The sequence below is a fragment of the Lactuca virosa genome, chromosome 4 (genome assembly GCF_052849685.1).
Source record: "Lactuca virosa cultivar CGN04683 chromosome 4, Lactuca_virosa_CGN04683_v6, whole genome shotgun sequence".
Lineage (NCBI taxonomy): Eukaryota > Viridiplantae > Streptophyta > Magnoliopsida > Asterales > Asteraceae > Lactuca > Lactuca virosa.
The window spans coordinates 270,028,095-270,100,183 of NC_136429.1; the positions used below are offsets into that span (position 1 = coordinate 270,028,095).

The 72,089-nt window shown below is 37.5% G+C and overlaps 1 protein-coding gene across 4 annotated transcripts; it reads right to left on the reverse strand.

Moving 5' to 3' along the window:
• Window positions 1–28,696: 28,696 nt before the first annotated feature.
• On the reverse strand, window positions 28,697–39,012 carry LOC145108283 (uncharacterized). Of its 4 annotated transcripts, none has more exons than XR_013708164.1 (3): window positions 38,781–39,012; window positions 29,463–29,544; window positions 28,697–28,882 (listed from the first exon to the last, which is right to left on the reverse strand). XR_013708164.1 is itself a non-coding variant. In XM_079045311.1 (3 exons), the coding sequence occupies exons 2-3, from the start codon at window positions 36,250–36,252 to the stop codon at window positions 34,968–34,970; spliced, it is 1,194 nt and encodes a 397-aa protein (XP_078901437.1). In that variant the 5' UTR covers window positions 36,253–38,510; window positions 38,781–39,012; the 3' UTR covers window positions 34,921–34,967. The 4 variants fall into 4 exon arrangements, 1 of the variants encoding a protein (XP_078901437.1); XR_013708165.1 differs by lacking the exon at window positions 28,697–28,882 and adding an exon at window positions 30,153–30,220 and having other exon boundaries at window positions 29,375–29,544; XM_079045311.1 differs by lacking the exons at window positions 28,697–28,882; window positions 29,463–29,544 and adding exons at window positions 34,921–35,073; window positions 35,165–38,510.
• Between the last annotated feature and the right edge of the window lie 33,077 nt (window positions 39,013–72,089).

The following is a 72,089-nucleotide window of genomic DNA, read 5'->3' on the forward strand; positions in this document are numbered from 1 at the left end:
CACTTGCCACATCGGCTCCGGCTCTATTGGCCCTTCGATCTAGAATTGAAGCCCTTGGGTTTCTTCGCTGAAACCCCAGTCGTCTGCCCATGTTTTGCCTTCCTCTTCCCTATGTGATCCAAATCAATCTCCCGCTCCCGGACCCTGGATATCAAGTCGTACAGTGTCGGACAGGTTGAAAAACTAACAAACTCCCTGATATCAGTTCTCAACATGTCATGGTACCGAGTCTTCCTCATCTCCTCATATGTTGCGTACTGGGGTACCAATAAAGCTCTCTCTCAGAATTTGGCGGTGATCTCCGCCACGGTCTCAGTCGCCTGCCGTATATCCACAAATTCCCTCGCTAGCTATTGCACCTCAACAGCCGGTGAAAACTCTGCCCGAAATCGTGTACACCCGGAATCCATAAGACCAATAAAGGAAAGAAAACCCTAAATCAAGAAGGCTACTCGTCGAGTCCAGGGAGGAACTCGACGAGTAGAGGTGGATTTTGGGTCGTGGGTTAAGTGATCTATTCAACGAGTTGGGGGACCAACTCGACGAGTAGGTCTGGGTTTGGGAAACCCTAATTTCGGGCTTATGTACCCTATTTAAGCATCTCATTCTCTACCCCTTGGCCTCATTTACAGCCCCCATTGTCCAGAACCTAACCCACAAAACCCTAGAGTTCTTAATGAGCGTGTGAGCCATTTTTGGGTGATATAAGTTGTTCTTGAAGCATAGGAGAAGAAGAAGGAGTTTGAAGGTTCAAGGAGGAGTTGTAGATCCAGGAATCTCGCCCCATTCTCATAACTTTCTGGTAATCAAGCTCCTATATTGCCTTGTAGTTTCTTAGATCTCTGTATGGTCACCTTTATGGAGTTTTTGTCCAAGAAGTATGATTTATGAGTCATGGATGCCTCAAATTGATTATACTTTCAGATCTGAAGTCTTTGAGGGTTGTGAAGGAATAAATGTGAAAACTTTATGCCATTGGAGTCCCATACAAACCCTAAGGATGTTGTTATGGCCTTTTAAGCCCCAAAGGGCCATGCATGGAAGTAAAGGTTGAGGCTTTACGTGTTTACTAGGTGTATAGGGCTTAGATCTTGGTTCTTCTGTTTTGGATTGGAGTAATAAGGTTGTTGGACAAAGATTTATGCCTTAAGGAGCTAGGGTTTTGAGCTAAACCCATTAAGAAGGACTAGGAGTGGGTAAAGTTGGAAACTTTACCCTTATGAGGTCATTTCCAGCTTATAGACGAAGTTGGAGTTCAGATCTGAGATGTAGGGGCTTAATCGGTTAAGATGGCCCAAACAGACTGAGGGACTCGGCGAGTCCAGGGAGGGACTCGACGAGTCAAAGTGAGTTGTCACGTTTCTGTATGTGGTAGAACTCGACGAGTTGATTCGATAAGTCGTGACCATGTTTAGCAAGGGAACTCGGCGAGTCAGGGGCTAACTCGACGAGTCGGATCGCGATCTCAGGATTCTGAGTTTTAGAACTCGACGAGTTGAAGGAGCAACTCAGCGAGTTGAGTCAACTCGGAGCATTGACATTGACCGTTGACTTTGACTTGGACCAAGGTTGACCTAGTTTGACGTTTGAGGACATTTTGGGACTAAGTGTATTTTGTTACCGATAATTCGAAGAGCCGCAGGAGTAGCAGTTCGGGGAATTGCCAGTTAGCAGCCAGAAGTGTATCAGTAGGACTTCAGCAGTGCGAGGTGAGTCTCCACACTGTGTGCATGGTTCTACGGACACAATGCCGACCCATTATGTTTGTGTATAGTAGGAAGACCCGGGGGTTAGCCCTATGCATTTTTATGATATATGTTCCGGATTACAATCCGATGCCGGGCGAGGCCCGAGGCATGTTAGCATGGTAGAGGTCTTTTGTGATTCTTCCATGTGTCAGTAGTATGTTTTCGATCTAGGGTCCGATGCCGGGGTAAGCCCGAGAAATGTTATATGTTGCATAGTAGATTATTCTTGTTGTCTTTGTGATACATGTATGTGCCTGGTAGGGAGGTGAGTGTGGGCGATGTCCTGTACCTCATCACTAGCCAAGTGTCGACGGGGTTCCATATCTCATCAGTTAACATAATAGGGGCGAGGCCCATGATAGGAGGGAAGTGAGTGTGGGCGGGGACCCATATCTCACTATCAGCAGGAGTGTGGAAGGGGTTCAACGACTCATCAATAGTAGAACAGGGGCGAGGCCCAAGTTAGGCAAGGCCTTAATACAGGAATACAGTAGAATATGTTGCTATATGTGCTAGTATGTTTATGTGATTGTATATGTATAGCGAGCGGGGTCCGGAGACAGGAGAGGCCTAAGAGAAACAGATTTGTATACTAAGCGGGGCTCGATGCCAGGCGGGGCCTTATGCCGGGCGGGGCCCGATGCTGGGTAAGTCCCGATGTAGCGGGCGGGGGCCCAGTATGTGATTATGTGTATGGTATGTTGTAGATTGGGGAACTCACTAAGCTTCGTGCTTATGGTTTTTAGTTTTGGTTTCAGGTACTTCCGGTAGAGGAGGGAAGAGCTCGGGATGACTGTATTGCACACACCAAGAAGTATTAGCCTGGGATGTTTTACTCTGATATAATGAACATGTGTTTTGAAATGATACTCTGATTTGATATGATTTTGAATGAATGATTTAGTACCTATGGATTATTTAATGATTTTTAAATGAAATTTTTGGGCCATATTTTTGGGTTGTTTCAAATCGGGTCACAAAGTCTGACCAGGTCATGGCCTCAGTGGATGGGGTTCCCAAGGTATAGCCAACTTCTTCCCACCAATCCCGAGCTCGCTCCCTGAGACATCCTACAACGAACCTCACCTTCGACCCCTCAGGATAGAAGCTCGTCATCTGGGAACACTCAATATCTTCTAGACAACGCTTGGCAGAAACGGGGTCCTTAACCCCAAATAATTCTGGTGCCCCACATCCCTAAAATCCTTGAAGGAGAGAGAGCGGACCCCAGACGCGCTAGCGGCCAAATCGGCTCTGAAGATATGAAGGCGATCATCCATTAGCTCCATGATACCCTCCTTGATCAACCCAAATATCATCGGGGTCGCATCAAGGATGCCTCTAGTAATCTCTGACCCAATGAACTCACGTAATCCCTCATCAATTGGTTCGGTGCCTGTGCCCGAACCGGATCCAGATTCTGAACCCCCTGATCCATTGCATGTTACCATTATACTGAAACATAACCACATAAACAATCAACAAGCACACGAAGAGGTCCATACTCTCGAGCTTCCTAGATTCACCGGGGTCTTCCTGGTCTTGGGTATAAATCTTGTGCTTCCAGTAGTATGGGTCAATACTACCTTCCACACCTATTTATACCCTCCTCAAGGACTACCTCGAATCCTCCAAATCACTCATTCCCATCTAATACTCTCCTTATACTACAAGGCGTCCTACGTGCCAATACTCCTTATGCTACCAGCTGCAGAAGGAACTCCCACTAATAACATCTAACTACCACATGAATACAATTACATACTATCGGTACTAGATAACTCTTTGAATGAAAATTCCCACACTACAACAGTTGGACTCAAACAAGAGCTGCACAATAGATTTAAACCTATCCTTCTAAATTATCTAATCTCAATAATATGTACCCAAACGTATTCTTCCATAAGTGATGTGATACTAATAAAATTCCTAAAATCACAAAGGACGCAACATTCGAGCTTCAAGCAATTCAAATCAGAACACAACCTAAACAGGCCATCCTATCAAATAACTGATCCCATACTAGCATACGAATCTTTAAGCTCATATAATAGGCACATAAATACATCTCTCCTAGCATTCTATCATGCAATCCAGAGCAGATCCTTGGCCCTAATCTAGCATGCAATTCTCATATCATAGTGTAAAACATATAACATGTATGGGTATTTTAGGAAGACTTACTTGAGCTCGGCTGATTGTATGCATCACATCCCTTTATTTCATTAAAGCTTAATTAAAATGTTTCTTCTTATAGAAAATCAACCAAATCCTTGATTTGAGTTCAGGCACACCCACGAGTATGTTTGAATCCATCTAACCAAGGCTCTTATACATACTTGTAAGATCCCAAAATTCAGAGAAAAATTTCATTTTTAAATTCATTCCAATCATACAATAAGCATGTCAAAATAGTCGAGAGTATATCATAGTAAAATGTTATCAGAGTACAAAATCCCAAAATCACGTGATGCGGAAAAACATAGGTGGATGCAGTGCGATCAGGCCCAACCCTTCCCTTTCGAATTGGAACTACCTGAAACATAAACTGAAAACCGTATGCACAAAGCTTAGTGAGTTCCCCCAAAATATCCCATACCATACATATATAACAGTCAAGAACATATTGGATCTATTTCACCCCTTCGATTTCTTTCAACCGGTATTGGGTCTATTTCACCCCCTTCGGTATCTTTCAACCGGTACTGGGTCTATTTAACCCCCCTTCGGTATGTTTCAACCGGTATCAGGTCTATTTCACCCCTACCATAACACATATAATCATAACAATAGGAGTCACAAAGACATCAAGCAAATACATGCATAACAGGTAATTGTCACGAAGACAATCATCATACTACAAACATAATCTAGTGGGACGACATTTTTGCCTTCAAACCATATATACAGTCAAGGAAACTCACCTCAGACTGAAGATATAAAATCACACTCGACCTGCTAACTCGCGAAATCCTCTCACTCTAAATCACAAGTAATAAATCCCTAATTAGAAACTAGGTCAATAATCCAACCCGAGAGTCCAAACCCTAAAAGTGCTGCTTAACCCTTGCCTTACTGGGCCAAACCCACCGAGGCCCAAATACCATTAGCCCCAAGCCTAGAAGATGTTCTATATCCAAAATAGGCCCAAGAGCTCCCCGATGGTCTAAAGCCCACTAATGACCTGATACCACAGTTAAACCTAAGGCCCAACCTCAAACAAGGAAAAAACCCATCTAATTCCCAGCCCAAAACTGCCAAGGCTCACAAACGGACGTACGCGCGACGTACCTGGCTCGTACGTCACTATCGCTGATCCGGAATCGGGCCGCTGGCCCAGTATGCATAGCGTACTCATGAGTATGCCCGACATACTGGTCGAACAACCAACCTTCTCGAATTTTCTTAAGCTATTAAGCTTTTGACGTCCAAATTCAGATCCAAGGTCATTAAAGTGTATTAAGCCATAAAGTTGCAAACTTAATGCTTTTGCATGACTTAATTTGACACAAAACGTGAATTAAGCCTCCTATCTCCCTTAAGTGGTTACCAATTCATGCATGGTTGAGTTCTAACCTCCAAGATTTGATTCTTATGACTTCATGCACCCCTAAGAACCCAAAGGGACAACTCAAATGGTCTTGAGTAGTCTATACTCCATGGGACCAAATTATGGGACCAAAATATGTTAAGTTCTATGCCAAAAATAGATCTAGACTTAGAATGAACAAGTTTTAGACTTTATACCTCCAATGAGCTAGAAATGATGAACAACCTTTGGATCTACAAGCTCCTTCTTGTCCAATGCTTCTCCTCAAGCCTCCTTCTTCAAGATCACTAAAGAACACCCAAAAACTCTTTGTAAGCTCAAGAATGCTCTCAAGATGGCTAGGGTTTCGAGATTAAATCAAAAAGGAAATGGGGGCTGATAAGGTGTAGGGCTTGATGAACTTAATGAGCTTAAATAGGGTGCAAACCCTAAAAATTAGGGTTTGGCCCTGGCTCGCGTATGCACCGCGTTCGTATGGGTACACCCAAAATATGCGGGGGACAGCCCCGCTTTGCACATACATGGGAGCACGTCGTGCATACCTTATGTAGACCCAACATACTCCGGTCTAGTCCTTGAATAATAAAAATAATTGCAAAAGTTTTTACCTAGCGAGTCGGGTGTTACAAATATCCAAGCATGCATAGCAATACTCTTCTTCACAATGCCAAACATCAAACTTAGTGTTGGATCTATATTCTCAAGAATCATTATAAAGTGATATTGCTAATAACATATGATCCTATAGGGTCACACATTTATCAAGTTAGCACATTTTGTATATTTATTATTAATACGATTATTAATAAATAATATCAATTTTTGTATTTAGTTAAGGAATAATTATTGTTTTGTGAAAATAATAATTAAAAGAGTGTATAACAAGTTATTATATCATAGGGTATGATAAAATAAGTCATGTACAAAGTTTTGGACACTTTGGTTACCCATGATCAAATTAGTGAGTTTGTATAACATGGTTAATAAACTAGCAAGACAAATTTTGTCTTCCTTGAAGGCATGGACGGAAATTACAAGGCATGGGAGGTTTTGCTTGTCAACCTCCCTCCTTTGTCCCACATGCTTTTAAAAGGCTATCAATACTTTATGTTATTATAATCTAAAGGTATTTCTTGCATGGGAGTACAAAAAGGATGTATTTTCTTGCATTTTCTGAGTAGTTTTTTGCTCTTCTCCCTTGTGGCAGAAACCACCTTCTATCCTCTTACCTCTTTCTCTTTTGAAGGTAGTTTGGTGATTAAAAGCTCCCTTGAGTTGTCTCTTTATTATTTATTTGAGTTAAGTGCTTAAAGGCTTAAGACACTCAAGAATACAATAAGGAACTTGTAGGGTTTCAAACTACTCCATGGATGATGGCAATGGGCCCCTTAATGAAGTGTAGGTTAAAAGCCCAATACTTATCTTTTCCCTATAAATAGTCATGTATTATTCATTATTAGGGTTAAGAGTGAAACAAAATGTAGTCGTCACGTTGTGAGGTTTCTTGTAGAGTTAGATTCTTATTCCTTAAAGTGTAATATGTTCCTCATAATTGAATAAATCGAGTGATCATTCGACATATCTTCATATTTGTGTTTGTTCTTATTTTCTGCATCTTGTTCATCAAATCTCAATTAGGGTTTTAATCCCAACAAGTGGTATCAGAGCGGGTCTTTGAAGATCTATTGATTTTTGAAGTATCGGTTTTTGAATTGATGATTTTCTGCACAAGTTATTGAAGATTATTGGAGTTTTGGCATCTTGGAAACAAAATTCTGTTCAAACTACTGTTCATGAAAATTTATGATTTTCCTCTACTGTTCATGGTAGTATCTTTTTTCTCTCTATTCGTTGGATCTAATTAATTTGTTTTGAAATTAATAGATCCTGTTTGTGGCCATATATATACGAGTTTTATTTCGTTTTATCACTATTGACTCCGATCGAATTTTGTTTATGTACACTTCGGCCAGTTACTGTTTTCGTGCATTGTTAACTGTTTGTTAAGTCCATATATCTCGTTCTTGAATCTGCTTACTGCAATCGTCTAATACTGATTCTATGATTTTCGTTCCTACAAATCCATTTTTCTTCTATTCTTGAATCGATTTCACTGTAATCAAAATCGATTTTTCTTGATTAATCATATATGCGAATCGTGTTTCTCCTTCACGTTGTATTCTTGATTCACGCTTAACCATTCGATTTCAATATTTTGCTTCTAGTTTTAATCCAAGAATGAGTTCATATTCTTCATCTTATCAAGTCAATTTCTCCGGAATCATATTTTTTTTAATTTGACTTGAAATCGGGTTATCTTGGATTGAGGAGCAGAAAGGATAAAGAACATTTGATGGGTGATTGATCTGAAAATCAATTTGTAGAAGATGAATTTGGCGCTTGTCGAGAACTGATTTTCGATGGTCTAAGTGATTTCCAAAGCAAAAGTTAAAATCGAAAGTAAAATCAGATCAAAGGGTTTAAAGTTGAAATCGGAACTGTAAAATCAGATCGTTGGAATAGAAATTGGAACTAAGGAGATGTGTGGTCAAAGTCAGAATTTGCAATCGTAATATGGCTCACAATCGGAAGTGTAAATGGATGGATTGATCCGGAACAAACTGATGCTTAGAATTACGAAGGGTTCGAAACGAAAACGATTGGAACAATTTTTTTTCTGCGAAGGTTACATAATTGGTACCATTATTACTGATTTCTTGGATTCAGAATTTAATCGCGTGATTGTTGTCGCTATATTCTTTCATTTCACAGATTTAATGGGGAAGATGACTCAAGTTACAATTCTGGTCCCTGAAATTTTAGTGATTTAACAGTTATGGTCCCTGTATATTTCATGACTTGGAAGTTTTAGATCATATTCAGAAACTGTTAGAAATGAAGGGAATATGTTGCAAATTTATTATTTTAATCCCCTAACTTTCAGCAATATGACAGTTTCAGCCCATTTTTCGAAAAGTTTGCAAATTTGAGGGCCGGTGAACAGTTTTGGATTTTTTTAACGCACATATTTTTTTCGTGAATAGAAAAATAAAGATTTCATCAAGTCTTGGCGGTTCGAAAAGTCGTTTTTCGTGATAACGACAAATTTTCACGACTTTTTCGGATTTTATACTTCATCGTTTATATCATTTTGTCGCGGGAGAGCATAGTAATTTTTTATCCACTCAAGATCATTCTCATGACCATTTGAAGGCTTTATAATCACGTTTTTTTATTATAAATTAGGGGAGAATTTGGTATGGTCATTCGAAATTGGATTTATGACTTTTCAAATTTGAAGATTTTTGATAAAGCTTGTGGTAGAATTATGAAGGTAGCTTTTACAGTAGCAGTTCTTCATCGAGCTCTTCTAACGTTTTTGCAGAGAAGTATCCTTTACAGTAGTAGCTCTTCATCGAGCTCTTCTAAGGACTTGTTATATCTCTGACCTCTAGTATTTTCTCGATCAAGTGGTGTTATGAATCTTAAATTTTGGGTTGTTACATGATAATTTTTGGTGGCTTATATCATTAGCTTATTTGAAGATCATTGTAACTTGGAGGGGGAGCTCTTCAAAGACGAGAAGTGATTCGGTTTCTTTGTTCTAAAATGGGTTTTTATGGTGGGTTTGGCTTTATTGAAGATCTTTGGGATTACATTTGAAAATGAAGTTTAAAAATATTACTTCGGTGCTTGGTTTTTATATATATCCTAGAACCCGTGGTTGAAGACTATTGAAGAATGAAGATTCGTGGATTGCTTCAAATATTCCTCGTTGCAAGATCTTTTCTTATTTGCTAGATGCTTGTTTTGGAAGTTAAAGCATTGTCATCCATTCCATACTTTGAGGGGGAGATTGTAGAGTTTCAAACTACTCCATGGATGATGGCAATGGGCCCCTTAATGAAGTGTAGGTTAAAAACCCAATACTTGTCTTTTCCCTATAAATAGTCATGTATTATTCATTATTAGGGTTAAGAGTGAGGCAAAATGTAGGCGTCACGTTGTGAGGTTTCTTGTAGAGTTAGATTCTTATTCCTTAAAGTGTAATATGTTCCTCATAATTGAATAAATCGAGTGATCATTCGACATATCTTCATATTTGTGTTTGTTCTTATTTTCCGCATCTTGTTTATCAAATCTCAATTAGGGTTTTAATCCCAACAGAACTATCATTCCAAGTGCCTTATTCTTGATGGTGGATACTTGTAGAGAAAATCATACTCTTTGATTTTTCTATCTTCATCAACACCCCAAACCAACTGGTTTCAGAGGCTCCAAAGGTTGTCATTCGAAACACTCTATGGTTGTTTTTAATATCATCCTAACCTCTATAACTGGATCCTAGATGGTTTGGTTTTGTTATAAACTCAAAAAATAAACTTGTCATTTTTAAGACTTCCGTTGCCGATTTTTACGAAAAACTAACTTATATTTTGTATCAAAACAAATCACTTAGATGAACTAATTCTCAAGTTTTTACTTTGCTAATGTACTATGCTTACGATGTATGGTAGCTCCATAATAATAGTGTGAGGTTGTAAAAATATAGTGTGTCCGGAACGGAGTGTCTGGAATGGTTTTTCTGAAATATGTCTCCGGAATTTATGTCTATGACTGTATGTCCGAAATGTATGCCCGAAATCTGTGTCCGGGAGTCTGGAATATCAGGAATCTATGACATAAATGATGTATTTTACTTAACATAATGATTGATTAGACGTCCGGAATGTCAGTCTGGATTGGTAGTTAATTCAGAATAGACCTCTATAAATAAGAAATTGGAATTCAAGAAGTTTTATAACTTCATAATGACAGTTAATCAAAGCCAGCGATGGACTACAGAAGAAGAGATCGTGCTCGTTCAGTCCTAGATAACCACTAATGATGATATGGTTGTCATCGGTCTGCCACATCTCATGTATGGATCACATTAGGTTCGAATGAAAAATATGTTTCATTATGAGTTATATGTTGGAGAGTATCAAATTGAAGAAGAAGTGAAGATTAAGTTTCTATACATTTGATCAAAGGTGAAGAAGTTTATCAAAATTTATCACAAGATCGACAAAGGATTATTGGATGAAGAGGAACAAATAACTTTTGGTGCTGGCAAAGGTGGAATACAAACACAAAAAAACATGATTGATTTTTCATACGAACATGCTTGGGATCTTTTAAAAGATGTATTGTATTCTTAAATTATGTATTCTTCTATTTATAGGTTAAATAACTTTATGTTATTTATATACTATGTTTTTTATCTTGGTAATATGTAAAAAATATTAGGGAAATAATAATTGTCATTAGTCACTCCAAATTGATTACAAACATAATTAATTGCGATAAAAATAAATATACGATTACATAGAGATTAAAACAACCATCAATGGGTCTGCTATTAACGGGCTGTTGTGTTTCGAACTATATACCAGACGCAAAATATGCATCCTGTCTCCCCTCCACAACGTACTGAGAAACTAGCAGGGCCCTCTCCCTGAACTTAACGGTGATCTACGCCATAGTGTCCATCGTCTGGCGAAGGTCCTGAAACTCCCTCGCCAACTGCTGCACCTTAACGGAAGGTGTGAACTCCGTCCTAAACCTTGTCACAAAATCGGTCCATGACATGGCCGCCATTCCCTCAACTCCTAAAGAATGACCAACCTCCTCCTACAAGTCGTGGGATCTATCCCTTAGTAGGCAGGATGCAAACCCCACCTTCAATACCTCAGGGAAAAGACTAGTCCGCTGAGCATTCTCCATATCTACAATCCACCCTGTAACGCCCGATATGTCAGGTAAATGTTATTTAGTTAATTTCTTTTTTGTTTGGACACTTGGACCCGAGTACGCTGGCTGTACATAAGGTACACTGGGCCTACTCTAAAGCATACATGAGACGAGGTGTCCCCCTGGTATGCTATGCGTACCCATGCGTATGCAGGGCATACGTCAGTCAGGGGCAAACCCTAATTTTAAGGGTTTGCATCCTATTTAAACACATTAATTCCCCAAAGTTTTCACCTTATCAGCCTCCATTGCCTCTTGTGAGATACACCTCGAAACCCTAGCCAAACTTAGTGTGTTCCTGAGCTTTTATTGAGAGTTTTGGTGTTCTTTTGTGCTTTTAAAAAAGAAGAGACTTGGTGGTGGAGCATTGTTGGAGTTGGAGCTTCAAGATCCAGACCTACCTTCTTCATTGCAAGCTTTTGGAGGTAAAAAGTTCGTACCTTGATGGTTCCTTGCTAAGATCACATTTGTCGGTAGATTTAGGAGCTTTTGGTCCCATGAATTTGGTCTTTTGGAGTATGGACTACTCCAGACCATTTGAGTTGTCCTTTTGAACACTTAGGAGTGCATGGAGTCATAAAAATTGGATGTTGGAAGTTAAATTTCAACCATGCATGGGTTAGTGACCACTTAACGAAAGTAGAATGCTAAATCTATGTAACGTCCCCAAAAATATTGACATAAAATTTCGTTTAATTTTATAAAAGAAGGATCATCAATTAATGGTTTAAATAAAACAGATACATTATAATCAGAGTATAAACGCCGAAACAAGTGAAATGTGGAACAATAAGTATGCATGCCATGCAGTCAACCCGAGCTCTTCTTTTTGAAAACCGAAGTACCTGAAACATAAAATGAAAACCATAAGCACAAAGCTTAGTGAGTTCCCCATGATACCACATACCATAAATATCATGAAATAATGAGATACGAGCCTCGCCCACACTCGGATAACAGTAAGATATGAGCCCCATCCACACTCGAATAACGGTGAGATACGGGCACCGCCACAGTCGAATAACGGGCCCCGCCAAATGAGATACGTGCCCCACCTACACTCATATAAGGATAAGATACGGCCCCACCCACACTCAGATAATAATGAGATACGGGCCCCGCCCACATTCTCATAACATATATCGAATAAACACATACACATGCAACATATATACATAGCATGCAAACAGTGATCGGGCCCCGCCCGATCATCGGACCTTAGCCTGGAAAGCATATTAACATATACACATGCAAGAGTCATGAAGACATCTAGCATACTAACATAGCATAAAAATGGGCCGACATTGGTGCCTTCGACCCGCTAAACCTAGTGAGGAAACTCACCTCACACTGCTGAAGTCCCGGGGATAAAACTGTAGCTGCTGGCTGACAGATCCTTAAACTGTAAACATCAAAGCAACACCCAATTAATAATTGGGTTCCAATGCATAACCATAAATCCATACTTGGGGTAAAAAAACCATTTTACCCCTAACCTAGTTTGATCCAAGCCCAAGGCCCAAACTCACACTCTGAAAGCCCAAAAGCCAAAAAATTAACCAAGGCCCAATATATGGCCCAATTTTCCAAATTGGACCCAAACCCCTTGCATGGGCCTTACCCTAAAGCCCATCCAAATATCCTAGTCCATACACTTTCTCTTAGATGGCCCATTAAGAACCCAAACACCTAAGCCCAAAAGAAAAGGCCCAACTCGAGCCCAAACACAATTAGGGTTTTCACATAAAATGACAATTAGGGTTAAGTAAAATCACTTAACCCATTAAGGAATTAATACATTAAGTCCATCACTCCACTAGGTCAAACATACGGTGTGGTCGGGTATAATTCAAAATCCGATCCAACGGTCCAAAACGTGGGTCCCGACAAATCGCAAACAAAAGTCTCCAATATTAGGGTTTTCTAAACCCTAATTAGGGTTTCCAACCCAAGAACATAACACAATGTCCAAAGTTAAGTTTTTAGGTCAGTTAGGGTTTCACTAGGCCGGGCACCACCCACTGCCACTTTGGGCAGTGGTGGTCGATGGTGGTTCACGGCGGCAGCCACCCGCACATAGCGGCGGCTCAAGAGAAAATCCCATTAACCAAACACACATACAAGCTCAACATCATTAACACACACACACACCAAATCACACACACAGCCACCTCCTCATGGTGGCTGGTGGCGGCAGAAGAAGGAGGCTTAGCGGCAGCCACCATGGTGGTTCGCCTTACTTTTGGCCAACATACCACCTCCTCCACTTGCTTCACGGGTTCTAGAAGCAACACACTCATATACACGACATGAGACCACAACCCTCAGCCATCAACTTGGCGGTTGATGACACCTGAATCAACAGAAACGGCGGTCGAGGCCAACAGCGACATCAAAGATGTACCCAACGTCACACTCACAGAAAAGAACAAAGGAAAGGAAAGATGGGTTGCAAATAGCTTACCGAGAGCTTACAGTCGCTCATGACCCACGCATCGATGCCCACAGCGTGTTCCCCGGTCTTCGGCGGTTCCCAGCTGCTCACGACAGTCGTAGCTTCGTCCTCGAATTTGTCGGCGACATGAGAGACAGTCGTGGTGCTCGGCGGCCATGCGACTAGGAGGTGGCGACGGCTGGAGTACGAGGGCATAAGGGTGGCGGTACCTGGAACTTAAACTAGGTTTAGGCTTTGAATGAAAGGAGGTGACAGGTTTATGCCCGTCCATATGCAATCTTAACTCATAATTACACTTCCAGCCCCTCCCTCTCAATTCATTTCAACTTAAATCCACAAGTTACCAAACAACCCTCAACCTTCAAAAAATTTTACAAAACCAATCCGGAAATTACACTTTTAACCCCCAAAATCCAAATTATGACATTTAACTCCCCGAAACCAACACCCTGCTAATTTATTATGGATTTAGGGCTAAAATAATAATAATGATATACTTTACATCTCAAGGTTTTCGGGTTTATTATTTATTTAATTTCAAACGAAATGTTACAATTCTCCCCCACTTAAATTAGATTTCGTTCTCGAAATCATTCCTTACCATTCCCGACACACCAAACAACTTGAGCAACACGACCACCACCCCGAGCATACCCCAACCTTCCCAAGGCAACCGAAACCAAACCTCGCAGGGGTCTACAACGCAAAGATGAACGAATTCCTTGCAACATAATCACATTTACTCAATCTGAAATCTGAAGTCTCGGGATGGTCTGACTCCCTGACAGACCGCCCATACTGAATCATTTTCCCTACAGAACACTTATACTTGACAAAAGGCTCAAATAATCTTTCGAGTAGGAGACTTATTCCTGTAACGTTTAGACTAAGATGAGAGTTGTGCAACAGGATCAAATCATCTGCTCTGAGATTATCCAATCCCGACTGCAAGTGAACTGACATGTCCTCCGAATACAAGATACCCCACACATAAGTTCCAAATCAAAAATACTGCCTTGATTTATCTTGATGCCCTCCACAAATAGAACCAATCCAAGACACAGTCACAAGAGCTGATCTACCATCCAAAGCTAAATCCATTCATTACCCTTGAACCCTTGCTATACCGAGATATAAAGGTTCCCAAACCAACGCTGAGACTACTAGTCTCGCGCGTGATCCAACCACATGGTTCCCAATAGTCCAAATTACAAGGCTCCCCAACCTATAAACCTCTCTGTGTCACACACTGACCACCCACCTGATTCCGCGACTCAAGATTCAAATTCTTGACCCAACGTTCTCAACCAAGTCCCACCCAACTATACCACGCAGCTTCCTCGCTCACGGATCCCACCCACCTAGATCTATACAGGCCTAACTCCACTACAGACCCCAATGATACTCAACCCAAAACAGAGAAATACCCCTTAGCAGACCTGGCCGTCGTGCCAAAGGCACAACTGATTTCCCCTTTACACTTATGACCATCGCCAACGTTCGTCTACTTCAGCCTGGTGAATGCTACATTCTCATCACAGTCTTACAACACTTCAATTCGACCATGGTTACCACCCATGAACTTACCATACCTTAACCATCACAACCCCACACACACCTGAGTCGAAACCCACATCCAACCAGGTGTTCGGGTCATACTTCGGATTCTGAAACCCTCATCAGACAAGAACAGGTAGTGAGGCTCTAACATGTCCATCGATCTGGATCCATCCACAAACCTGCTATGCATAACAATAAGATGTCGACCAGCTGCTGGGAGTTCCCTGAACTCGCACTTACAAAACCTCAATCTAAACGGCCACTTGGGTCGTCTCTATTTCTGACCAGGATGCGAAACTTGCCCTAGTTCCACCCTCGATCCATCTCTTGGAAATTCTGATCGATTCTCCCCCACTTAGATTCATCGAAGCTCTCTCATCCCATAAGTATGAGGCATTTCCAATCCATCGAACCTTATATAGCATGAACTGCCTATGACATGCGCTTACCAAAACTAGCGTTTCATTACTAAGAACCATAACCCTTGTCATGCACTAACGAACATCCACTCTAATTTCCATCCACAAGGAATCACTGAACTTTAACCGACTTCAGTCCATGTGGAAATACAATTCCCTTGACACATTCAATGTTCAAATAACTCACGCAACTAACACCACCATCTTCCTGCTACCGCTCCTTTCCTAGCAATGGTAGTGCCCTGGACTCCAAAGTTCATCCGTAGGCAACTGCCGATCATACTCGAATAGATGGTAGAACCACTGAACCCTGACTTCACTGGAGAACTATCATGCTAACCCTAACCAAAGATCCTCCAAGCAATACTCCTGAAATGATCCCGACAAAGATCTGGAACAACTACGGAACACACAGAACCTACTCCACATAATACAACTTCTCGGCATGCAGAATGGCATATAACAATCCTTGATGACCTTGACAATAGCAGAGAACTAACCCGAGATATAACCTATTCAAACCCAATCAAAATTCCAAAGCAATACAAATTCCCGATTTCCACTTTGAAGAAGTAGAAGATAACATACTCGCAAAACATCTTAAGGAATCTTGACCACCTCCTCCTGAGTTACCTTGAACATCCTGAGGACATGGTGCAAAGCTCACTTCCAATCCCAATGACAGGAACTAATAGTAGGATCCTCCTTCCTCAAGGATTCTAGGGATCCACAAGCTTTGGGCTCCAATGAGCCCCAAACTACTCTACTACAATCTCGACCCGAAAGGCCCCGAGATGATCATCCAAGAGTTCGATAATCCCTTCCTTGACTGACCCCAAGACCACCGGGGTCCATTCCAAAATACCGCGAGTAATCTCTGATGGGATGAACTCCCACATCCGCGCATCGATCTGCTCAGTACCTGCACCTGATCCGGAACCAAAACCTGAACCCCATTCCTGAGTGCTCAACACCATACCACAAACAACATGCAAATGATCCAAGTATACCCGAGAATCATCAACCCACAGGATTCCTAAATTCTCCAAGACTCTTCCCGATTCGAGTATGGATCCTGTGCTTTCAGTAATATGGGCCTAAAACTACCTTCCACACCTATCCATACTTTCCTCAAGAATCCTCCCGAATCCTCTAAGTAACCCTCTCAAATCCATACACTAAACACTCGCTAACCAGCGCAACGAAACCCAGTGAAGCAATCCCTAGGCTTTCCTAGATTCCCGACCTCACCCTGCCATCAGCTGCTGAAGAACTCCCTATAAAGCCAATCATCTACCTCATGAACACAATCACATGCAACCAAGCTTAGATAATCCTTCGAGTAACGGACTCATCCCTACAACGGTTGGACTCAAACAAGAGCTGCACAATAGCGTCAAATCCGTCACTCTGAGATTATCCAACCTTTGTCACATGTGACTTGATATATTCACTTATTAGCTGACTCCCATCACCTAGAAGTTCTACAAAGCACAAAGCAAGCAGCATTCGTGCAGTATCACTCCAATCCAACCTACTACAACACATACTAGGAGCTCCCATTCTCTATATTGATTGTCTTACACATCCAAATCAAATTCAATCCAACATCCCATGCTTTCTAGACTACCAGGCATCACGTATTAGGCCATCCTATCACTGGCTAAACAGAATTAACATGCAAGTCTACAAGCTCATACAATAGGCATACAAAGGCATCTCTCCTAGCATTCTAACGTGCAAAAAAAATGAATAGATCCTTAGCCCTAACTAGCATGCAATTCCACAGATTCACAGATCAAAGCATAATAGATATCATGTATGGGTATTTTGGGAAAACTTACTTGAGCTCGGTTGATTGCATGCACCACACCCTTTCTTATTTTAGAAAACTATTTCCTTAAGTGGATATATTTATTTGTGAAAAACTTTACCAAATCCTCAGTTTGAGTTCAAACACACCCGAGAGTGTGCCCGAATCCCTCAAACCAAGGCTCTGATACCAACTTGCATCCCCAAAAATATTGACATAAAATTTCCTTTAATTTTATAAAAGAAGGATCATCAATTACTTATTTAAATAAAACGGATACATTATAATCAGAGTATAAACCCCAGAAAAAGTCAAATGCGGAGCAATAAGTGTGCATGCCATGCAGTCAACCCGAGCTCTTCCTTTTGAAAACTGAAGTACCTGAAACATAAACTGAAAACCGTAACCCCAAGCTTAGTGAGTTCCCCAAGATACCACATACCATACATATCATGCAATAATGAGATACGGGCCCCTCCCACACTCGGATAACAGTGAGATACGGGGCCCCACCCACACTCGAATAACGGTGAGATACATGCACCGCCCACACTCGACTAACATGCCTTGCCCAATGAGATACGGGCCCCACCCACACTCAGATAATAATGAGATACGGGCCCCACCCACACTCAGATAATAATGAGATACGGGCCCTGCCCACACTCATATAATAATGAGATACAGGCCCCGCCCACACTCAGATAATAATGAGATACGGCCCCGCCCACACTCGTATAAAATATATTGAATAAACACATACACATGCAACATAGATACATAGCATGCAAACTGTCATCGGGCCCCGCCCGGTCATTGGACCTTAGCCCGGAAAAGCATATAAACACATACACATGCAAGAGTGACAAAGACATCTAGAATACTAACATAGCATAAACATGTACCGACATTGGTGCCTTCAACCCGCTAAACCCAGTGAGGAAACTCACCTCACACTGCTGAAGTCTCGCGGATAAAACTCTAGCTCCTGGCTGACAGATCCCCGAACTGTCAACTTCAAAGCAACACCCAATTAATAATTAGGTTACAATGTATAACCATAAATCCATACTTGGGGTAAAAAAACATTTTACCCCCAACCTAGCTTGATCCAAACCCAATGCCCAAACTTACACTCTAAAGGCCCAAAAGCCAAACAATCAACCAAGGCCCAATATATGGACCTTAGCCCGGAAAAGCATATAAACACATACACATGCAAGAGTGACAAAGACATCTAGAATACTAACATAGCATAAACATGGACCGACATTGTTGCCTTCAACCCGCTAAACCCAGTGAGGAAACTCACCTCACACTGCTGAAGTATCGCGGATAAAACTCTAGCTGCTGGCTGACAGATCCCCGAACTGTCAACTTCAAAGCAACACCCAATTAATAATTAGGTTACAATGTATAACCATAAATCCATACTTGGGGTAAAAAAACATTTTACCCCCAACCTAGCTTGATCCAAACCCAATGCCCAAACTTACACTCTAAAGGCCCAAAAGCCAAACAATCAACCAAGGCCCAATATATGGCTAAATTTTCCAAATTGGGCCCAAACCCCTTTCATGGGCCTTACCCTAAAGCCCATCCAAATATCCTAGTCCATACACTTGCTCTTAGATGGCCCATTAAGAACCCAAACACCTAAGCCCAAAATAAAAGGCCCAACTCGAGCCCAAACACAATTAGGGTTTTCACATAAAATGACAATTAGGGTTAAGTAAAAACAATTAACCCATTAAGGAATTAATCCATTAAGTCCATCACTTCACCAGGTTAAACATACAATGTGGTCGGGCATAATTCCAAATTCCAATTCAACGGTACAAAACGCGGGTCCCAGCAAGTTCAAAACAAAAGTCTCCAAGATTAGGGTTTTCTAAACCCTAATTAGGATTTCTAACCCAAGCACATGTCACAATGTCCAAAGTTAAGTTTTTAGGTCAATTAGGGTTTTACTAGGCTGGGCACCATCAGGGCCGGCTAAACCAGTTTGGGGGCTCAAAGCGACCTAAAAATTTGGGGCCCTTTGATAATTAGTATAGTTAATGTTATAAACCTTCTTCCTTTAACCTTTATCCGGGCTTGGGACCGGCAATAATAAACTAAAAAGTTTATAAATGACGGAGTATTTTATTAATAATAACAATTTGGTGTTTTTCTGTCCCAATATTCAATAAGTATTTCTTATAGGTATAAAGCTTCTAAGATGTATTGGTTTAAACCTTGACAGTTTATTCCACATAATATCGACTCTTAAATTTGAATAATGTACTTTTGGTTAAATTCTTTTTAATCTTGCAAATTAGTTTTTATTTTTGCATGTTGTAATTAATCAAACTTGAATAGGTTTAACGAAATAAAACAGAACATACATGAGAGATAATTAAACTAACTAAAAAGAACTAGTTGAGTTATGATCCTATTACTTCTCTGTTTCATAGAGAGAATACATGGTATGATACATTTTTCAGTAAAATTTCAAAACAATTTCATGGCATTTGACTACAAGACTACAAGTCTACGATACAATCATATGACATGGAAACAAGATTAGAAGAAGAACAGATGGATCATGAAACTTGGAAGAAGTCGTATATTATCGTTTATGGAGAAGGCTTCAATGGAGAAGGAAGAAGCCGAAGAACAGATGGAACTTGGAAGAAGCCTTGTGCCGTGAAATCGTGAATCAGAAGAAGAAAAAGATCAAGCCAAACACATAATCCGTACACAGATTACATAATTGAAGAATGGAGAGGAAGAAGATCAAACATCGTTTTTTTTGGTGCCGCGATTAGTTTAGCGGTTTAGCGCCTTTGCCGATTAGGGAATAGGGATATACTACAAGGAATCCTTGGTTTGTGGGACCCTCTAGATGTGGGGGCCCTAAGCCCTAACTTTGTTTCAATAAACATAAGGCCAGCCCTGGGCACCATCCACTACCACCTAGGGCGGTGGTGGTCGACTGTGGTCACGATGGTAGCCACCCGCACACGGCGGCGGCTCGAGGGAAAATTCCATTAACCAAACACACATACAAGATGAACATCGTTAACACACACACACACCAAATCACACACACATCCACCTCCTCACGGTGGCTGGTGGCAGCAGAAGAAGGAGGCTTAGCAAAAGCCACCATGGTTGGCTGCCATGGTGGTTCGCCTCACCTCCGACTAACATAACACCTCCTCCACATGCTTCACAGGTTCTAGCAGCAACACAATCATATACACGACATGAGACCACTACCCTCAGCCATCAACTTGGCGGCTGACGATGCCGAAATCAACAGAAACGGTGGCCGAGGCCGGCAGCGGAAGCAAAGACATACCCGACGTCACACTCAAAGAAAAGAACAAAGGAAAGGAGAGATGGGTTGCAGATAGATTACCGAGAGCTTCCGGTCGCTCATGACCCACACACCGATGCCCACAGCGTGTTCACCGGTCTTTGGCGGTTCTCCCGGCTGCTCACGACGGTCGCAGCTTCATCCTCGACTTCGCTTGCGACAGGAGAGACAGCGATGGTGCTCGGCGGCCATGCGACTAGGAGGTGGCGACGGCTGGTGTATGGGAGCATAAGGGTGGCAGTGGCTGGAACTTGAACTAGGTTTAGGGTTTGAATGAAAGGAGGTGACGAGTTTATTCCCGTCCATATGCAATCTTAACTTATAATTACACTTGCAGCCCCTCCCTCTCAATTATTTTCAACTTAAATCCACAATTTACCACACATCGCTCAACCTTCAGAATTCTTTACAAAATCAATCTGGAAATTACACTTTTAACCCCCAAAATCCAAATTATGACGTTTAGCTCCTCGAAACCAACACTCTGCTAAATTATTATGGATTTAGGGATACAATAATAATAATTATATATTTTACTTCTCAAGGTTTTAGGGTTTATTATTTATTTAATTTCAAACAGAATGTTACAATCTATGGTTTGAGACCCATTAAGACATGCAAAATGGTAAAGTTGCTAACTTTATTGTTTAGGACATTCCAAGAGAGTTAGATCTAAGGTTAGACGTTAGGTCTTAATGGATTAAGACCTTAAAATGAGAATTTGGCCAACTGGGGTGTACATCGGGTTTATGTTGGGCGTACGTTGAGCGTACGTGCCCGTGATCTCGATCTATATGTAGTGTTTTAGTACGTCGGGCGTACTAGTGGTAAGCTTAGCGTACTCACCAGGGGGTTATTGGGCTTTAGATTTCGGGCCACTTTGGAGTCTAGGGTTTTAGGCCTTGTTGGGCCACAAATTTCTGAACTGGGCCATTTTTATGCCTTGGGCCTTTTTGGATTTAGGCTCATATTGGGCTTGAAGTGTCTTTTGAACTTTCAGCTAGTAGGAATTTGACCATGATATGTTTGGACTGTCGGGATAGGTTAATGACCTAATTGCTAATTAGGGTTTTATTATTTGTGATTTATGAGAGGATTTTGCGATTCGAGAGCCCGAGTGTGATTTGTTATATTCAGACTGAGGTGAGTCTTTATGAAACTTGTTGTTATGCCTGCATGGAATTGTTGTGTTTGTGACTCTTGCTAATTTGTTTGTATGCTTAGTTGTATGGGGTGGAATAGACCCGATACCCATTGAATGATACTGAAGGGGGTGAAATACACCCAGTACCGGTTGAAAGACACCGAAGAGGGTGAAATAGACCCACTACCGGTTGAAAGATCCCGTAGGGGGTGAAATAGACCCAATATCGGTTGAAATATACCGAAGGGGATGAAATAGACCCAATTATGTTTTGACAGTTATGTATGTATGGTATGAGGTATTATGGGGAAGCTCACTAAGCTTTGTGCTTACAGTTTTCACTTTATGTTTCAGCTACTTCTAGCTCGAAGGGGATGGGTCCGACTTGATTGCACCACATCTGCCCATGTTTTCCACATTATGAGATTTTGGGATTTTGTACACTGATCTTATTTCACTATGATACACTTTCTGTTTTTTTTACATGACTATTGGATGTTTTGAAAAGAATTAAAAATGAAATATTTGTCTAAAAGTTTTGGGATTGTACAAGTTGGTATCAGAGCCTTGGTTTGAGGGATTCAGGCATACTCTCGGGTGTGTATGAACACAAACTAGGGATTTGGTAGATTTTCATAAAAAAGAAATATTTAATTAAGAAATTTATAATTTAAGAAGGTGGCGTAATGCGTGCAATCAGCCGAGCTCAAGTAAGTTTTCCCAAAATACCCATACATGTTAAATGTTTTATACTATGATATGTATGACATCCCCATTTTCACGGCCAGAAAAGACCGCTTTTGTTTATGCTTTATAAAAATCAGAGGAGAAACCATCGACAACCGTCGGAGTCGTTGCAAACAGCTGGAGAGGCCACTGAGACGAAGGAGAAGGTTGTGAACGGAGGGGCATGGATCTTGCACAACGGAAGGCTCTCGGTAAGGACAATCGCCACCCTTCTATCATTTTTCTTCGTTTTTCTGTGAACCCGACATCGTGAACGCCAACTGTGGTCGCCGGTGGCCTTAGGTCGCTTCCGGTCATTATCTGCCACCGAAGGTAGCTGATTTGGAGATGTTCACGTGTTTAGATCGTATGTGTGAGGGTGTGTGTGGGTTTGCTTGACTGGAAACCAAGGAAGGTCCGCCACCACCACCGTGAGGTGGTGGCTGCCACCCACTGACCGTCTTTTACCACCTTTTGCCGCCACATCCACAGTGGGGAGGGTGGTTGGGTGTTTATGAATTTATTTCTTGGGTTAATGTTATATAGATCTTTGCTTGGTCAGGAAAAAACGAAGAGAATTCGTCACCACCACCTACTGCCGCCGTTCCGCCACCTGCTGTCGTCGTTCCGCCACTACTAGCCACCATCTCGGGTGGATGTGGACTGTCGGGTGCGTTTGGATTGATGTTTGGAGTGCTTTTGGTATTGTGTTGGCCCAAGAAAGTGACCACCACCACCGTGAGGTGGTGGCTGCCGCCGTGAACCACCGCCAACCACCACTACCCAAGGTGGTAGTGGGTGGTACACGACTAGCTTAGACTTTAATTAATGTAAAAACTGAACTATTGGATTAATTGGTTTTTGATTTGGTTGAAAACCCTAATTATGGTTAAGAAAACCCTAATTTTGAGAATATATATTTTGGATTTGTCGGGACCCGCGTAGGACCATTGGTTTGGAATTTTGAGCTATGCCCGACTAAGTTGGTCTAGTGGAGTAATGGACTTAATGGATTAAGTCCTTAATGGATTAAGTCATTAATGGGTTAAGTAGGAACACTTAACCCTAATCGTCATTTTATGTGAAAAACCCTAATTGGGTTTTGAGTTCTTATTGGGCCATTTATTGGACTAAGCTGATGTAGGCCTTTGTGGGCCAATTGGGAACGTATTTATGGACTAAGTAAATTATTGGGCCTTAGGATAAGACCCATTAGATAGGCTTGGGCCAATTTGGAAAATGGGGCCGTAAGTGGGCCATAATTGGTCCTTGAGAATTATTAGCTATTGGGCCATCAGAATGTCAAGTGTTTGGACTAGGATAATTGGTTGGGCCTTAAAATAAGTCCATGTAGAGGTTTGGGCCCAATTTGGAAAATTGGTCCATATGTTGGACCTTGGTTGATTATTAGGCTTTTGGGCCTTCAGGGTGTAAGTTTGGGCTTTGGTTTTGAACCAAGCTAGGTTAGGGGTAAAATGGTCCATTTACCCAAAGTGTGGATTATGGTTATGTATTGGAACCCAATTATTAATTGGGTGTCGTTTTGATGATTGACAGTTCGGGAACCTGTCAACCAAAAGCTAGAGTTTTATCTGCGGGACTTCAGCTGTGTGAGGTGAGTCTCCTCACCATACCAATGGGGCTAAGGCACCAAGGCCGACCTACTCAGTTAGTTGTAGTGTTTATTGTAGATTCACTACTCATACGCCTGGTATGCATGTATATGTGGTATGCTAGTGATTATGTGGTATGCTATTGACTATGTGGTATGTGTTATGTTAGCTGTCTTTGTGATACTTGCATGGAAGACCATGGAGGAGCCCATGGCACCGGATGTAAGACCATGTGGAGAGCCCATGGCTTTCCTATTAAAGACCATAGGGGAGCCCATGGCACTTGGATGTAAGACCATGTGGAGAGCCCATGGTTTTCCTATTGAAGACCATGGGGGGAGCCCATGGCACTTAGGTGTAAGACCATGGGGGAGCCCATGGCATACTGGAGTAAGACCCTGGGGGAGCCCACGACATCCATATATGTTTATATGCATGGTTATGTGATTGATATGGTTATCTAATTGATATGGTTTATGTAGTTGTTATAGCTAATGTGGATTATGTGGTTATATGGATTGTATGGGGTATGCTCTGGGGAACTCACTAAACTTCGTGCTTACAGTTTTGTTTATTGTTTCAGGTATCATCGGTTTGGAAAAGAAGGACCCAGATTGATCACAGTGCACACACCCATGTTTTCCGCATTGAATGATTTTTGGATGGACTCTGATAAATGTTTTAATTAATAATGTTTTGGATGTTTGGAATAAATGATATCTATGTTTTGACTATATTAAAAATAAAACTTTTACCCTTGATTTTTGGGTCGTTAGAGGTCGTCATAAATTGGCAATCAGGAAACAACACATGGACCGAGAGAATGATTATAATCCATGTCTCATGGCCATACGATATCTAGAATTGAGGAATATATGATCCCTTATCTAATGGACGCGTCAGAGTTCGACAACGGCTTTTGAGAGCTACGATTCGTACTTGCAATAATAGTTATTAGACTTATCAAAGTGGGAGACTTGTGGATTAGCTGTCTAAGCCCATAATTATAATTGGTATGTACTTGACCCGAGAGTAGCATGGTCCATTTCGGGTTGCCTTCACTAGAACAATCTGATAGGATGGATATTTGAGAAAGAGGTTATTTGTGATTTATTACTATATTATAAGTATACTATATTAATTGTGAAATCATATTATATAATTGGTATTGATCAAGAATTAATTTGGAATTAATTTAGTAATCAAAAGAGACTAATTAAATTAATAGGGACTGATTAGGTAAATCAGTATTACATATAGTTTGGGCTAATGATCCGTGTTGATTATAATGGACTAAGAGTTAGTCCAAAGGGCTTATCATATGGATTATTGGATTAAAGGCCCAAGGGAGTGGATTAGGGTTTACAAGTTGAAACTCTAGGAATTCCACACTATAAATGTAATCCCTAATGCACCTAAAATTGGACTAATGATTCCTAGTTGAACCCTAGTCGATTTTAGTGCTTCATGACCTCTCTCTCATAATCCTCCATTTGGTCATGGTGTTTGTGACTTGTTTGAGGCATCATACTTGGGGTGCTAAGCTCTTAAAAGGGCAAGAACTACAAGCTACAAATAAAAGGTAATAACTTAACTGGTTTTATGTTCCAATAAAATTATTTGTATGTTAGTTATAGGTTTCATGCTTTGGATAAATTTTGTTGCATGTATAACTAGAGAAAATTTAGATCCAAAGCATTAGGGTTGTATGTGCACCATAGGAGTGTTATAGTACATAAAACCAACAATTCAGGTGGACGATCACCTGATTATATAGAGAGACCAGTGGCCATTCTCGATAGGAGGAGGAATATCCTACAAGACAAGGTTGTGGAATTGGCAAAGATGTGGTGGTAGCACCGAAAGGGGTCAAAATGGACATGGGGCCATGAGGAGGATATGAGAGAGCATTATCCTAAGTTGTTTGCAGAGGCGGACATCGAGGACCAAGTCTGATTCAAGTGGGGGAGAATTGTAACGCCCGATATGTCAGGTAAATGTTAATTAGTTAATTTCTTTTCGTTTGGACACTTGGACCCGATTACGCTGGGCATACATAAGGTACGCCAGGCGTACTCTAAAGCATGCATGAAACATGGTGTCCCCCTGGTATGCTGGGCGTACTCATGCATACGCAGGTCGTACATCAGTCAGGGGCAAAACCTAATTTTTAGCGTTTGCACCCTATTTAAACACATTAAGTCCCCAAAGTTTTCACCTTATTAGCCTCCATTGCCTCTTGTGAGCTACATCACGAAACCCTAGCCATCATTAGTGTGTTCTTAAGCTTTTATTGAGATTTTTGGTGTTATTTTTTGCTTTTAAAGAAGAAGAGACTTGGCGGTGGTGCATTGTTGGAGTTGGAGCTTCAAGATCCGGAGCTACCTTCTTCATTGCAAGCTTCCGAATTTTTTACCTTGATGGTTCCTTACTCAGATCTCATTTGTGGGTAAATTTAGGAGGTTTTGGTCCCATGACTTTGGTCTTTCGGTGTGTGGACTACCCTAGACCATTTGATATGTCCTTTTGAACAATTAAGAGTGCATGGAGTCATAAAAATCGGATCTTGGAAGTTAATGTTCAACCATGCATGATTTAGTGACCACTTAAGGGAAGTAGAATGCTAAATCTATGGTTTGAGTCCCATTAAGACATGCAAAAGGGTAAAGTTGCCAACTTTGTTGTTTAGGACGTTCCAAGAGAACTAGATCTGAGGTTGGATGTTAGGTCTTAATGGATTAAGACCTTAAAATGAGACTTTGGCCAACTGGGGCGTATGCCGGGCATACGCAGAGCGTACATGACCGTGATATAGATTTGTATGTAGTGTTCGAGTATGACGGGCGTACTAGTGGTAAGCTTAGCGTACTCACCAGGGGTCTATTGGGCTTTAGATTTCGGGCCACTTTAGACTCTAGGGTTTTGGGCCTTGTTAGGCCGCAAACTTTCTGAATTTGGTCATTGTTATGCCTTGGGCCTTTTGGATTTAGGCCCATATTGGGCTTTAAGTGTCTTTTGAACTTTAGCCTAGTTGGAATTGGACCATCATATGTTAGGCCCAATAAGGGAAGGGTAAAGCAACCTTTTTACCCTTAAGTCGGGATTTGGGATTTGGACTCTCAGGATGGGTTAATGACCTAATTGCTAATTAGGGTTTTATTATTTGTGATTTAGTGAGAGGATTTTACAATTCGGCAGCCCGAGTATGATTTGTTGTATTCAAACTGAGGTGAGTTTTTCCTTCACAAATAAATACAGGTAATATTCATCAATGATAACGTATTTTTTGGGAAAATAAAAAAAAATAAAAAAAACGTCGTTTTGAGATCCTAAGCAAGTTTGTAATTCATATGTGAGTAACATATAAGAATTACATCCACAATTACATATATGTAATATTCACAAATGAATATATGTAATAATCAAGGTTCTAAATAGCGTAAGGCGTGACTTGGCGACAATGTCAAGCCTCATGCTTTTCCGGCGAGCCACGTCGTTTGTAAGGCATGACTTAAGGCGACAAATTTGTATATAATTAATATTTTTTATATGTATTTTCAACTATTATTCATTTTTATACATATATATATATATATATATATATATATATATATATATATATATATATATATATATATATATATATATATATATATATATATATATATATATATATATATATATATATATATATATATATATATATATATATATATATATATATATATATATATATATTAGTAATAATCAATGTGAATATATATGTATTATTCACGAATGAATAAAACTGTCAATAAAACCGAGAAGTACAAAACATATAAAATTAAAGATAAAAAAAATATTTGATAATAATGAATATTTAACCACATACAACTAAGCTTTTTCTGGTTAACAAAATAATCATATAAAAATATTTTTTTTATTAATGTTATATTCATTTGTGAATAAATGATGAATTATTTTCCGGAAAATTATAAAAATAGAAAAACATCATTTTGAGGACCCAAACAGTCTCGAATGGCCAGAAAACACCATACGTCACCGAGAAGTTGTGAGTTTTTTAAATCGCATCATTTTACATTAACCATGCGAATTTCGTCAAATTTCGAGACTAAACTTTATTGCGGCGAAATTTTTTAGTGATAACATTATCATGACATGTTATTTTATTCATATATGAATAAAGTTTAGATATCATTACGACATATTTACTAATGACGTTATTAACTTCAATCCTTCTAGTAAGACCATCATTATAATCTCTTATTTTTATTTATGTGAATAAAACTATACATGTTGATTTATTCATTTGTAAATACAACTTTTATATATTAAAATAAGTGACACTATAAGAATTGGTTTGTGAAAAAAAAAAATATATATATATATATATATATATATATATATATATATATATATATATATATATATATTGTATATTGTAACTATAATATTTTACATGTAAATTCAACATTATACTAAGACAAACAACATTGTATTGGTTAATGAATACCATACACATTTGAATTTATCACGACCAAAATGACGAATACGTTAAATTATATAACATTTACACACGAATATAAAAATAGATTGTCCTCATCAATAATATATTCTTATTTATGCCAACCAATCGTCAACCATTGTGAACCATCCATTGATTGAAATGTTATTTATTTGTTGGGTTATAACAATTCCTGAAAAAACATGTGAATACACATCAAAAATGCTAATAAGCATATATTGCTAGTTCATAGCAATAGCGTTTTATGACATGCAAATTATTACATGGTATATTCACACATGAAGGCATAATCATATGTGAATATTATATGATATATGTTGGTTATATTGTAGACTCACATGTGATATCACATGGTATATTCACATATGATATTACATGGTATAGTCACATGTGAATATTACATGATATATTCATAAGTGATATTACATGCTATATTCATATGTGAATATTACATGGTATATTCACATATAAATATTATATGGTAGATTCACATGTGAATATTATATGGTCTATTCACTTGTGAATATTACACATGTGACATCCCCAAATTTGACGGCCAGAAAAGACATATATGTTTATGATTTATTTAAAGTTAGAGTATCATTTTTAAGAATAATATTGCAGAATTTGTTCCCAAAAATATGATAAGTATATTATCAAAGCATTTTCGAAGAAATTTATTTTCATTATATTAAAAACGTTGGGATGTCATTGTCAATACAGTGCATAAGCATAAACAGAAATAATACAACCTTACAAACATCTATTATTCTAATGTCCTATAATCCATAGATCTCTCATCTGATCATCACACCTGTGCTTTTTTGCCACTACCTGTAATACAAAAAATTGAGTGGGTCAGACTTGGGATCCTGGTGAGCACATAGGGTTTTCAACCCATAATAATTAAGTTCTTTATTTTCATCAAATCATTTAACCTGATTACCCGTTCCCATTATCCTCACTTTCTGTCCCTAAAGCATCTAATTCAAGGGACCTAGCCTAAGGATTATCATCGGGAAGACAATACTGCTTAGGGGATTCCTCAGTAATATATGTCAGTAAGGCAACCATGAGGGGGATGGAATACACCTGGTGAACACATAGTTAAAAAAAAACCCTACAGGTTGCAAGTCTGCCAACGTTCCACTGGATTGTTTAGAATAGTCTATGGTCATCATCTATACTCTACTAGATGACTGGATCAGCTTAAACATCGAGGTATCTCATCATTTATTTCATCTTTCGTCATCTATATCTACCCATCTTTACCCAACATAATTATAGGTATAAAATACACATACAATTTAAATCGAGTAAAACATGTATAAATTGTTTATCTAGCATATATATCAGGAACACAGATAATAGGCACATCAAACAAGTAACTTATATTAAATACTTCATATCTATGTGTAAGATGAAAGTAATTATGCACTTACTTGTTAAAGTGATGACTCGAAATTCGGGCAGCATTGCTTCTAACAATTTTCTTTTCCGTCGACGAAACCTAGTATCATTATTACTATATTTTAGTCTAATATTTATTGCGACTAATTATTAGTCTAGATTCATCATTAACTCAAAGTCTCCTTCATGATTTATCATGTAAGGAAGAACCAGGTAGGGTCATATCGGAGGTAGGGTCGTTTGGTATACGAAGTATTCTATTTGGAAAGCCCACTTTAAACACATCACTAAATCACATCCTAGACATCATCCCCGTAAGTAGATCAATTAGTATAACGACTTTGAATCATTGAAAAATTTTGTTTATAGGTTCATAATAACGATAATGAACTTAAACATAAGTTATACTTAAAGTATGGTAAGCATAACTCATTTACAAGGGGGTTTAGCGAGGAACCGGGCTCTGCGCGGGCATAACTTCTCAGTCGAAAGCTCTTCTTCTCGATGCCTTCTGGTGCTCCGAGACTCGCTTCTAACACTTAGGAAGTGCTAGGGAAAGGGGAAGAGGTTTTGGGGGTATTTGGGAGAGAAGTTGATAAAAGGTGTGAAGAAATGAGGTGATTTGCGACTCTATTTATAGGATGAAGGCTCATCGTACGTTGGGCGTAATCTTGATGTACGCGGGGCGTACCAAGCCCTACGATGGGCGTACCGGCGACACGCGTGAGCATCGTAAGCGAAGCCGTGGGGAAGAAGGTGTGGCTGATTTTGACGGGATCTACAACTTTCGTTTAGACTCTGTTGGCTAATGTTGACTTTATTTTTAAGGTTATATTTTAACAGGCTTAGACAGTTAAAGTCTGTTAAAAATTCAAAACTATGTCATCCGACGTATGTTTACGTCTGTATTTATATCGTTGAGCTCCGATTAACGAGATCTTAAATTCTCGTTTAGGTTGTGTCAGCTAATAATCGATCGATCTAAAATTCAATTTCTGGGTTGTGTATTGCTATGCTAAATCTTAGAAAAATCATAACTTCCTCTAACAAAGTCAGATTTGGACGTTCTTTTATGTACGTTCTCTGTTTAACATATACTACGACTTTCATTTAGATCGCTAAGGCTAAAAATTAGTTTATAAAAAATTTACTTTTTGTGATATGCGGCGCCGTACTGGTTTAGTCGTAAAACTTTGACGGGTCATAACTTCTTCGTTATAAGTCGGATTTCAGCGTTCCTTATATCCCCGAAATTCTTGTTATGACTACTTCAACTTTCTTCATATATATTGGGTCTATCTATTATTTTATTTTTGACGCATATTTTAATTATTATTTTATTATACCGTTATAAGCACATATGTTGCACATAAATCAAATAAATCACATAATACTCAAATTATTATTCTTTATTACTTCAAATAGGTTACAACTGTTGACCCTATTTACAACACATTATACTGACATTTGAACATTGCATGGTATATTCATTCATTAATATTACACAGTATATTCAAATATAAATATTATATAGTATATTCACTTGTTAATATGAGACACTATATTCACATTTAATTATTAGATGATGCTTTCACTTGTGAATATTACATAGTATATTCACTTGTGAATATTAGATGGTATATTCACTTTTGAATATTAGAAGGTATATTCATATGTGAATATTACATAGTATATTCACGTATGAATATTACAAAGTGTATTCACAAATAGATATAATTTTAATATGTTATTCACATATGAATAACATACAAACTTGCATATTTGTTATGTGTTTTAATAATCATATACTGATTCAGTTGTGAAAACATATGTGAATATTAGGTGGTAATTTAGTTTATGCATTTTATCAAACAGTTGGAGTGCATACAAGTTGGCTATTTAAAAAATGTTAAAAACGTGATACTTGGACTATTTAAAACCTACAAATTGGTAGACCGGTAGAGACTTATATGAAATTTTTCAAAAAAAATTGATTTGATGTTTTTCTAACCTTAATTTCAAAGTTTTGTTTGATGATCGATGTTGAACGAATGATATGAAGTGAATCTATTGTTGATTATCGATGATGTTGATCTAATGACGCCGGCGGTATAATTAATCGCAAATGTTAAAGATACCCTCGTATTCAAGCAGTATTGAAGGTTGGATTGAAAGAACAGAAAATGAATTTTTGCTGTCCCACTATTGAATGATGTTGATAAACGTGTGATTGATGAAGATCGATGATTCATTAACGTTTGATGATGTTGATCGAGGATTTAGTTGAAGAAATCTAGATAATTGTTAAAGGTCGGAGAAATTTGGATGATGAACGATCGATTTTGAATGAATTTGAACTATTATCTAATTATCCACAGTTACGTGTCTGTCATTGAAGGTTTAATCTTATATCATATTTACAAGTTTGCTACCGTGTCTTTTATGCTTAGATGTTAATTAAATGATTAGCAGAGATTGATTCTCCAATTCTTAACCTTTTTTTTCTCAATTGAACCCTCATATATATATATATATATATATATATATGATCAAGTAGGAACTCAAAAACTGGTAGGAACCGCGAAGACAACTTTTGGCCTTAAGATTGAAAAAATTAATGGCCAGAATTTGATTTTGTTTATCGTCAAAATCTCGCGAGAGTATATGACATTTTCGTAATTAATTGCAACATTTTGATAATTTTCGGTGAAGGTTAATTGTTTTGAGGGTACAAGTGCAAAAGAAAAAAGAAAAAAGAAAAAAGAAAAGGAAAATTCGGCCATATGGCCTCTCCTGGAGTTGATAGGTGCCCCAACCCCAACATGACAAGTGTCCAACACTTATTGGCTGGTAATTTGTTTTCCACCCGCTTAGTTTTTCAGCCATAATTTTTTGTTTTTTTTAAAATAAAATCTGAAAAACCAAAGTTTTTAAAATTTAATTATCTACAAAATGAGTACAATCATGAAAATTTGAAAAAAAAATATTAATTTTTATTTTTTATATTTATAAAAAAACCAAAAAAAAAATTGTCCTAAAATTAAAAAAATTTAAGGAATACTTCTACTCACTATCCTAATGACTTTGTAAAAAGATTTTTTTTAAAAATAAGGTGTTTTAGATACCAAAACTTGATTTTAAAAGATTAAAAGTTTTTTAAAAAAATGTTGAACATAATATGATACAAATAGAGATGATTTAAAATATTTATGATTCAAAAATATTATGATTCAATATGTTTATGATCCTTAACTTGTTATGATCTAAAAATATTTTGATTCAAATATTTAATGATCCTTAGTTATTATATTTTTTATGATTGAAAATTAAATAATTCAAAAATTATAATGAACCAAATATTGTATTAAACAAAAACTTGATTTATTTAATATATTATGATCCAAATTAAAATGATCCAAAAATGTATGATACACAATATCGTTATGATTCAAAATAGTATGATTAATAATTTTATGATCCAAAAATAATATGATTAAAAAAAATATGAATGGAAAATATTATAATCCTTAATATTCTTCTTATTTAAAATTTTAGAATCGTTAAACATTAAAAAACTCAAACCGATATTTAGTTTAAAAAATCAAAAAATATATATATATATAAAAAAATCCTACTATCTTCAAGTATGTAGTAAAGATATTTAAAAAAAATGAAAAAAAATGAAAGAAAGAAAAAAAATAATAAAAGAAAACAAAAAAATTAAAAACGAAAAAAATAAAATAAATAAATAAATAAAATATATAATAACATTAAAACCGAGCATATATCTATTTAATAAAAAAATTAATTTTTTTAAAGAAAAATAAAAAAAATAATAAAAAAAGCGAAAATAAACCAAAATAAATGAAAAAGAGAAAGAAAACACATTTAAATGACGTTCCATGGACGTTCGTCGCGCATGATTATTCACCCAAGTCCGTATTACTTTCCATGCACCCGCGCTGTATGCGAACGCGTCACAACCAAGTAAATGAGTTTCACGTTTGTGCCCCTGATGAAATGATTGGTGGAGAATAATACTCGTGGTTCCTACCAATTTTTGTGTTTCTATCAGATCCAGACTATATATATATATATATATATATATATGTATATATATATATATATATATATATATATATAGAGAGAGAGAGAGAGAGAGAGAGAGAGAGAGAGAGAAAGAGAGAGAGAGAGAGAAAGAGAGAGGTAGGTTTCAAATGTTTCTCATATCTATTGTGTGCTAGAATGCACCAATAAGAATTTAGTAAATGATATTCATAATTATATGTATATTAAATGATATTCGTAGTTATAATTCATTTTTTATGGAAACTAATTAAAGTCGACATTAATGTCAGCAATAATATTCTATCAGATTGAATTCGTATCTAGAAGAATGACATTGTATTCTATTCTAGTATAATACACTCTCGTTCTTCATATTCTATGCAAATTTATTGTATTTTAAGTGAGTGTGTCCTAAAATAAAACACGAATGCATATATAAAAACTTAGATACAAATTCATTCTAAAAGAATGTTATTGATGACATTAATGTCAAATTTAATTAGTTTCCATAAAAGGAGAATTATAATTATGGATATAATTTGATATAAATACAATTATGAAAATCATTTAATATCCATCTTTATTTAATTAATTAATTATTTAATTTTACTAAATTCTTATTGGTGCATTCTAGCATACAATAAATGTAAGAAACACAATAACTTATATATATATATATATATATATATATATATATATATATATATATATATATATATATATATACACACTACTAAAAAAAAAGCGCTATTTCCGAGGGACACTTTCCTCGGAAATTCCTAGGAAAACAGCGTTTCCGAGAAAATGCCGAGAAAATCATGTGCGTCGGTAAAACCCTCAACCCTTGCTTTGTTTCTAATTCTTCTTTTTATCAAACCAAGTTTCCTGTATTTAGAGATTACCGAGAATATTTTAAGGATACTAAACATAATTTTGAAAAACGTTTGATCTATAAGATAGCAAAATGTTTTATTACCTTTCGTATTGGTACATGCATCTATATTGCACTGGACCACCAAGAATAGCTTCATCAGGTAGATGTATGACCAGGTGTTCCATGGAATCAAAGAAACCAGGAGGGAATATTTGCTCCAACTTGCAGATGGTTTGAACAATAGTGTGCTTCATGTTAGTTAAGTCATCTAGATGCAACGTTTTCGAGCATAAGACCCGAAAGAATGTGCACAACTCTGTTATTGCCTTGTATATCTCTTTTGGAACAAACCCTCTTATAGCAAGTGGAAGCAACCGTTGCATAAACACGTGACAGTCGTGACTTTTGAAACCATAAAAACTGTATTCTTTGATGTTTACACAATTCCCTATGTTTGAAGCATACCTGTCTGGAAATTTGAGCTTTTTTAACCATGCACAAACTTTTTTAACGTTACTTCTTTCCAGAGTGTAATTTCCCCTATGTTTGGTCATCTTTCCATTGTTACCATAATAGGGGTTTAACAGAGGTCGGTCACAAAGAACCTCAATGTCTTGCCTTGCCTTTATATTGTCTTTAGATTTGGAGGTGCCCATAGTTGTGTGAAATAGATTCTCAAAAAAGTTTTTCTCGATATGCATCACATCGAAGTTGTGTCGGATCAACAATTTGCGCCAATATGGTAGCTCCCAAAAGATGCTTCTCTTTACCCAATTATGTTTAACTCCAAAACCATCTGGTTTTTTATATGTCGTATTAAAGGGGGTACCTTCATAAACGGTAGGAAAATGTTGGATAGTCTGCCAAATCTCCTCTCCTGTTGGATTCGGTAGTGTTGCTCTTTTGACCGTTCTATTTTTCCGAAAGTTTATCTTATCTTTTAGGAACTTGTGTCTAACAGGAAGAAACTGTCTATGACAGTCAAACCAACATGGTTTCCCTCCAAAATGAAGTTGGAATGCTCCTGCTTCAGCCGAACAATATGGGCAAGCTAACTTACCATGCGTGCTCCATCCAGACAACATTCCATAAGCTGGAAAATCACTAACTGTCCATAGCAGTACGGCTTTCATTTGGAAATTGCTCCTTCGGTATGCATCATAAGTTTCAATTTCATCCTTGAACAACATTTTCAGCTCGTCTATTAGAGGTTGTAAAAAAAACGTCCAAATTTTGTCCCGGATTGTTCGGACCAGGAATGAGCACAATAGTTTGTATGTACAACTCTTTCAAGGCCAACCAAGGAGGAAGGTTGTAAACCGTAATAAACACTAGCCAACATGAATACGGGGTCGTGTTTAAATTATTTGGACTAAACCTGTCAGTACACAACCCGAGACGAACATCACGCGTCTCTCGTGTAAAATCAGGAAAGATCGAGTAAAAATGGTTCCAAGCCTGACCTTCACTAGGATGTATCATCTTTCCTGGTTGTCTACGATGACCTGCATGCCAAGTCATATGTTGGGCCGTCTTTTTTGAATAGAATAATCTTTGAAGTCTTGGTCCAATCGACATGTACGTCATGACTAAATTAGGCACCCCTCTATCATTGTATATGCTTTCATGACATACTCTACAACGCTCCAGATCAGAAATTTTCCCACTGAATAGCATGCAATGATTTATGCATACATGAATCCTTTCTGCCGGCAACTCTAGTGGCTTCAACATTTTCTTTGTCTCGTAAAAGTTTGTAGGTACCTTCTCACCACCGGGTATACTGTCTTTGAATATCGGAAGTAGTTTATTAAATGTCGAGTCAGAATGCAATTTAAATGTCGAGTCAGAAACATTGCATTCTGATTTCCAATTCAATAATCTGGTGGTGGTGCATAGTGTGGAAGCTTTTCCAGACCCGTCCCACAAAGGCTCGTTTGCAAGCCTTAACATGGTATAGAATTTCTCGGCTGATTGATTTAGGTCTTGTGGCCCTTGCTGATAATAAGGATCAATATTTTGATGCATGCTCTCCATAACCATTTGATCGTATCGGGTATATTCACCTAAATCGTCATTAATGTCTTGAGCTATTTCACTGTCTATGCGTTGACGCACACGTTGAGACGATACGGGGTTTGAACATTGTCCCACATCATGTGTAGGTAATGACTCGCCATGTGCATACCATACAAAATAATTAACCATGAATCCACTTTTATATATATCAAACTCAACCAACTCTCTCTCCTTGAAAATACGATTTTTGCATTTGGAACACGGACATCTAATTTGAAAAACCTCCACCCCTTTTATAATTTTACGTTTAATGTTAGTTGCGTTGGTGTATGCAAAATCCAAGAAAGAATTGACATGTTGTCGAAATACCGGATTGAATATACCATTCTTGGCGCGCAAAGTGTACATCCATTCTCTATTGGATGACATTTTTCGATCTAGAACTAAGATTTTGCACTTTTTAGATGTTAATAAAAAAGACCTAACAACTTATTAACACAAATCAACTAACAAAGTAACAAATGAAACGTCCCACTTTATTATTAATAAATATTAGAATAAAATTTTTCCAATAAGACAAACTTTTTATAGCATATAATTAAATCCATAACTTTAAAATATTAGTAAAACCAACAATTCAATAAACTAATATAAATCATAACTTCAAAATATTAATAAAACTAACAAACATTAAGATGCTAGTGGAAATGTAATCTATTATTTATGTTGTTTAATGACGTGGTATCCATGTAACAAATAATTGAATGGCGTATAATTGTTTTTTTATGGGTTAGAGTTCAAACGCAGCTGCCATTACATTATAACAAATAATTGTTTTTTATGGGTTATTGTTATGTACAGGTCCGATGCAAAATTGTTTTTTTTATGAATTTGACGATTTTGCCCTTGGTGATGATTTGAGATTTTGGCACACCAAAAAGCAACCAGAAACAAAAAATTGAGTAGAATTACATGTTTTCAAGGGTATATATGTCACTTTTTTGTCACTACAGGTCTAGAAAGATAAACTCTAATGCATCAATTAAACAATTAAACAACAAAAACTTAAAACATGACACTTATGACAGATTACACCAGACAACAAATCTGGAAATCTGTCCAAACCATACAAACAGAAACAGAAACAAACAGACCAAATCAAAAAACAGAAACAAACGTTACAAACCAAATCTGGAAAGTGGGTAGAAGAATTTTAGTGGATTTTTGATGAAATTAGAAGGAACTTTTGAGGATCTTTTCTAAATAAATCAGAAGAGAACATGATCATCATAAAAAGTAATCACCCTTTTAGCCCTTTTAATTTAATAGTAATTCAATTTTACTAACAAACCTTAACCTTATGGATGGGATCAAATGACTGCTACTATCATCCATTTGTTTTCTGATACATATGGTCAAGTTGCTTCAACTGTAGTTAACAATAATAAACCGTTTTTCATCATTTTTATAAAGCAATTGTTAACATTTTAAGTGTTTATCTTGTGTTGCAACTACAAGTTCGTTTCTGATGCATATGGTTCAACTGTAGTCGAGGAAATCACACCATTCAGGGCAAAATTCAACCTAAAATCTAAGAAATAACATCTAAACACATAATAACATAAATCTAAACCTAATTTTCAACATATAACCACTTAAATTCAAAGATTTCGAAAAAATAAAAAAGTTAGGGTTTTACCTTCAAAAAACGATTTGGGGAAGAAGAGGTTGAACTAAAACGCGTTGAGTGTAGCTTCGGTCGACCCAGCGGCGGCGGCGACGGCGACACTAGCGGTCGTGGCGATGAAGGTGGAATTTGCAGACGAAATTGGGGGGAACTCCGACTTCTTTGGAGCGCAATAAAAAAAACATCGTTGTTAGCTGTGAAAAAAAGAACGACGCGTAGTACAAGGAGAGTTTATTTAGTTTAATTCCTAGGAATGTTATAGGAATAAAGCATTTATTAAGTAGGAAACAAAAAAAACTAGCATTTAATCTACGAGTTAAATCGTATATATATATATATATATATATATATATATATATATATATATATATATATATATATATATATATATATATATATATATATATATATATATATAATACGTTTTTACCTCAAAATATAAAAAAAATATATTCAGTTCCTAGGAAATTCATAAAAAATATTTGGGAACTTCCAAAGGATTTCCGAGGAAATACATAATCATCACAAATTTATGGGAAATGCATAGGAAGTTCCAGGGGATTTCCTAGGAATCAAACTAATTTTTTACATTCTTAGATATTCAAACGTTAATTTTTATTCGTTCCATACTTTGTGCAACTTTGTTATGTATGAAATACTTTTATCTTACCAAAATATTATGCACATACATAAAAATACATATATACACATACACTATATAAAATGTATAATGATAAACAAATGTTTTTAGTACTATGTTATGTTGGTGTGCGCACTTACGTATGTATATATTATGCTTAACTTGGTAAACTAAAACCAATTCATGTATAATGAAGTTGCACAAAATATTGAACTAAAAAATCAATGTTTCATATTTTAATATTTGAAAATGGATTCTTTTCCTAGGAAATTTATGGGAACTTCCGATGGATTTCCGAGGAAACGCCTCAGTCGTCACAAATTTGTAGTAAACGCTTAGGACGTTCCAAGGGATTTCCTAGGAATCAAACTCATCTTTTCATTCATATTATTTTTTATTCGTTCCATACTTTGTGTAACTTTGTTATATATGAAATACTTTTATCTTACCAAAATATGTATTTTGCACATACATAAACATAAATATATACACATACACTATATAGAATGTATAATGATAAACAAATGTTTTGAGTAATATGTTATTGTGGTGTGCACACTTACGTATGTATAAATCATGCATAACTTGGTAAACTAAAAACAATTCATGTATAATGCAACTGTAAAAAATATTGAACGGAAAAAAATAAATGTTTCATATTTTAAAATTAGAAAATGGATTCTGTTCCTAGGACATCCCTAGGAAATATATGGGAACTTCTGATGGATTTCTGAGGAAATAGATTAGTCGTCACAAATTTATGGGAAATACATAGGAAGTTCCAAGGGATTTCCTAGGAATCAAACAAAATTTTTCATTCTTATAGGTTGAAATGTTATTTTTTATTCATTCCATACTTTGTGTAACTTTGTTTTACATGAAATACTTTTATCTTACCAAAATATGTATTATGCATATACATAAACATACATATATACACATACACTATATAAAATAATGATAAACAATTGTTTTGAGTAATGTGTTATGGTGGTGTGCACACTTATGTATGTATATATCATTGCATAACTTGGTAAACTAAAAACAATTCATGTATAATGAAGTTGTATAAAATATTGAACGAAAAATAAATGTTTCGTATTTTAATATAAGAAAATGGATTATGTTCCTAGAAATCCATAGGAAATATGTGGGAATTTCCGATGGATTTCCGAGAAATACATCAGTCGTCACAAATTTAAGGGAAATGCATAGGAAGTTCCAATGGATTTACTAGGAATCAAACTCATTTTTTCATTCTTATTATTTTTTATGCGTTCCATACTTTGTGAAACTTTGTTATACATGAAATACTTTTATCTTACCAAAATATGAATTATGCACATACATAAACATAAATATGTACACATACACTATATAGAATATATAATCATAAACAAATGTTTTCGAGTAAGGTGTTATGGTGGTGCGCACGTTTACGTATGTATATATCATGCATAACTTGGTAAACTAAAAGCATTTCATGTATAATGATGTTGTGCAAAATATTGAACGAAAAAAATAGATGTTTCAGCTTTTAGTATTAGAAAATGGACTGCGTTTCTAGGAAATCCCTAAGAAAATTTTGGGAAGTTCCGATGGATTTCCTAGGAAATATATTATTCGTCACAAATTTCTAGGAAATGCATATGAAAATTCCAAGGGATTTCCTAGAAAGCAAACTCGTTTTTTCATTTTTATAGGTTCAAACGTTATGTTTTTTGTTCCATATTTTGCGGAACTTTGTTATACATGAAATACTTTTATCTTACCAAAATATGTATTATACACATACGTAAACATACATATATGCACATACAATATATAGAATATATAATAATAAACAAATGCTTTGAGTAATGTGTTATGGTGGTGTACATACGTACATAACACAAGTGTCTATATAAATTATTTAAAAGTCTAGTAACAGTCATGGTTTAATTTGTTTAAGTACCACAAGTGTCTATATAAATTGATCATTTGTATGCTAGTTCCTAGGAAATGCATCGGAAATACCGAGGGAATACCGAGGAAAGTGTAGTAAGTACAACATTCGTAGGAAAAATGTAGGAAAAATGACTGTATTCTCTACTAAACTCGATATGATTTATTTTATTACAAGGAAAAAAAATGTTAAAAAAATATTACTAAGGAAATACCGAGGAAAGTTGGGTATTGATAAAGATCCTAGGAAAAGCGTAGGAAATACCGAGGGAATACCGAGGAAAGTGTAGTTAGTACAACTTTCATAGGAAAAGTGTAGGAACAATGAGTGTATTCTCTACATAAACTCGGTATGTTTTTGTTGTTACAAAAAAAAATTGTTAAAAAAAATATTATTAAGGAAATACCGAGGAAAGTTGGGTATTTAAAAATATCATAGGAAAAGTGTAGGAACTTCCGAGGGATTTCCGAGGAAAGCGCGTTTATGGTTATTCCTAAGAATTTCCTCGGTAATTGGTAGGTAATACCGAGAAATTCATTTGCCTCGGAAATATCCGTAGGAAATCCCTCCTTTTTCTAGTAGTGATATATATATATATATATATATATATATATATATATATATATATATATATATATATATATATATATATATATATATATATATATATATATATATATATATATATACTGATCTCAGCCAAAGTATATAAGTGTAAAGGGCTTTAAAATGGTTGAAAATGGAAGGATCAAAACATGGATTCATTACGATGACAAATGACAAGCTAATGAGCAATACTATATATATATATATATATATATATATATATATATATATATATATATATATATATATATATATATATATATATATATATATATATATATATACTTATTGATCTCAGCCAAAGTATATATGTGTAAAGGGTTTTAAAATGGTTGAAAATGGAAGGATCAAAACATGGATTCATTACAATGACAAATGACAAGCTAATGAGCAATATTATTGTTCTAGTTCACAATTCGAACATGATGATATGAATATTTTTTTAATTTATATAGATATTTAGAACCATATATAAATGTACGCCTTTTTATGCATGAGACTTGATGCGTCCTATGCATTTAGAATGCAAGTAGATGTTGGGAAAGATCCAGGTGAATTTCACTAGAGTGTTGTTAAACCCATCCTTAAGTATTTAAGAGAAAGTAATGAATTATTAGCTTTATAAGGTTACATGGATTCCAGGTTCATGACTGGTAAAGATGATTGCAAGTCTTACTTAGGGTTCAAACAGAGACATTATCATTGATTAAACTACATAATTTAAATACATACCAGCATACATTGTAACTAAGGAAGGCATTTGGATAAACACAATTTGTATGCGTATTCAAAAAAATTTCTAGTGCCCCAATCTGATGGATGGATGTTGCGATAACATTGATGTTATTTCTCTAGATCAGGTCAATTAATAACACCAAAGGTCAAAACACATACAAAGAATTATTATTTCATCCTACATATTAACTAAGCCTCTACTACAAATAGTTCATGAGAATCATGCACGGACTATATAAATTAACTTCCTATAAAAGTAGAATTATTACTATCGATAAAAACAAATTTTAAATTTTAATATAGAATTTCTTAATTTATACCGAACTGGATGAATGTCGATGTGTTGCACATTTTAAAATCACATAGTTACAATTTTGAAAATATAACTTTTTAATCGTGTTACAGATATTAAATATGAATTAATAATTCCTATATTAAGTTGGCATGAAATAAATATTTTAAACAATATTCACACTTTTAACTATTATTATGATGAATCAATTTAACAATTATTTATTTGATAATCTTTTAGTTTGATCATAATGGTTTTTTGAGACATCAACCAATTTTTTAAGGTAATACAATGTAATTTATAATTTTATGTTTGTTTACATTATTATTATTATTATTATTATTAATTAGTTAATTAATTAATTAATTAATTTTAAAAATTACTTATTTATATATATACTAATTTCAAACTACATGATGAACAGTAATTCATTGTGATTGGCTGTTTGTTTTTTTTTCTTTTTTTTTTGTGTTCTTCCGGATACTGGAGATTTACCATCTACGTGACCAAGGTATTCTATACCTCACCGCGAATTTAACGAATAATAATGAGATTAGTGTTCCTATAATAATGAGATTAGTGTTCCTATCACCGTCACCGCTTCATCTATCCATTCAAGACGCGTTCCAATCCACCGCCTTTCGCTTTTTGTCTACTTCACCGTCTCTCTTTTGCATCGTCGCCTTCACGTCCCCTCTTCGATGTTTATCCTTGAAAAAGTTCGAACCTCCCTGAAGATGAAACAAAGCACCTGCAACAATAACCACAATAACCAGAGATCGATCTATACCTGGATCTTGAAACAGCATACGTATCCCACATTTCTTGAGAGATCGATACATATATGGATCTTGAAAGGATGCGGCTTCTGAAACCAATGTTCAGGGATCATATCAGGTCTGCACCATCATCACTCCAGTGGTTGAACCGTTGACCGACATATGCTCATCTCACCGAGACTCTCAGTTAACATCATCATGACCACCAGCTTCAGCCACCGCCACGTCTCTTGCAGTTGTGTTTCCTATTCTTCCTACCTTCCACTTTCTATTACACATACAATTATTGAAATTTCCGTCTTCCATACCTTCTGTTGTTTTGTTCTTCTATAATTACATGTTTTCTACTTCTTCTGTTTTTCTGTTGTTTGTGGTTGTTTCGATTGCGTCGTTTATGTCTCTTGTAGTTGTGTCTTATGTTTGATTTCTGCAGGGTTTAATAATCAATCATGTTTTTTGCTGCTATATGTGTGTGTTTTCTTTGTTACACATCACATGCTCGATGAAATGCAACATTGAAGAAGATTGATTATTTTGCATATTGTTATTCATATGTATGTGTAAACTGAAATTTGATTTCATGTATCACATAGTTGGTTCACTTACTTTCCTAAGTTCTGATGTAATCAGTGAACATTGAACTCATTAATTTTACTGATTATTTTTTGGATTATCTACGCTAATTGATTTTTATTTGTTGCATTTTTACCATCGTAGGACAAGAAGAACGTTACTTAGGCTAAGGCTGGAAAGGGTTCTACACCACTCTTAATAACACAACTTTTTCTTATGTTGAATGATACGCATGGCATATTTGACTCATGAATTCAGGTTTGAAATTAATTTTTTTATAGAATAATTATTTCTGATGTATCATGCTTGCAAGTTTTTCTTTGCATATTTGACTCATGAATTCAGGTTTGAAATGAATTTTTTTATAGAATAATTATTTCTGATGTATCATGCTTGCAAGTTTTTCTTTGCATATTTGAGTTGGATGATGATGTAAAAACAGTGTTAGGCACCTTCACTGATGGTTATTCATGGAAATTTTGATTTAAATGAAGCAAAATAAGTGTGTGTTTATATTAATGTATTTGAGATTTCACCATATTTTTTCTTCAATGGTCAGTCTACTAAAATCATCGGGAGGCTTTGTGGGTTGCTGCAGACAACTTGAAGTTGGCTTCAGTGTTTCAAGTTTGTCTTTTTGAAGAAAGTTGAAGTTAAAAGTATTTCATTTACGGTTAAAAGTAGTTCATTTAGGTTCTTGATTGTTTCCTAAATTGTTTATCATATTTATGATTTCTGAAATAGAACAATCATATTGTTGCATTATAGGTACTCTTGAAAAGCCAACTCAAACATCCTACGACTCTATGGTTATTTTTATGATCAGGTACAGAATCTTCTTATTGTTGAAAAGACCTATCATATATTTATAGAACACACACAACGATTACCACAAAAAAGAGTACCTGATTTTTTAATATGCTGCTAAAGGAGAATTCTACAAGGGACTCCAAAGATGAAAACACTTCAGTAGACTTTTTGAATATGCTGCTAAAGGAGGACTCTACAAGGGATTCCAAAGATGCACACACTTCAGTGGACGCCATGTTTCTACTGTAAGTCTTTTATATTTTTAGATTATTAAGAATTCATATGATTTGGGTATATTAATGCTTAACTAATTTCTGAACGTTTATAGGATAGTATGTTGCTTCACTAGCAAGAGCTCTAATATATTGTTATGAAACATCAATTTATTAATGAAACATCAATTTATAAAGGGTGTCTGTTTTTTTTTCCTTTTGTAGCAAAGAAGAACTGGGACAAATAACATTCGTTTTTCGGTGGTGAGTTTATTGTTTATGGGTGACAACCCTCTCTTCCAGTTACTATGCTCTGAAGTAGGTAAACTTTTTTGTTAGATCATAAATGTCATTTGATCCAATTCTCTAACCTGAATTACAGGGGATCAGGATTATTAAAAAGGTTATATGATTATATTGGAAAAAAACATTTCCTCAAATTAAGCATAACAAACCATTTTAATTCTTTATTTCTGTTTTTCTTGTACTTCATGATTATAATATGGTTAAATGTTTATTAAAATTTCAGGTGCTAAATGTCGTCGCAAAAGAATACAATGTAAACATACAAGGTATGTAAATGTATGTTGTATATCAACATGTTTTACTTTATAAAGTTAGTTATTGGTTATAGTATTTGTTGATAAGGTTTTCATATTTATTTAAGAATATATGGTATGGGTATTGTTGGCCTATTAATTAAGAATGTTTTTTGAAACACTGGTACGTAGTGAGAAAGGATTACATCTATGTGGAACAGATGGATCCGTTTGAAAACATTAATGTATTTCCGCGTCCCAAGCTTTTGAAATCAAAATTTAAAGCAAAAAGAAAATGGAAGAGAAAGAGGATTTGAATATTGTTACTTAGACCTTTGTTTATTTAATGTCTCAGGAGAGTAAATTGATTAGTTATGTTGTTTTCGTAGTTATAACATGGACTCGAGTCGGATAGATGAATCATGTAGCAAACACACAAATTTAATACAATGGAAGTGATTGTAAATTGTTAACTTGAACAAGGGCATTTTTGTCAATTTGTTGTCTACTAATACTCTTTTGTATTAAATTCAGGTCTTGTAGATGCGTCTAGGGCATTTCCACTTCAATTTGGGTCAATTAGTCATGTTAACATGAACAAGGGTATTTACTGTGATAGAGATTTTGTAACTAGAACAAGGGTATTTTTGTAATTTTGTTCTTGTGGATCGATAAAGGAAGATTTATTTAGCATTTTCGAAAATTACTTCCGACTCCTGAATTAAGCTGAGATATTACAAATGTAAACTACATCTACTGCCATGTCTATCATCTACGATAATAAGTTGGACATTTTACCTTATTTCCAATAATAAATCTAATCCCGCAACGCTGGTTTCTTCACTACTTACTATTAAAGAGTTACATAAGACTTTTAAAAATCATTTATTCTTTATATTTTCTTTTTATTATATTGGAGTTTTATGTTTTGTCATGTTATCATATTGTCTTTCATTCAAGTATATATATTCCAGTAAAATATTCATTAATAATATAATTATCTTGTTCTAATTATATCAATCACATACCCGACAACGAAACCTAATCAAATAATCATATAATATATTGAAAACTAAGAGTACACATACTGAACACATTAATGAGTAATTATATTAGATTTTTATTTTAATATTAAAACTCATCAATTCAACTATGTGTTATTTAACATTAAATCGCTACAAACCAAAAGTTATTTATTTATTTATTTAATTGATATTTATGATACATAATTAAATCGGATTAAATTTTTCAAAATATTGTTACTTAATTAGATGAATAACATGAACATTTAATGTCAATCCTTATATTATAATGAAGTTATTTACATCAAGTAGTTACTAAGAATAATTTCAAAATATGGTTACTTAATTAAATGAATAATATGTATTTTAAATTTTAGTAACCACCATCCAGTGGCTCGATTGATTATGATTTTTTGCCAATAGAATATTAAATAATATGTCTTAAGGACGAGCAACATTGTCTTATTGATACGATTGCGTTACAAATGATTTGTAATTATCAATGTGCGAAACAACGAATGATAATACTGGAAAATCCCATTATCGCCTTTTGCGGGCGAGAAACATAGAAAACTAACATTGTATAATATACAAATTCTCCTCATTACGACATTTTGTGAACATAATGGACATCATCGAAGAGAAACGTAGGACAAGTGCAACAATGGAAGAACGGGTGCAAATGACTAATAATGGGTTCAACCTAACTAAGACCTACATGGAATTGTTTGAAAATCATATAGAATACTAGTTTGCACCAAATGCAAGTTCCACGTTATCCTGGAAATGTACTCTAATTTTAAATATTGTAATGTCATTTCGAACTTAATTATGTAAAAGAATTGGTAGGGTTATCTAAAATGGCAATGTTTTTCATTAACATTAGTTAAATGATCATTACAAAATCTATTACATACTTATACTGGTTTCTAAGAATTATGAAATTTTAAGGGATACATATTTTGTTCGCGATCGATAAAATCTCCTCTAATTCTAACAACATCTGTTAGATGGTACCGTTCTGCGTGAAGCTTATCAATCTCTGCATTTGCATCTCGAATCCACTTCTCAGCTTCTTAGACTTATTGCATAGTTTCAACAACCCATTTTTCTTTTTCATTTACTTGTTCTGATAGATCATCTACATGATGATTGAGTGTCCGAATTATTTATTCTAGAGTGCCTTTCGTTGGCTTCTTCGACGACCGTCATAGCATAAAAAATGTCATCAAGCATTTTATCTAGGATTGAGAAATTTGGGCCTTCCGGAAACGGGGTAATATCCAAACAAACATAGCAATCTTCTTCTTCACGATGCCAAACACCAAAATCAGATGAACTCATTCTAAAGTTATTACTTTGCTAATCTACTATGTTTATAACGTATGGACCTCCATATTAATAATATGAGGTTGTAAGAAAATATAGTGTGTCCAAAATGTGTCCGAAACTGTGTGTCGATAATGGTTTGTCCAAACATGTCACTGTGTATCTAGAATGTATATCCGTGAGTCTGAAATGTCATGAAACTATGACATAAATGTTGGATTTGACTTGACATAACGATTGATTTGACGCCCAAAATGTCATTCCGGAATGTTAGTCCAAATGGCGGTTAGTCTAGAATAGAACTCTATAAATAAGAGATTGGAATTTAAGAACTCTTACAACTCCAGAATGGTAGTTAATCAAACCCAGCCATAGACAACACAAAGATGATGATATTTTGTCATCGATCTTCCAAATCTCATGTACGAATCATGTTGGGCCAGGCTGAAAATATATGTTTCACTATGAGTTATATGTTGGAGAGTATAAGACATTGCTTATGTTGTTACTAGAGTGGTACTTTCTAATACAATTGAGAGTCTGTTGCAATATGTGTGTACTGGACGAGTCGTTAAAATGAACTAGGTTGTAGTGGATAAACCAAGTCACATCTCTAAGTTCAAAAATATACTCAAACGATATCGTCACATTCATAGATATCCAAACTTATAACCAGACCAAGTTTTACTGTAACGCCCTGTTTCGAATCGTTTCCCATTGCGGGGTAATGATCAAGGAGTGAGTATTAGTAGACTTAGAACCCTTGAAGAATTGATTTTGGGCTTATTTGGAGGTGAATGATGTAGTTTAGGTGATCTCGGTATTCGGTTTGTGTTTCGGAGCTCACGGGTATCGGTAAAGGCGTTGGTTCGGGCCTTTTATAAATTTTGGATTTAATTTCGGTTGGTTTTCAGACTAAATAAAGTTTATAGAAGTGTAGGGCATCTCCTTACATTTTCGTGGATATAAAGAACGTCGAAAACAGATAAAGGATGCAAAAGTTTTGACCATTTGAAGTTAGAAGGGTTTTGGGCCAAATCAGGTACGCATAGCGTACCAGGTGGGAACGCATGGCGTTCAAAATGAAAATGGACGCGGGCCAACTTGGGAACGTAGGGTGTTCGTTGCTCTGTTTCAAAGCTTAATTTTTAGGGTTTGGCCCCTTTATAAGCATCATTATGGACCAAAACCTCTTCCATTCTTCAGCCTCCATCCTCTCTAACCCTAAGAACGAAACCCTAGCCTCCATTTGTGTATTTCTTGAGCTTTATGGTGATTTATGAGTGTTTTGGTGCTTGAGGAAGAAGAAGGTACTTCTTGAAGAGTCATTGCTTGACTTGGAGCTTTTGGATCCAGGCTTTGTGCACCTAGATCTATCTTCTGAAGGTATAAAGTCTCAACCTTGACAACTATTTCATGTAGATCTAGATAAGTGGTATTGTGTTATGGTTTTGGTCCCTTTGAGGTGGTTCTTGTGAGTAGAAGTTACTGCAGGACCTTTGAGCTTCGCATTTGGTCCTTGTTGAGGTTATGGAGTCATAAAGTTTGGATCTTGATGGGTATAAACCTTCAATGCATGATTTGGTAGTCATTTGATGAAGTTTGGGACTTAGGGTTTTGATTTGGGTCCCATTGAGTTATGTTAAGTCATAAAGTTGGAAACTTTATGACATAAGAAGTCCCTAGAAATCAGATCTGGAAGTTTGGGTTGAGGTCTTAAGATATTAAAAAGTTTTAAGACATTTTTGGAGTAATTTTGAACTTTTGGAGTTCATCTTTGGTGATTGGGCTTCATTAAGCCATGCAAAGGCTTAAAGCCTTTGACTTTATGGATTAAGTCTCTGAGTTTACGCTATTCTGAATCTTGTACGTCATGGTTTAAGGTATTAAGATTTTAGGGTGAATTTTTGGTCAAAGGCCGGGAACGCCACGTGGTCCCGATCCTCAGTAAGGCGACGAGCGCCCAACGCTCTACCAGGGAACGCGGCACGTTCGTCTCATCAGTGGGCTTTTATGGGCTTTTGGACTTGGACTCTTGAAATGGGCTTTGGTTGGGTTGGATTGTTTCTTTGAGCTAAGAACTATCTGTTTGGGCTCTGGTTGGGCCTCAGGACCTTGAGTGGGCCTTAGGTTGGTTTGGGCCTCGAGTTGCGCTGTTGGGCCATTTGTGGGCCTTAGGCCAAGTTTGGGTTGGGCCCCATTAAGGAAAGGGTAAAATGGTCTTTTACCCTCGGAGTCGGGACATATGAGTTGAAACTATGGTTAATGGGTTATGGCATAATTATTAATTAGGATTTATTTGTTGTTAGTGCGGGATTTCCGGTTCGGCAGCCGAGTGTTATCTGATTTGCACCGGATCGAGGTGTGTCTCTTCACCATACCAATGGTTCGAAGGCACCAAGGCCGACCCATTTATCTTGTTATGATGATTATTGCGGATGTGATATCGATACATTATGTATTTATGTGAAGACCATGCAGGGGTTCCCATGGCAATTAGTTATATGTAGTATGCTAGTTGATTGTGTGGTATTTGGTATGCTAGTTTTCTTTGTGATACTCGCATGGAAGACCCCGGGGGGTTCCCGAGGCAGTTGGATATAATACCATGTGGGGGTTCCCATGGCATTCCAGGTGAAGACCATGAGGGGGTTCCCATGGTAGTGGGCTAAGACCATGAGGGGGTTCCTATGGTACCCGTTGTAAGACCTTGGAGGGTTTCCAGGGCATCCTTATATGTTTTTATGCATGGTATATATGGTAGTTTATGAAGATCATGTGGGGGTTCCCATGGCAGTGGGCTAAGACCATGAGGGGGTTCCTATGGCACCCGGAGTAAGACCTTGGAGGGTTTCCACGACTTCTTTATATGTTTATATGCATGGCTTATCAGATTGATATGGTTTATGTGATTATGTGGATTATGTGGAGTATGCTCTGGGGAACTCACTAAGCTTCGTGCTTACAGTTTTGTTTATGGTTTCAGGTATCATCGGTTTGGAAAGGAAGGGCCCGACTTAATCGCAGCGCACACACCCGTGTTTTCCGCAATATTTGATTTTGGGATGAACTCTGATAAATGTTTTTAAATATCAATGTTTTTGGAAAGCTTGGATTTAAAAGATATATGTGTTTTCATTATAATTAAAAATGAAACTTTTACCCTAGATTTTTGGGTTGTTACAAGATGGTATCCGAGCCTTGGTTTGAGGGATTCAAACATACTTTCGGGTGTGTCTGAACTCAAACTGGAGATCTGTAAAGTTTTTAAAGGAAAAATGTTTCAAGGAAAGAGTTTTCTAAGACAAGAAAGGGTGTGGTGCATGCAATCGGTCGAGCTCAAGTAAGTTTTCCCTAGAATACCCATATATGTTATCTATTATGACTTGATTTATGAATCTGTGAATTACATGCTAGTTAGGGTTAGGAGAGATGCCTTTATATGTTGCATGAGTTAGTAGACTTGCATGCTAGTGCTGAGTAGCCAGCGATAGATTGGTCTGATATGTGAGGCTTGTAGCCTTGGGGATACTGATGCTATGCTGGAATGAGAATGACTATTGGTATTGGTAACTGCTAAGTGTATGCTTTGAAAATTGTATACGGTTAGGATCTTATAGCCTTAGAATAACTGATTTGGCCTTATTTCATATTCCTTGTCTGGTTGTGGTCCTAGGGTAGAGTCTATTATTCGACAGTCTATTAGATCCTGTTCTGTGTATAATTTGCATGCATAAGGCAGCCGGCAGTGAGGGTAGACTTGGATAGCATGAATTGTGGTATGTGGGTTGAATATCCTATGATAGTTCTTTGGATCGGAGTGCTAGTGCACGAATGCTGCTTGCTTTGTGCTTTGTGGAACTCTTGAATGATGGGAGTCAGCTACTAAGTGAATATGACGATATTTAGTTGGTGGATGGCTGGCATCATGACGAGTTCTTCAGCAACTAATGGCAGGGTGAGGTTGGGAACCTAGGAAGGCCTAGGATATTCTCCAGCGAGTTTTATGGGGCGGTACGGTGAGGTTGGGAACCTAGGGGGATCCTAGGTGTTGCTGTTGAGTTGAAAACTCTAATGATCGAATAGATTCAAACAAGTAAAAACAATCAAACACAGAATAAGAATCAAGAATGTGTCGAATGACTATAAGTCATAGCCTTAGAAGAGCTCGATTAAGAACTGCTACTGTAGAGGATATGTAGGGTTTACAATGACATGATTAACAAATACATGATGCATGTATGCACCTTAAATAGTAAAACCCTAATCATTAATCACATGTGGACAGGCCCATCCCGGATACAGAAAAAACTAGGTAAAAATCCCAAAAGACTCAACACTAAACACTCAACAATCTCCCCCTTTGCGTCGATTGAGGCGAGAGTCCTTCACTGCTGAGTTCGCTTCTGCACTTCAAAAACTTTCGGAATGATGCTTAGTAGAACCTTACGAACTTGGATGTACCACTGAATCATATCTGAAAAGAACATCTTATCGCTTTTGTTGTTCCCTTTGTGTTTTCACACCATTTCCAAGATATATTCTAGGCACGAAGTGGAGAAAAGATGTTTGTCATTGAGAAAGAAACACGCTTTGTGAAAGTTTGCATGTTCTCTCCTTTTGTTGAAAAGCCACACACCATCCATCCTTTCGTATCTTCCCAAGTTTCATTTTGTCAAAACCTTCAGGTACTTCCTTTGGGAGTACACTTGGCTTCCTTCGCAACACAACAACAATCTCAACATCCATCTTTCCAACCTCTTGAATATAGGAGATTAACATATGTTTGAGATGAACAACAACGGGCTCAAATTTCTGTTCATCCCTTAGCAACAAGTTGTACAACACTATCCATTCGTATGGGTTTAGGCATGGCAGATCAGCAAGTGTGAACTCGTAGACCTGACTTGACGAAACTCTAGCAACCTTAAACTTCGCATTTGGGAAGCTATCGATTTCAGTAGGACCCGTGACCTTCATAGCCGTAATTTTACTCGCACTCCACGTTTCGTACTGCGGCTTCATATGCTTTAGGTAGAACGAAAAAAGTAGGTGGTTTGCGCCATTGTCTGTTGTTGGGACATTCGCAACTTTAGCAAAACTGCGAAACTTGAAGGCTTTCGGAGTGATCGGAAGATCCAGTTGCGAATCTTGTGTATTTTGAAGATCAAAAGACACAGATGGTTCCAACCAGTAAATACTCGGCATATCCACAGCCTCACTAAGAATTCGCTTCAAAGTCCACGCTAGGAATAAGAGCTTTCTACTTTCTAGCATGACATGAGCTTCACGTTCGGCTTTTTCCTTCTCTTCAGCCTCGCGAGCAATTCTTTGATGCTCATCTATCTGTGCTTCACGATCTCTTCTTCTTTTTAGCTCCTGTTTGTATGGCTCTTCATCTTCACTGCTATCAATTATTGGTTCTTCACTGATCAGCTTCTCTTTGCCTTTTGAATCCGAAGCTACATTACCCTTCGATTCTTTGTCATAATTTGGCTTGGGGTTTTCTTTCTGAGTTAGCTTTACATTTTCTCCCCCTTGTTTCGGAATTGAGATCGACTCCGAAACACCCTGAATTTGGTTTAGCATTGTGAACACCGGCCTTAGTTTCTCAGACAGATGCTTCCGGACAGAGATCTTGATCATAGTGTCACGAGTCTCAATGATGTCAGAGAGTAATCCGTACGCATCTGCAACACAACTCTTTATAACCGCTTTTTCTAACAAAAGTTCGGTTATTCATTTTTCAGCCTGCTCGAGCTTGATAGCGAGAGCATTCTCATTCGCTGTTTTCGCTGCGAGTTGATCCTTAAGACTGTTTTCTGAAGCCAAGTCATCTTGAAGCTTTTGAAGTTTGGATGAAATGGAGGAGTTGAACTCAGAATGATCAGCCTGGATGCCAGTGCGAACGTCGTCGAGCTTTGCCCTTTCAGTGTGAAGAGTAGATCCAAGGCTAGAAATAACTTCGTTGGCCTTCGCAGTGTTGGAATCGAATGAACTCTGAAATTTCTCCATGAACAAGCGAGCATCTGTAATTAGTTTATCGACTTTTTCGGTCGTTTCGCTGCATACAGAAGCAGAAGCATCTACCACTTTGTTCGTCTTTTCAAGGTCAGTGGGGTGTTCTTTCGTAAGAGTCTCAAGGAAGGACTTGATGGTTTCTTGAGAATAGTCCTCACTGGATGATGCTTTAGAAGATTCAAGAAACGAATCTAGTTTCTCATTGATTGCCTTGAGTTGTCCTCTTGTAACGGGAGCTTCGTCATCACTTTCAGTCCGAATGTTGATTGAACTGTAGGTGAATCCTGCGAAGTTGTCATCCTCACCATAGATCATATCCGGATCATCCTGGCAGAAAGGAGAAAGGGATGGAGTGGAGTGACCGACTGCGAATCCTGAAGCACTTTTCCCCACATCAGATGTGTTGATAGTTACTGGAGTTTCAACAGGTGAGGTAGTAGTGGTGGCAGTGGAATCAGTGAAAAGTGGAGTTTGGGTTTGCGAAACATCCACATATACTGGTGGTCAAGGGGCGATGGTGATTGGGGTAGAAATAGTGGATGTAGGAGAAGGAACAGAAAAATCTTAAAAGAAGTCATGTGTTATTGGAATGGAGGTTGGGATCTCAAAGGTTACCTCTGGATTCGTAGAGACAGCTTGTGAAACCTTCTGTTGAAATGTGGCTTCTGCCTCATTTTCGTTGTGAACCTCCTCCTGAACACAAATCTCTGAAACTGTGTGTGAATGCGAATCTTCATGGTCACTCGGTGTTGGACTTCTTGGTTTATGAGCAATTTTCTTGATTTTCTTCTTTTTAGGAGCTTGAGGAGGTTCGGAGGGTCCTTCATTGGACTTTCGTTTGCTACCCTTCTTTGGTGATTGATCGGTTTCAGACGGACCGACTTTCTCACCCTTTTTCCTGCCTCCTTCCTTCGTTTGGTCTGCTTCGTCAAGTATCTTTTGAAATTCTTTAGAAATAGGGCGAAAGCCTGAGAGGGGTTGAGTGTGATAGGCTTGCAGTACTTCGCTCGCAGCAGCAACATCACGAATCATTGCTTCAGGAATGGAACCGATAAAGCTGAACTTTGAGTTATTAGTGATTATGATGTTCGTTGTGTGGAAAATTTGGATCGAAGCCATACAAGACCCTTCCAAGATAGGAACATGGAGTTTGTTAATCGCCCATTGAACAATGATGGTCCAAAAATGAGCACAGGAGATTTCACGGTGTCGTGAGGTAGAAAGAGTGCTTTGAACCAACAGAGCCCAGATAATAGACCCGTAATCCAAGTTGATGCCGGAGTAGATGTCGTACATTACAGTAATGAACATCTTGCTTGCACAGTCCGAGCCAGTAACCCTTTCTGAGAAGCTCTTAAATATCATCGTGAAGAGACTATTCCACTTCAGTGGCAAGTTAGGTTTCTTGAAATTAGAGACTGCTATCGATGTTTCCTTGTAGCCCATCGTGTAGCCCATCTCCAGAATTGCTGAGTTGGAGACGCTCTCAGGGGCAATTAGGTCACGACCATGTTGAAGCCCTAGGAGTTGACAAAACCTCGACTTTGTAATTTGGGTCTTTTTGTTGAAGATCTCGAACGAGATACGTTCTTCCCCTTTTGTATAACTGGCAGTGGAGTAAGCCTTTGAGAGATGCACCAGAGGAACAAATTCAGACTTGGTAAGCGCGATAACGAGTGGGGAGTACTTTAGGCACTCGACGATTTATATGTGTATATAAATAGATAGAATACAACTACCAACAACCATCGTACTCACGAAGTCATTTCTCGCCATGCAACATAATCATGCCTTCACATGGAAGTGACCAGCCAACCGGTAAAACACCAATTCTACAGATAGACTCCATCAATTTTCAAGCCGCAGACACAACCGCCGTGATAACCGTCATGGAATAACTCAATGCTAACAATGCCAACGGCAGCGGAAACGGTGCCGAAAATTCTAATCGTAGTGACAACCAAGGGCACCAACAAGTGTCTACTGACAAGGACACCACATACCACAAACCTAAGAGCAAGAAACGAAAATTCTAGAACAAGAAAGGGAGCAGTTCGACTCAAGGTCCTCCCAAGAGGCAACAACCAGTGGCAGTCCCTACAGCCACAACATCTGCCACTCCAGCACCAACCGGTCAATATGCTAGAACACTTCCGAAGTGTGACAAGTGTAACTTCCATCACAAGGGAGTCTGCCGCGAGATGCATTGCAAGAATTACAACAGGAAGGGGCAAACTGCCCGCTTCTGTAGGACTCCGGCCCGACACATCGCTTCAACCACCAATACCGGAGTAAGTCCAGTATGCCATCTATGCGGTGAAATAGGACATTTCAAGAGAGACTGTCCAACAGAGAGGAATGACGGGGGAGTGGGAGGAGTGTAACAACAGGACCTGAAGAAGCAACGGGGAACCCTGCTGGGATTTTTGGTATGTTTTCAAATAACAGTATTTAATATCAAATTTTCTTAAAACTAGTGCCAATTAAATAATAATCATAAATTACTCCCTCATCCGGACAAAACACGTCACTCATATAAAAATTTTGGATCCTTGCAGGTGAGCTATGATGGCTTAGTGTAAACGTTAGGATCATATATAATTAAGATTTTATAGACTTAGAGTGCGTGATTCCGCCTTATTTCATGTTCCTTGTCTGGTTGAGGAATTAGGGAAGAGTTACTCAGTCGACTGTCTTCTCAGCCTTAATTATATATGACTTGTAGGCACCAAGCGATTATAGAGGGACCTGGTAGGGATCATAATATGAAATTTCGTCACTAATTATCAGGGCACTCTTACTAATAGTACTTGCTTAATGCGATACAAAGTGTTCGCATTTATAATAATAAGAATAAAACTGAAAGCACTAGAACGTACACATAGAATATACTATCGCTATAACAAACACTTTTCCAAATCGACTTAACACATGTTTCAATAAGAAGTTCCGACGTCGTCATTCGACATGGATTGGCATGGTCCTCACCATACCAACTTCATGTACTATGTAAAGACCCTTCGCCTTGACCGACCGACTAACGAAATTCTTTCAATCTATAATGACAAACCTGACACAAACCTTCGCATCGTCTCTCGCTTTAAAACTCATAAGTACCCATGCGAGGGGTACCACGCCTTCCTAACTCACTCCGTAGATAAGAAACTTGAAGCGAAAAACACCGAGGATGTTCCGGAAGTCCGTAACCTTCCCGAAGTATCCCTATCAGATCTCCCAGGAATACTACTCGTACAGCAAGTCAACTTCAAGAATAGAGACTAAGGACCCATACAACTAGCCTATCACTACTAAGTATATACACGAGGGTGGTATATAATTAAGATCCTACGGACTTAGGATGTGTGATTCCTCCTTACCTCCTGTTCCTGGTCTGGTTGTGGACTTGGGGCAGATCCACCCATCCGACTGTCTGTTCAATCTTAATTATATACGACTTGTATACGCGAGGTGAGGATAGATGAACCAAGTATGATTCCTACCATGAACTTCAGGAAAAAGCTACGCAAGAGTACGAATGGACATAATACCATCCGGATAAACGTAGACAAGTAAACCAAACCCACACACTCTCTGTCGATCAGAGCAGCAGACATAATAGTGAAGATCCGTTGGAACGCCAGGCGAGGATCTGAATTCACTTGAGAACGAGAAGATCAAATGGAACAGAAGTACCCACCTCTTTCCCTAGTTCATGAGTAACCACTCAGAATTCAAATTTCGGGACGAAATTTCGTCTAACGGGGGGATAATTTCACAACTGGGAAATTTTAGACCCAACAAAGTCTAAACCCTAACCTAGTACAAGTGAAACCACCGTGCAATTCTTGTTGCATGGTATCATCTATAGCCTTGAAGGCTTGTTTTTAAGCTAATAACTAAATGTAGTTTGAAACCTATGTTGATTTAAGCTAATATAAGTCAACATAAGACAAAGGCTTAAGGTTTAAACCATAAAGTAATACCGTATATAAGAGTTTTCGGTCCTAGGATTCTAGAACAAAGAGTTTTCGGCCAAGGAATTAATAATCAAATGGGTTTACAGTTTAGGGAATCTAAACTAAGTTGAGTTTTCGGTTTTGAATCAAGGAATCATGGGTTTTCGATCACTCATGACCGAAATCTATAAGGCTAAGCCCTTTAGGGCCGAAAACACAAAGGTAAAGGACCAAAAACTAAATCCTAAGGCCCATAAAGGACCGAAAACACAATTCTATATATATATATATATATATATATATATATATATATATATATATATATATATATATATATATATATATATATGTTCAACCGCAAACTCTCCTCATTTCTCATTTTGTGCACCAAAATCCTTCCCATTTTGTTCTCAAGTATCATCCGTAAACCCCATAAATTCATAGGATTCTTGCCCAGATCTTCTTATTTTCACCAAGAACACCAAAAACACCAAGAACAACCTTCATATTTTCAGGTTTTCACCCAAGAACACCTTCAAATAATTCCTAGAATTTTTGTGAGTATTTCTTACATAATTTAGTGTTGTCTAACACTTCAAATTATTATTTAAATCATTTTATTAATTTAAATACAATATCGTGGATCAATATTATTAGGATACGGCTACTCTCACGTATTCTAACTCAGGGATCCTTCGCAATCACTTCGCGTCAGAACTAGCACACACATTCGAGGTGAATTCATACCCTACATTTTCACTGTTTTTCCATGTTTTTAGGGGGGAATACAAGTACAATACAATTAAATTTTGTGTTAACATTCAAATGATTTCAAACGATTTCGAACCATGTCAAACTATTTCAACTGATTCAAACTATTTTAAATTGTTTCAAATTACTTCAATTATTTTATACCTTTGTTTTCCAAAATACATGTTTATATTTATCTTATATATATGGGTATAAAATTTGTTAGATAAAACATTAACCCTTTTGTAACATGTAGAGCAAAAGGGTATTTTCACAAACCTTTTATTTTCGCTTTATACACACTGTTAAATTGCAAGGGTTTTCAATTCATTACAGAACATATACATAAACTATAATAGGTATAGTTTGGGAAAACACTACACTATTGTACTAAGTTCAAGATCACTATACAGAAACAAGTATATAAACTATAATAGGTATATTTTATGGAGCACTACTCTAACTTACTATTTCAAGGATACACTATTTCGCTAGTTCAATGATACAAGACTAAAATATTTATTTAAGTATAATTATTTTGTAAGACAAGTACATTACTAAAGGGAATGCATACATCTTTCAAGTACAAAAAAACACTAGTACATTATACGTAAACTAGTTAATACAGGGTTATGAGGCACTACTTCGTTGTACCCATCAGGGTACAGGTTAAAGTCCTATAATTATAACCAGGGTCTCCTTGAGGGAGAGCGTGAGTTTGTGTATAGATCTATACGGGACTAAAAATCCTGCACCTTAATTGTTAGCTACAGTTAGGCCGGCAGGCCTGGGGTGACAAATGTCATCTCATTCCGACGCCTGAAGAACGTCGTGCATGCCACTAGTCATTTTAGCATGGTTATGAGAAACTCAAAATAGTATCAACTAAAACGCTTAGTTTACGGGAAATACATAGCTTCAAATCGTTTTATTTTAATAATATAGTTACACTACACTATTTTCTATTACTATGAACTTACATTTTAGAAATGACCTCTAATGCTAATTCTATGATTCATTAGTTTATACATTAGGGTTATATATAAATAATATCCGATAGGCAGTAGAATGTGTGAAGTCCACTTTACTTCCTGTTCCTTGTTTGGTTGTGGGCTTAGAGCATAATCACCCAATCTAATACCTATTCGATCTTGGTTATATATGACTTGTATACACTAAATAGTCATAGGGGTAAACAGGTATGGGTCAATTCACTATATACAAGTACATAACACTATTTTCTAACATAGAACATATATTACTGGGGAAAAACATATATCTATATAGTTTTATTAATTAGTAGAACTACAAGTATACTATTTCAGAGTACATTAACATGCATACATTTTGGTCTTAAGGCCTAATACTACATCTCATCTTACTAAAGAAAATATTGGATTTTATAGAGGAATACACTAAGGTTTTCAAGGAACAAAGTATATACTTTCTAACTCAAATGCTTATGAACTCACCAACTTAAATGTTGATACACTTTCAAAATCACTTGTATTCTCAGGAAACTAGTAGACAGGTACACACACAGGTTTCGAGAAAAGGGAGCATAGTAGCTTCAAGTACTTGGTTTGTTATTTACTTTTGGAGTCAATCATATGTGATTCGAATACAATGTAAACACTATATTATTAATACAATGGTTGTTGTTGTTTTGATTACTATTATACAATTGTTGTTATACTGTACATGACGTCCTCCGCCCCCGAACGTTTCCGCCGTTCCGGTTTGGGGGTGTGACATTGTATGAGGTGGTTTCAAAGAAAGAATGTAGCTATGCTATGCGAAAGTGACAAGCAGTTACCTATTAACTCAATGTGAGAAGAGTCTGGTTGCTCTAGACTTATGTGAATGAACAGCCTTATTGGGAAGAAACGATTGATGTTATCGATTCATTAAGGCTTCTACATAGAAAGTCTTTGAGGCTTTGGTCGACATGCAGCAACATGCTTCTAGCGACACCTAACTAGAGCAAAGTTTCGGAATTTATACCTGCCCCATCACACGTAATTGAGATCACCAAGATGTGTACTTTGAAACCTACTCAATTAGCTAATATTTTTGGTATTTTATAATTTTATAATAAATGATGAAAATAAAGAAAATATTTTTGTATTTTTGTTTTTCTGAAAAATAAATAAAAACAGAAAGAAATAAAATATTTTTGGATTTTCGTCTTTCTGAAAAAGAAATTAAAAACAGGAAGAAATAACATATTTATGGATTTTCATTTTTCTGAAAAAGAAATTAAAAACATATAGAAATAACAAGATATAGAGAAAATGTACAAAGGATACATGAAGTTCTTAACCACGAATGAACAGTAGACAACGAACATTGGCACCAGTTTGCAGCGAAAACAGTTGACTACGAGTCATTGCGAGCGTTCGCACCAATTCATAGTGTGAAAGGATGAATGCGAGTCACTGCGAGCGTTCACACCAATTCTCAGGATGAAAAGATGACTGCGAGTCACTACGATCGTTTGCACCAATTCGTAGGCCTATTAAAAACTTAAGACTGCGAAGGTGGTTTCAGAACAGATTCAGCCTCAATCATTCCTAATCCTTGAAGAATGTGATTGAAGGATTGCTCAGGCAAGGCTTTCGTGAAGATGTCGGCTAACTGATCAGCGGATCTTACAAAGTGTATCTCAACATTTCCATCTTCCACACGATCTTTGATAAAGTGATACCTCAATGCGATGTGTTTTGTCTTGGAATGTTGCACTGGGTTGTGACAAATGCGAATGGTGCTCTCTGAATCGCAATATAAGGGGATTCGTTTCATGTTGATGCCATAGTCACGAAGCTGACTTTGGATCCAGATCACTTGTGAAGTACAAGAGGCAGCGACTATGTACTCTACTTCAACAGTTGAAAGGAAGATGCAAGTTTTCTTTTTAGATTGCCAAATTACGAGTTTTCCATCAAGAATTGGCATCCTCCCATTGTACTCTTTCAATCTAGACCACAACCTCCAAGATCAGCATCCGAAAAAACTTGCACAAAGAAACCTGAACTTGAAGGGTACCATATTCCTAGTGAGGATGTTCACTTGAGATACCTAAATATGTTCTTAACAGCAGTTATGTGAGGATCGCAAGGATTCGCTTGAAACCTGGCACAATAGCAAACCAAAAACATGATATATGGACGACTAGCAGTCAAATACATCAATGAACCTATCATTTGACGATAAAGTGTCTTATCAGCAGCCGACTTGTCCAGAGATGGAATTAGTTTCGTTCCGAATGCCATTGGAATCTTCACTTTTGAATCTCCCACCATTCCAAATTTGGAGAGTAAGGTCTTTGTATAAGCCCCCTGATTCATGAAAATAACTTCCTGACTCTGTGTTATATTCAAGCCAAGGAAAAAGTTAATCGGACCCATAGAGCTCATCTCAAACTTAGTTTCCCTTAACTTTCGGAATTCAGCTGGTAAGCTGGGGTTAGTTGATCCGAAAATGATGCCATCAATGTAAATTTAAATGATCATCAAGTGGTCACCATCTTTATTGCGAAAGAAGGTTGGGTCGACCGATCCCTGTTTAAATTTAGCATGTTTTAAAAAACGAGTTAGAGTTTCGTACCAGGCTCTTATAGCTTGTTTCAGCCCGTAAACTGCCTTGTCTAGAATGTAACAGTGGTTTGGATACTTTTCATTTAAGAACCCTGGTGGTTGTTCCACATACACTGTTTCTTCTAGTTCCCCATTTAAGAATGCACATCTAACATCCATCTGATAAACTTCAAAGTTCTTGTGTGCTGCGTATGCCAGAAAGATACGAACGGAATCCAACCTTGCAATGGGTGCGAAGGTTTCTTCATAGTCAATACCTTCTTACTGACAATATCCCTTAACCACGAGTCGGGCCTTGTTTCTTATCACATTTCCCTCTTTATCCATCTTGTTGCGAAAAACCCATTTAAGACCAACAACAGATGCATCCTTTGGAGTGGGAATAAGTCTCCAGACCTTGTTTCGTTCGAATTCATTGAGCTCCTCGTGCATAGCTTGCACCCAATCAGAATGATCAAGAGCAATCTGAATGCTTTTGGGTTCAATTTTGGAGATAAACAAATTGAACATGCAATATTCCACTTTAGAGAACAATACAATTCACTTTGTATTTTTCTGTGCTCTCGTATGAACTCCTAAAGACGAATCTCCTATGACTTGAGTTTTTGGATGATCTTTGGTCCATTTGGTCAATGGAGGGTAATTTGGATTATATGTTGGATCCAATTCGACATTCACTTCTTCAAACTCTGACTGTACATCCGAATCATCATTCACATTTTCATTCTCCCCCTCGGATGATGTATATTCTACTTCTTCATTCGGAATGAGATTCTCCCCCTGGACAGGACTTACGTGGGTCTCTGATGGAGTTGATTGTTCCCCTTGTAAAGACAAATCAGATGCGGAAGTTGATGTAGAACCTCCCCCCTGCGGTGTAGCATTCACACCTGGTGATTGAGATGAAGATTCCGGCCTTCCGGGTCCTTCATAGTGGGGTGCTCATGTTGCGTATCCTTCGCAGCATCGTCAATGATTTTCTTGAGTTCGTCTTCCTTATTGTCTGCTGCTTTGGACTCTAAGGAGATTGCCTTTTCTGGTTCATCAAATAAGTTTACAAACGCCTCGTAGAGATTGGAGAGTGGTATGGTAGCAGGATTTGTTTTGGGAAAGATCTCTTGTGATGAGCTGTCATTCTTCTGAAACTTCTTTAAGTAATTATCGTCGAAAGTGACATAGTAGGTTTCTTCTATCTTTTTGGACCTTTTGTTGAGAACCCTATATGCTTTAGAAGTTAAATAATACCCCAAGAAAATACCTTCGTCAGCATTCACATCGAATTTGCTCCGTTGCTCCTTTGAGTTAAAGATAAAGCACCTGGAATCAAAAACATGGAAAAACTTGACATTAGGTTCTCGATTATTTATGATTTCATATGGGGTGACAGAGAATCGCTTATTCAGGATTGAGCGATTTTGTGTAAAACACGCAGCTCCTATCGCATCTGCCTAGAAGTAAAGTGGCAGATTCGCAAATAACAACATGGTTCTTGCAGGTTCTCACAACGAACGGTTTCGTCTTTCGACTACCCCGTTTTGTTGAGGATTATAAGGAGCTGAGAAATGATGAGTTGCTCCTTTCGCAGTGAGGAATTCTTCAAACGCTTGGTTTTTGAATTCCAGACCGTTGTCACTGCGAACGTTACGAACCCGCTTTCGCAGTTGTAGCTCTATTTGCTTTATGAATTCCATGAGCTTGGGAGTGATTTCTAAATTCTGCTTAAGAAAAGTGACCCAAGTGAATCTAGAAAAATCATGTACAATTACGAGAATATATTTATTACCACCAATGTTTTCAATTGCAGATGGACCTCAAAGGTCGGCGTGCAAAAGTTCGAGTGGTTCAATGACTTTCTTGTTCATAATAAATGGATGACTCTTTCTGCTCTGCTTCCCCAATTCACAGGCTGCACACAAATATTATTTGTCAAATTTCAAGATAGGTAACCCTCGCACGTGATCACCAAGAACAAGCTTGTTGATGTATTTGAAATTGAGATGCGAGAGTCTCCTGTGCCATAGCCATCTATCATCAGTAGAAGCTTTCACAAGTAAGCAGATTGCAGGCTTCCCTTTGATGGGATTCAGATTCAGCGGATACATTTCGCCTTTTCATTTTGACTTCAGGAGCACTGTCTTGGACTTCTTTTCGATTATCTCCGAACCTTCATCGTCGAATGATACTTTTAGTCTTGTACCAACTACTAGTTGTGAATCACTAATGAGGTTGTGATGCAGTCCTTCCACATACACAACTTTGTGAATCAAAAACTCTCCATTTGTTATCATCCCATAACCCTTGATTTACCAAGTGAATTGTTGTCGTACTTCACTCTTCCTCCATCCTTCAGTGCTCTAAACTCTCGTAGTTCCTCCTTTCCCCTGTCATGTGACGTGAGCAACCACTGTCGATGTACCATTCTGAATCGACCTGCTCGTCACCTATTACCTGCGAAAGTTAAGCAGATTTAGGAACCCAAAGTTGTTTGGGCCCTCGTGAGGTTTTCACAGATACAGGAAAAGAAGAAGCAGGATCAACAAGATAAGTTCATTTTATTAAGGTTGTTTTATCTTTCTTTGTGATTTGAAAAACAGTAATCCTATTGTCTTTTGAGTTCGTATCCTTGGTGGATTGTTCCTTTTGTTTATTTTGGATTCGTTGTTTGACAATTTTCTTCTCAACCATATTGGGATTAGTTTCGGATCTTTTGAGAGGAACTCTAGGCTCCGAAACTATCTTTCCTTTGCCTTTAACACCTTGCAATGTCTTGGATGAGTGTGAAACATTCGTGTTAGCAGAAAAGTAAGACTTGGTTGTCTGCACAGGTTTTGCATGAGTTGAAAAGGATGGTTTTTGAAAAACTTTTTGTTTCGCACCCTGTGGAGATTGATTTCTTTGGAAATTTTTAGGCTTCGCAGTTGAAGAGACTTTCGTATTGGGATTGAATTTTTCTTTATGAATAAAGATGGGATTCTTAGATTTCCAGAACTGCTTTCTTTCCTTGAGATTTTTGTTGTATCTAGCATTCCTTTGGCGTTTTTTGAGCTACGAACTGCTCAAAGGATTTGTGAATACTAGCCCTAGGGGTTCTGGTAGGGGTTTCGGTCTGAACTGATGATGTCTCACTTGGAACGTTCTTAGTTCCACTTGGACTTCCTTTCTCGTAGATTGAATTAACTTTGTTTAGAGGTTCTGCTACGTATTGGCCCTTAGTTTTCCATGTTTTCATTTTAGATAAACCCTTGGTTTCGTCTGCATTATCGATTGGAGCAGACCACAATAACTCATCACATCCATCTTTGTTATCATCCTCGACCATGGACGTTAATTCAATTGTTTGATTTTTGTTCAGTCCTTTAGTTGTAAAAACTTGGTTCGAAACAGTTTGAACTTTTGGAAAAACAGTTGCTTTAGCTTTTAAAACTTTAGATTTTTTCTAAGATACACGTGCGAACTCAATTGAATTTTTAGAGATTAGTACTTTCGCAGGTACAAGTTCATTTTTAACAAACTCAGAGCAGTCAATGAGTCAAACTTCTGTATAGTTTCGGATTTAATTTGCTCTTTGTCTTTTTCATCCAAAAGCTGTTTAAGGATGTTTTTGTGATCTTTGGACTTCATGAAAGATTCTCTTTTCTCCAGTCGTACTCGGTATGTATCTGAGGTTTCGCCTGATGAGACGATGGATTCGCACCTGTAACACTCTGCGTCGATTTCGTTCTCTTTCAACTCAAGAAAGGGCATAATCATCTTGTGAATTTTCTTTCCAATCTCACAATTTAGATGCAACTGAGTAATATTAAAATAAAGGTCTTTTGGCAGTCAAACAAAAAATGTTACGCTGTTTTAAAATACCTAAATTATCTCTCTGCAAATAAATTGACTCATCCCTAGACTTAGACAAATCAGACTCCAACTTTTCAATCCACATGTGTCTCTCTTCACTTTTTGACGAAACCCTGCCAAGTTGATCGGTTAAGTTAGAATTTGTTAAGCGAGTTTGTTTTAGACTATCACTGAAACTTGAAAAATGTGTATTTTAAGTCGTTTAATTCAGTTTCATATCTTGACACAGGTATATTCAAGGATTCAAGGATAGAGTTTACCTTGTTGATCACCTGCTCGCACTCGCTTATCTGTTCGAGAACTGGTTTCACAGCGAAACAGCTATCAACGCTACGTCCACCATCAGTTACATAACTTCTCATCTCTGACACCTCATTGGTAACCATCAAACACCTTCCATTGAACTGCGAACCTTCATCCTTCGCTACGAAGCTCCTTCCACCTCTTCATCTTCAGAGTCAGCTGACCAGACATCGACTCTGCCAAATTCATCTTCAACTTCGTTTTCCTGCACAATCAAAGCATGCATGGTGTTATCAGTGCTCTTCTTATTTTTGATCTCCTCCAGCTTTCGGAGATAATATGTTTCGTCATCTTCTCCTTCCTTCTTCTCGTTCAATCTTAGCAGCATGCATTCCTTGGCCAGATGGTTTTTGCCACGACAGTAATTACAATCATAGCCAGAGTCCCCCATAAGCTTTTTAACTTTCTTCGCTTCTTCTTTCTGATAGTTATTTGCACTCTCGTCTTTTACCTTTTCAGAGTTATAACTACCCTGCCAGTTTCGGTTTTTGTTGCGACTAAAGTTATTCTTTGCAAACTTCCTTGGATTGGACACCATGAATGCATATTCTTCCTTGGAAAGTTCACAATCGGAGAGGTCAGACTCCGAACCATCATCATCTATTGCCTTTTTACCCTTCGCAACAAGAGCCAGTGATCCCATCCCAGAAACTATCTTCCCTTCTTTTGTCACTTCATCTTCATGTGACCTCAGTATTCCAACTAGCTTTGCCAATGTGTAGTTCTTGAACTGCTCATGTGCTTTTACGGTGGAAACTACAACCTTCCACTTAGATCTTAGCCCGTTCATGAACGTGACCTTTTGCTCGATCAATTCACGTCCAATCTTGTGCTTCATCATCCTATTGAGAAGATGATTATAGAGATTGAAAGTTTGATCTAGACTCTCTTCAGGCTTTTATACAAATGCTCCAAACTCTGAAAGCAGTAGAGTTTGAGTAGAATGCTCAGGATCAGCATCAGTTGAATACAGTTGCTTAAGCATATCCCAAATGCCTTTTGTTGTGTCCCATGGACTAACCAAACGAAAAGTGTATGGTGGCAAGGCAAACCTGATGATCCTCATTGCTTTAACGTTGCTTAGCAGCCTATCCTTCTCATCTTGTGATACGTCTTTTACAACAAGTAGAGGTTTGTTATAGTCAACTTGAGTTTTTATTTCTCTTCTTGTTCCTGTGTGGGTAAACGTCTGGACAGTAATTGTTGGATAAGGTGTCTAAGTCCATAACTATTTCTGGTATGTACTTGACCCGACCCGGCATGGTCCATTTGGGTTGCATGGCACCATGCAATTGGATAGACTAAATGAGAGAAATAACACTTATGGATTATTAATATATTATAAGTTCTAATATATTAATAATATTATTTAATTAGTTTGATCAAGAATTAATTTAGAATTAATTAAGTGATCAAAAGATAACTAATTAAATATATGGGTTGATTATGTAAATTATGCATAACTTGTATAGTGGGCTAAGAGGCTCCATGGATTATCAAGTTGGGTTAAACCCATAGGATGCTCCATGGGAGTTACAAACCCATGGGTCATGGAAATGAAGAGTCATGACACATTAGGGTTTACATGGTGTAACCCTAGATGTGTCAACACTATATAAAGAACCCATGCTTCACCAAAATCGGTTGCACACAAGAATCAAGAGGGCTAGAGCCGATTTTGCAAGTGTAATATTCTCTCAAAAGTTTACTCCAAAAGCATTTGGTGTTGTGTGAAGCATTTGAGGCATCACACTTGGGGTGCTAGGCGCACAAGGTTTCAAGGATCATAAGCAACAACAAGGTAAGTTATTCTATCTTTCATGCAAGTTAAAATTTGTTCCCCATGTATGCTAGATAGGAATATAACCTTGGAATTCAACTTTGCATGATAATTAGACAAACATAGATCCAAGGTTATTAGGGTTGCATGTACACTTAGGAAGTGTTAGAATGCTCAAAACCCATCAGTAATAGCTTCCCATATCAGATAGCCATGGTCTTCAAACCCTAGGACATAATCTTCAAAGTGCAACGCCCACACTTCATAATCACTGGGAAAAAAGAATAGGGATTATGGTTGTAGATCCAATGCTGCTTGAAAGATTGATTGAGTTAACGTGAGAATCGTATGACATGTTTAAAGATCGATTATAACCTATATGAATCAGATGTGTAAACTAAAACTATTTTTGGGTAATATCAAGAACAAAGATCACCGTCAATAACAAAGATGACGGCTGAACCAGATCCAATAATAGCGGAAACCCTAAAAACTATTTCAACAGAAGAGATGCATATAGATTACACAGTCTCCTGCTCTGATACCAATTGTTGAGTTGAAAACTCTAATGAATGAATAGATTCAAACAAGTAAAAACAATCAAACATAGAATATGAATCAAGAATATGTCGAATGATTATAAGTCATAACCTCAGAAGAGCTCGATTAAGAACTGCTACTATAGAGGCTATGTAGGGTTTATAATGACCCGATTAACAAATACACGACGCATGCATGCACCTTAAATAGTAAAACCCTAATCATTAATTATGGGTGGACAGGCCCATCCCCGATACAGAAAAGACTAAGTAAAAAGCCTAAAAGACGCAACACTAAATAGTCAACAGTTGATTCGGTGGGTATCGTGCTGTTGTTTAGCGGATATTTGGTGCATCAGTGGAGTAGGTGACTTAGAGGATCCTATATGATTGCTGACGAAAATATGGATAGGTGTGGAAGGTAGTATTGGTCCCGTACTACTGAAAGCACAGGATCCATACTTGAATCGGTGAAAGTCTTGGAGAATCTAAGAAGCTTATGGGAAGGAGAATTCTTGGTTATGCTCTGATCGTGGGAATAGCTGCTTTGCAAAATGAGGATGAGCACGCATGGGGAAGGACCAGGGTTTGGTCCCGGCTCCGGTGGTGAGCCAGTTAGTGGAAGGACTGAGGGGGTTTTGAGTTCGTTTTGGAGCCAAGGTTCGGTTCTCCTTGGATCTCTTGTATTGGGCGGCAAGGATTGACTCTGTGATCTATTGCGCTTTCTGGATTGGATACTATGTCTTGGGAGTAGTTTGTAGCCTGATTTAGGGCAGAAGTGGCTTTAGCTACTGTAGTTCAGCCATTGACGATTGAGCTGGTGAGGGTGTCAGGGTGCGAGACCCTGAATGATATGATTTCTATAGCCTGAGGGTGGTAGATCGATTTGAGGTACCTCGAGAAGAGAGGTTCAGGTCAGTTGCATTTAGTGGAGGGTCTCGGGAAGAAACCCAAGACTTCTGAACAGCCTTTGAGAGGCCAGCAGGACCGGAGTGAGTACAACATGTACGGGAAACCGTACGATGGAGTTATCGCTTCAGGAGTATAGGTTGCTACAAGCCTAGCAGGATTGATCGTGTCAGCAGGTGACATTGCGAGTGGTTGCTCGACTTTGGGCGTGTCCGATCTGATGGATCGATGGTAAGGTTTTGGACAGTTGTGGTGAGATGAGAGTGTTGTGAGACTGTGGGATAGCCCGTAGCATTTACCAGTCCCTAGACATCGGTGAGATGGTGGTAAATTTGTATTCGCCTTTGGATTTATTTGGTAAGAGGGTGGCTTAAGAAGTGATTAGAATCAACTGATTGGTTAAGATTACAAGAGTATTCTTCAGGATATCCAGAGTTGAGTTATTATTGTGTTTGGCTAGAAATGGGGTGCTTGTGTTGTTCGGCGCTTAATTTGGGCGGGTCGTGCTTATTGAGGGAAATGGATCGGAGATCCATAAGGTGTAAGAGGTGAAAGAGCATCATCGAGTCCAAGTGGGGGAGAAACAATTGGCTGCTTAAGCCTAGGTTGTGTTGGTGGGAGTTCAGGAAACTCCCAATCGTCGGTCGACATCGCCTTGATTATGCATAGTAAGCAGTGGGAATCCGTAGGTGTGACCCGAACTCCTGATGGGATATAGGATTCTGCTCGAGGGGTGCGACGTTGTGGTAGTTTGAGTGTTGTGAGGCCATGAGTGGTAAGCATGGTTGGTGGGATTGAAGTAGTATTAGGTTGCGATAAGATCGTAACATTCATCAGTTCAAAGTAGACTATTTATGTGATGGTCACAGACATGGAAGGAGGATTAGCTCGTGCTTTGGGCACGCCGACTAGGGATGTCTAGAAATTATTCTCTATTTTGGGATTGAGGATCTTTAGAGTCCGTGGACGATCTGGACGATTATGGGAATTCGGGATAGAACTAGTAGAGACTGTGGGGTCAAGGGTTTAGATCTTAAGTTGCAGGATCATGTGGATAATCAGTATGTGACGCAGTAGGGCTTAGGCTGGGTAGCCTTGATATTTGATCTCTTGGGAACCTAGTGGTTGGATCAGGTGCGAGACTGAAAGTCTCGAGGATTGGCTTAAGGATATTTATTTATCAGTCAACTGAGGGGTGTCTGGAATCAAAAAATTATGGTGCGTTATGCAAATGCAGATTCGTGGATCTCGGGGTATGAGCGGAGTATCGATTTGGTTCTGGGTAAGATCCCGAGTCGGAGTTTACGCATGTTCAGTGCAGGATTTTCATTTCAGTGAGATAAGATTTGGGGTATCTATATGCCAATGGCATCAATTTCAGGGTTCAAGGGTAATGAATGGGTTTGGTTCAATGGTAGCTTAAGCCATTGTGATGTGTCTTGGGTCAGTTCTATCTGTGATAGAGCCACAACATGTTTGGAATCAGGAAAAGATGGGTTGTTATAGACCGGGTATGATATGAGACTGAGGTGGGTCATGTAACATTCATTCTTTTAGCAGAAGTTTTGGTAGCAAGGTGTTCTTGAGTAGGTTTTTCCAGTCAGAATTCTTTTCGGAAAGGCGCGTGGGGCTGCTATGTGCGTGTCTTTTGACTCAGCAATCAGGTAGATGCCCAGTGTTTCGGGCAGTTGGCAGACGAGCTGGGACCAGGGAGGTCCCAATTACTTTTAAGAAAAGCATCTATGTGGCAACAAGATGAGTTGGAGTGGTTTCAACGTTTTGGGATTCGTGTGTGGATTCATTTGTTATTCGGGGAAAAATGATAAGTCGCTTGCAGTAGATTAAATAATCTCAAAGTGGTTGATTTGACCCTGTTGCGCAGCTCTCGTCTGAGTATAACCATTGCAGGGAGTAATCTTCTACTCGAAGGATTATTTGAGCCTTTTGTTAAGAGTAGTGTTCTGCAGCCGTTCATGATCAATAACTTTGTTCCTATGGAAGCATCATGATAATCAGGGTTGGAAGTGTTTTGTTTAGTCTGGTATTCATGAGGAAATGGTATGATAGTGGTTTAGTGTGGGCGGTCTGTCCGGAAGTCAGATCAATTTGAGGTTTCGGGTCATAGGAAAGGTAGAGGTG

Bases quoted from the DNA above. Each gene is read 5' to 3' on its own strand.
- LOC145108283 (XM_079045311.1), bottom strand. From the start codon at position 36,252: ATGTTGTTCAAGGATGAAATTGAAACTTATGATGCATACCGAAGGAGC. The intron at 35,074-35,164 runs GTAATAAAACAT...CTCTAAATACAG, and splicing joins TGCATGTACCAATACGAAAG to GAAACTTGGTTTGATAAAAA.